Here is a 72,089-nt window from a genome sequence, read left to right on the forward strand (position 1 = left end):
CCCACAGCACAGACAAGCACCTCAGTCTGTCTGAGTGAGCATTTTGCCTTGGTGGAAGTTAACCCTGGAGCTGGACAACAGCAGCTGAGGGGGAGGTTTAAAAGGCATCTGTAGCAGGTGGGTAGTAAGCACTGTTATTATGGATTAGAGGCTTCACATACCCATGTAACAGCTGAATATGGTCTCCAAGACTACATTTCTGTGAACAAATCACATTTTCCATCAAGAAAGAGATGGGTATTCAGTTGCACACTACTTCATGAGCTGTGGAGCACTTACCTGACTATTATCACAACTGAAAATATGACTACAAGTAACATGGCCTTGAATTCAAAATTTCAACTCAGGAGTATCTTGGCTGATTTTTAATTGTTTATTTAAGCACTGCAAGAGTGCAACTGGAATTAAGCTGGTTCTCATGTACTCTCAAGCTTGTTGTTCACCTAGTTTTGGGGTTTTTTTAACATATCACAGCCACCAAATTTAGATAGTAAAGAGAGTTGTTGACAAATGAAACAAGAACTTTGCCTTTTTTCCATGATGCTGCTATAGAAGAGATACTCCTGGTATTAGTACCCTACCTTAAGCTAACCAAGCAGGCCTGTTTGTCTTACAGAGAAGGAAGGCTACGAGATGCTTCTAGCAGAGTATCTGTGTGTGTATGTACCAAGCAACACAAAGCCAGTCCAGCAGGAAAACACCAATCTGCTCAGAACAGCCTTCTGGCATACACCAGCATTGCAATTTTCAGATAGATAATAAAGCCATAAAAATAGAAACATTAATTAAGTGCACGGAATATGGGCCGAGTGGGAATGATAAGAGGTGCAAATTCTACTGAAGCCGAGCATGAACTGCTTCATGTGGTCCTGGAACAAGGAAGATAGTCTCTTCCTGAGGGAACTCTCTGTGCAGTACAATAAACCAAAAGACAGCAGCTTCCTTTCTATGCCAAGCAGCAACCTGGCAGGCACAGTATTACAGAGGCTGAAACAAGCAGAAGATATTCAGCTTGGGAAACAGCAGGCTTATTTCAAAAAACAGAAAATATCAGTGGCTATGGCAGTGTGTAAGAACATCCCCTCAGCAGAACATTCATGCAGTTCATTGTACATCAATTTCATTGTACATCAACTTCACTGAGAAAAGTTTTTGCTAGGATGACAGACAATATCAGTTGGAAAGTAATGAGACATTATAGAACCCCAGAAAGACAGCTAAGACTCTGGAAATCTCTTGAGGGATCTTAGCATGAGCAAATTCACATTAGGTCTCCTCCAAACCCACTTGAGATAAGGGGTAGCAACATGTAGTTTTCTTTTCCTTCACTGTTTCTTCCAAATTTTTACTGGATAAAGACTGGCTTGATTAGAAATGAGATTACATTGGACTCAATCACAGTTACAAAATACAGATTTCATGGACAGTATCTGCCTCATAAAAGTGCCACAAAATTATATGAGGAAGATTAGGGTGATAGGAAGAAGCAGTTAAAAAATACTGGTTGGAAGAGAGGGGGGGTTATTACAAGAGTTAATACAGGACAGCAAGTGATACAGCAGGCCATTTGGGAGCAATTTCCATGCCTATTGAAGAGGCCAAAAGAAGTGCTTTCTTCTAAAGGACAGTGAGGTGGACTGATGCCAGCAAGGAAAATATCCTTACTGAAACTGGGGATGTGTACGTGACTTTCATTCTTCAGAGAACAGTTCAGATCTTGGAACAAAAGGGATTGACCCTCAAACTGTACATCTTTAAAACACAAGTCAGGTCATTGTAATTCAACGAGTTGCCAACACAAAGTAATATTAAGTGGCCGATCAAGAGGTTTCAAGTCAATAGGGTGATGTCTACTATGGAGTTTTAACTGATCTTAAAGGATAATACACAAAAGCTTTCACAGAACACTCTGCGAAAAGAGAAATGGAAATGGATATATCATGTCTGAATAAACTGACATTATATATTGAAGACTCTTCTAATAAACATATTAGGGACACAGTGAGATAAAGACCCAAACCATCCTGAACAGGAAGATGTAAGCGCTGATTTTAACTGGAGTCAAACCAAACAATGTCTCAAAGATGAAAATGCACGGAGGATTGTTACCAGCAAGTATTCTGCTTCCCTGGAATGAAGATGGACACACAGTCTTACCATGCAGGCTCTTTGTGAAGGTTTCTGAAATGATCTACAGTCTATGAATAAAAAAGATGGATTGTGGCAGGAGGAAGAGAAAAGGAAAAACAAGAGTCCTAGCTGAGAAGATACTGCCTTGCCTGCCAAAACACAAGATGTCCAGAAAGAGAAAATTGGCTTAACCAAAGAAGACAGAGGCACATAAATTGGCTGCAACTAATTCAGTGTATGGACATTCATAATAAGGAAAAGATTTCTAAAAAACAATAGAAATCATACTACATAAGAAATATAAAAGAAAGAGGTATGCATTCAAAAGCACAGCTGTGAGGGAGTATTTCAAGATACTGTTTCAATGTTTACATCTACTTTCTCAACGAGGGTAAAAATAACAATAATAATTTTAACTAAAGTTACTATTTACAGGGGCAAGGGGGAGGCTGTCAATAAAATGAATGAGTTCCAACATTACAGAAATGCTCTTTTCACCTAGACTTACTGCCTCCAACAGTAAGATATACATAAATCCAGGCCCTCTGGACATGGAAAAAAGAATCTATGGGACATATTTTGCATATCACCATAATTTGGGGGTCTGTGATTTCTCAAGAAAACAGATATGTGAGAAACATTTTGACAGTTCAGTCTAATTCCAGAATTCTTTTGACTAGGTTGTAGTCGCTACTTGTGAGTACTGCACATAAAAATAACTTTCCTTGAGCTCAAGAAAAAGTGATTGTTGGGTTTTTTTGATACAAGGTGAAATCCCTCTGCATAACTAAGCAATATGTGGCTAAACTTTAATTTATACACAGTTCTCTATGATAGGACATTGTGAGCAAGTATTCAAGAGACAGATGAGGGTTAAAAAAAGATGGTATGACTTGAGGATCATTTAAAAAGATCTCTCCTATAATAACAACAACATACAAAATATTAAGGAATAAATAATGTTGTTGTCCTCCATGTGATAGCTACAGTAAGACAAGGACTGTAGCAGCTACTCCGAGCACAACAGCAGCATCTTTGTAAAGTGTGTGATCCCTTATCCTAACCTAGGATCACGTAGTAATTTTCCTGCCCCAGGGTTCAGACCAAAATAACTCTGAAAAATTATACAAATAGAACTGGACTTCAGAAATCATGAATGAAAAATAAAAGAATCTTTTCTAATACCATTGAGTAGAAGAAAACACACACGTGAGCTATTAAAGGTAAGCAACGATCAGGGGAAAAGGCAACAAGACTGGCTTTTATAAATTATTTTGCAGGTGGAACTTGCTTATTATTCTCATTTAAAATTTTCTGAACATGAAGAAACATTTTCTGCTTTCAAATTTCTTGCAACTGAGCTGGGAAGACACCTTGCACAATAGCATTTTTCGTTTATAATCACTAATTATCTTTCTTATCCTTGATGGATAAATTTTTTTTAGACCTAAATTTAAGATACCAATTAGCCATGCTCTGCACACTTCACAATGCCAAAGTGTTCAGCAACAAACTCTAGGGCAGGCTGTTCCAGCTTCTTGACAAGAGCAGATGTGGTTTGGTTACTAGTCACTTAGGTCACTTAGGGTCCAGATGGCAAAAACAACTTGTAGTGTTATGGTAAGTGGAAAGACAATAACAAGGCAGGACAGAGCAGACCTGAGAACAACCCATGGAGAGCTCTAACAGCTTAGGAACAGAGATAAAATTCTGGAAAACAGAAGTCTTCTTGTTTTTGTTCTCAGATCAGTAAATGATATGCCATGCGGAATGAAATATTGAGGACAACGTTACTGATTACTTCTTTTCCCGGCTTCTCTACCTACAAATAGAGCTGCCTACATACATACAGCTACATCAGTAGGGGCTGAGTTTCCAAGATTTCATCAAAATTTCAAAAACTTTGCAATTCCTGAAAAATCAACTGCAGTTGTAAGGAGCCTGGTCACATCTCAAGGTTTGCTAGTCTACCTCACAGGGACCTTGTGAGAATTCACTAGCTGGGACAGGAGTTCACACAAAAAGATATTCAGCACAGTTCACAGCCCATCTGTTTGTATTCCTATAATCACGAGTAACAGACCTTATAGTCATTTCTCTATCTGATACAAGAGGCAGAGCAGAGCATAAGCTAAGATGATGATGCAAGGGACTCTGAAAGACATGCTGCAGAAGCATCTTCTCTTACCTCCTGCCATATTCTGTCTCCCAAGAAACTTAGAGACTCTCTCAGAAGCAGTCTCTTCAACTCACTCCTATTTTTATGTTTATTAAACACACGTTTCTCTTTTATTCAGGAGGACATTAGCAATGCTTGACTTCTTAGACCAGAGTCTTATCTCCACCTTCCACATCTTACACCCAGTCATTTATACAAGACACCTTTTTTTTCCCATCCAGTTAGCAGACTGTTTCAGTTCAGCACTGACTGGGGACAATTTAAGGCAATTTTGCTAGCATTTTTCTCTTTCCACTCTCTGCACTGCCCAGCTCTGCCAGGTTTCATCCACTCTACTGAAGTGTGGGAGCAGGCCTGACACATTAGCAGATGCAGCTCAAAATCAGCCCATACCTTAACACTGGTCTGGATCTCCTTCACCTTTTTGCCCATGCTACTTCCCCAGACAGATCTGCTTCAGGTGAAATGATAATACAATTCTTGACAAAAATGTATTTCCCTGCTTTTTTTCCAATTTAGCAAAAAGACAGAAAATACTGATGATTTTCGCCTTCTGGGGATACTCTCACACACTTTCTAGGAATAAGCAAGTACATCTTTTTGCCATCCCATTATTACACATGTGCATGGTTATAACAAAATGCTCTGAAGGGACATCAAGCAAATAATACCAATTTGCAAAATTCTATAGCAATATATTTATACGAATTACAGAATTCTGTATGTATTTACACACCATTACAGAATATCAAGTAAATAACATATATTGTTCTTTTGTTTTTCCCTCAGATTTTTCTTCAAGTGAATTTTAGTGCTTGAGAAAGGTGCCAGATGGACAGCACTAGAAAATGAAGACTTCTGTTTGTCCACCGCACAGGAGGAGAGGCACCGCAAGCCTCCCTGCTTTGCCACGTCAGCTCTCTCCAGCCCTGTTTTAGCAGGATCACATAAGGAGCAGGAGGGCATCCATATCCCTTCATGCATTGGCAAAGGAGCTACCATCACCGAGGAGAGGATGGTTTTGCCCATCCCCCACCAGAAAACAAACAGAAATAATTCATTTTACACCAGTGACTGAACAGAATCTGTAGTTCACTACCTGAAACAGGCCAAATTTGACCCAGTGAACCTGCAGGGAGTGGCAAACTGCCAACTCCTGGGCCTTCCAGTCTTGCAGTAATGCCTAAGTTAAATTACATGTTTCTATATTTACATAAAGTCAGTAAGTCAGTATTTACACACCATTACGGGTTATTCGAGTAAATCGGTTACAGTTTATTTATATGGACTGCCATAAACTCATAACATTTTTCTTGAATTTAATCCTTTCTTTAGAAAAATACAAAAAAAATAAATTAAATTAAACATGTCAACTAGCAGTAATGATTTGCCTATGGCTAAAAATCCAAGTCAATTTAACATTAAGACTCTAACCATGGCCTAGTATTGTGGCCTCAACTCAGAATATTTTTAACCTTTCCAAATAATTTCCCTGTGTATGTCAGATTTACTGAAACAGCAGAGAGTTGTAGCCTCTCTTCCTTGTGGTAGGACTGACCCATTTAACACTGAGCAATGAACCTTAGTTCTCTCCAGAGGCTCCCTTTCTTCTTCTACGGTCTTTGCATCGCCCAGACTAACAATTCCAAATCCAACTGACCCGCAGCAGCCAAAATACCTGCAGGTCTCAGCAGCCCCAAAGGGTCAGAGACAAACACGTGGGCTGCAGTTGAAGGCTGTAAATTCCGAGGCAATAACAGTCCCTAGACAAGTATGTCTAACTGTATACTACAAATCAACTAATGTAATTTAAGTATCTTTATCATTCATAAACAATTATAATAAAATGCCATGTTTTATTTAAGATTACTGATATTGCCATTTGAGATATGGCCCCTCCTACCTGCTTGAGTGCAGAAAGGGCACATTTGCTCAGGACATCAAGCCAGAGGTTATTCTAGAACAGAAGTAAGTTTCAAATAATGTAAATTAGATAAATAAGAGTGCCTTAGAGCAAAAATTTCATAATTATTAATAGGTTACGAACTTATGTATTGCTCCATCCAAAGCCTATCTGCGCTCAGCCCCTGTGCCTCTGCGGACAGCCAGGGTGTCAGAACCAGTCTTGCTCCCGACATATCCAATGGCAAAGGGTACACTCAACTTTTAATGGCACTGGATTAAAATCCTAAGGGGCACAACAGCTACAAAATGCATATTTCATTTGGACCTTAACAAGATTTTTGTCCTTTTTTTATTTTTTCTTCAAGGTACTGGGGAAAAAAAATGCCTCTATCTAAGGGTTTATTTCCAAATGGTAACTGCTAATCAACGTGTTTGTGTACTTAACATAAAATGCTACAAACCCTTAAATATTACATACTGTTACCTCACTTAAGGTTCATGAATGTTTGAACATACTTTAGGAAAAACAATAAAAATAAGTGTAATACTGTCCCCCTCATTGTTATTATTGATAGAGATTTATTAGTTTCATTTTGCAAGTTTTACTTTAGGAAGGGTGCTAATATCATGTATTATGACAGTTCACACTGAAAGCAATTTTCCATAAAAGATATTACAATGACCCCTATGGAGCTTGTATAATTTCACAGTAGATAGTCAAGTGCACAAATAAACATGTTTACAAGAGTGATCCTGTTAACCTGGTTCTTGCCCTCTGAAATCTTTATGTGCTCTTTGTGGAATCTTAAAATTAGTACAAATGTCGTTGTTATCATGTTGTTTCTGGTATTCTCTTTAGGAGGAAAAAAAAGCATATTTATCATTTAGCTTTGGTATAATCTGCAATAGGTTTTAACAAGTAGAATATATTCCAACTCCTATATTTTTCACAGCTGTGAAATTCACAATGATGTAAGAGGTCATTTTATCAGAGAGGAAATATTACAGACACATAAAAAAAAGTTGAAGACCCAGTTTTCTCTTTAATCCTCTGGGGTAAGCTATGAAACAAGCAGTCAGAAGAGTGAGGACTCAGTGTCATGAGTGGTGAGCATAATTGTACAATAATATGGGCACAAAAGAGATTGTCACCTTTAGTACATGAGGGTCACTAGAATTTATTATTATTATTATTATTTTTATTACCTTTTTATTGTTGTTTTTTTTTTTTTATCCATGCACCTTTATATTTACTTGCATGAATTTACCACAGGTTCATAGTGGCCTTTGCCATTTTAATGCTTACAGAGCCTAAAGCTTCCAAAATGCCTATCTGGCCTGTACATATTTCATTAAAAATAAACTCTATATAATAAATAAATATATAAAATAAATAAAATGTTGCCTTTGGAATTTCTATAAATAAATTTAACTTTTTATTTTTATTTTTTTTACTAAGAGGTCTTTGCTTTAAGCTCAGTGGGGTGAGACCCAGAGAGCGATTAACTGAAAAGTCTCTTGTTTAAGTAAGACTGCACCCTCCATGCCTTTGTAAATGCAGCGTACACTTGAGCAGGCCACCAGCCAAAAATCCTGATGAATCAAAGTATGGCAGCTATGCTGATATATGACGAAGTACAACTGATCAAAAATTTAAAAGCGTGTCTATTCCCCAGCATGCATCAGGCCTTCCTCCTCCTCACCCTCCTCCTCCTCACCCTCCTCCTTCTTCCCTTGGCTCCTCTCTCTCGCACTCTCACTCCCATTCATGCTCTCCCTTTCTCTCTCTCTTTCTCTCTCTCTCTCTCTCTCTCGCACTCACTCTCTCGCGCTCCCTCTCGTACTAAATCAAGCGAGTGGGCATAGGCTCTCCTCCAGGAGGACAAACCTTTAAGTGCAGAACAAAATCAGCATGTTCCATCCAAGCCTCCATCATACATTATGCATGCGACAAAGTTTGGCAACAGTGGAGCTGATGTGATGACACAGCTAATCAATAAGAACCCACCGCATGAAACCTTTATAGTGGTTACTTTTTAAGGGCTCAAGTGAAGGAATTGTCTTTGTCAACTTTGGCTTAAAATATCCTTATATAGTTCCGGTACTTTCTCAGGGTCCACTGGTCTAGGTAAAAAATGTGTAAATTTTTGATGCCGTTTAGTCCTAGTCCCTTCTCTTGGAGTCCCATCTTTATTTAACGCAACGTAGTATCGTCTTCCAGTGTCCACATGTTTATATAGATTTGAGGAATATGTGTTATACCAGTTTTCTTCAAACTGCTCTCTGAATACACACTCCTGCGTTAATTTTTCCTGTGGAAAGAAAAGAAAAAGCAGTAAGGAGATAGCCACTAAAATAAGCTACTTGTTAAGGAATCGCTATTTTCATATCTTGAAATCGGTACCTCCTTGCTAAATGGTGAAATTAAACATTTCAATACTCCTAGTTTTAGCTATGTAAAGTTGTATTGCTGGCTATTTCAGTAGGCAGTCACAGGGGTGGGTAACTCTAAGTAAAGCAAAAATGATTCTCCCAAAGTGTCATTGCCCAAATCAATACAGCAACTACAATGCTGAAAACAGATATTTTCGGTTTTGATCATTCCCAAGCAGACCTCAAGACCTTACCGGACTTGTATAACTAATTGCTTCAATCATGAGTGGAGGCATTCAAACAAACAGATATAATTAAAGAAAACTAGAACTGGTTTTCAGGACTCTAATAAAATTTATGGTCTTAAAGTCTCTATGTCTTTTCATTGCATGGAGAACTCAATGCATTTCGTTAGTTTAAAAAGATACAATTTACTACCCTTCATTTGTTTTATTATATGTATCATAGAACAATGACCCAATAGAGATTTGAACAGGAACACAAACCCTGTGTGCTGAGATTAAGTTAGGCAAGGAAAAGTCCTCCAGGCTTGCCTTACCAGGGTTGTCCTCATGTCCTGTTCCACTGACTTGGCACACGGAAGACATCAACCATTCATGAGATTCCCCGACCACAGAGTTCCACTCCTTCCAGTTAACCCACTTATTCAATCTGTGTGTACCCCTCTACAACCTTTTGGTCTAAATGGGTGGGGTTTGCTAAAAATGCAGCCACCTGATAACTGGATTTATTATATAGGAAGAACTCACACAAGTGACTGAGCAAGAACACTGGAAGAAAGATGGGGAGCTCTAGCATGAGAGCTAGCATCAGAGAGAGCTGATGGAAAGCTGGGAAAAATAAGTCTGAAAATAGTCTTTTCAGCCGGCACAAAAACATATAACTATACTTCAATATATTTTTTTCGTAACAAGAGTTCTCACTTTTATAACGCTCTTATCAACCAAACCCAGTTCCAGATGAGGATCAATTTCTAATTATTTCTACAAAACTCCATATGATGCATGTGTTTTATAGACATGAAATCTTTAAAAAGTCCTTTTAGATAGATGCACAGAGAAGGAAAAATAGAGACCAAAAACCAGATGCAGCAAAGCATGTGTGACACCTAAGCCGTAAATGTGCGCCTGAACACAATAAAGGAGTCTCGGTTCAAGTTCCAGTGCCCTCAAGAAGTCACCTTCCATGAGTTAATCCAGAAGCATCCCAAAGTCCAATATCACCAAAGCTTGTAGCTTGCCCTGGGGCTGCTGCTTTGGGATCACCTCTGCTGCTTGAGACTCAGCTCACAACCCTTTCCCAAAGTGTTTTGGCCCAGATGCTTCACTGCTGATTTGCATGGCAAGCACTCTGCTCTCAGAGTAAAGCTCTGCAGCTCACCAGGCTTGGGCACTGGGGTCCCAACGTGGTCCAAGGAGCCTTACACACCTTACAGGAGCCACCCAGTAAACATCCCATGTGGGGAACGCAAACCGCATGTGAGTGGGGAAAGCAAGCCAGCACCCCTCTGCACCTGTACAAACTGGGTACTGAGCTGCAAAGCCAGGGTGCTCCTCAGTGCCTAAAGCTCTGGGATTTTAAGGTTTCTTCTAAATTCAGCATGTGGCAACTCCAGTAGGCAAGAAAGACAGCAAGTGAGCAGCTTCTGATTTCTGACTGAATGAGGTACTGGGTACCTCATTACCACTCAGTAAGGAGAAATCCCTGACAGGAACAGGTTTCACATGTTAAACACTTGAGAATTCACTGTGGCAGCGACTGTAACCCTGTGTGGATTTAACAACTTATTTTAGAGGGATTTCTTACTGTGTCATTTTTAATGTTCAAAGTAGCTCAAAGACAGCAACACTCTGTACTGATTATAGGCAAAAGAAGCGCAAATCTGTCACATTAAACCCTTATCTATGGGCCAGACCCTGCAACCTCCAATTGATAATTGTCTCTATGTCCTTTGCCAGCTTGAAAATGCAGCTGCAATGAGTACTACTGGACCAGCAGCAGCTGTAAGTTACATCCATTGCAGTATCCTCCTTGTACAGCCTCAAAAGTACAGACTATTATGAGAAATATTCACCTGCAATAAAGATTATCTATAAACATAGGTTCATTAGTGTTTTATTTTGCATGAGGTTTAAAATCACTTTTTTTGCTTTAAGACAGAAGCAGATGCTAAGGGGTATTATATGCTGGGCCTATATAGGTCCATGGGGAAAGAGAAACCAATTCAAATTGTTCTCCTGCTCTCAGAAGGCAGTAGGATCACATGACAAGCACTGCAGAAGCACTCCCTACTAAAAATAGCAGCATTTTAGGAAGATATTTCAGTCCTGTCTTGAATTCATTAATTATTCACTTCATCTGCATTTTTTTTAGCATCATCATAAATTTCTATCTTTGCAAGAACAGTACTTCCCCGTGCCCTGAAGGAGAAATTTTAAAATAGCCTCTCTTTATCTGGCAGGTTTGATGGATCATGACAGTGCTGTGGCACACATAACTAGCAGACTTTGAATCAGGGAGTATGCACTGTACTGCACTTGGGATGAGTTAAATGGATTTCAATCTTACAAATTCAATCTTTATTTTACCAGCCTATCCTGTTTTTACTTTCCATTCACTTGCAACACAGCTAAGTCTCTTTTGTCCTTCAAAAATTGCAGAAATTCTTGTATAAATAGTAGGCAAATACTTCGTGAACTTGACAGAGCAGTCAGGATGCAGGATCAGATATGTAGGGACACTAACAATCAGCCTTTCAGAGAAGTGAAATAATTTGCTTATAAATTCATCAAACCTTTTCCTTCTAGGACACCTAGAAATTCTGGTTGTAGTCAGAAAGCACTGGAGCAAATCAGCGTCAGTGAGTTTGGATCAGGTCCTGTAAGTATTGTGGGACACTAAAATCCCATAATACCCTTCTTCCCATGCCCTACAAGGTGGTTACAATAATAGCTCATCTAATACCAAGAGAGACAGAAATCGACATCCACCAGGACAGTCATGTATGTAGAATCACAGAGTCATTTAGGTTGGAAAATACCTTTAAGATCGTCGAGTCCGCCACCAAGCCATGTACTACCACCACCCTGCATAGCATTACTAACTTACACTCACATTTTAAGTATGCCTGCCATTATTCAAGCCAGAAATGAGCATAACACAGGGGTGAGGCTGGCACATCCTGCCAACATCACCTTCTTGTCACACCAGCTTAGGATGGGAAAGTCTTGACGAAAGCAAACTTTTCCAGTATGGAAAGGATGTGGTGTTCCCTGATCACAAGTGGCTTGCATTTCTACTTCTGGCTGTGACTTTTAGAAAGTCCCTCTATGCACAGTTGAAAGCAGGATTTAGCCCTAGAGTACAGCAATTTTTGCATACTTTTATTCTAGTGACTGACTTCTCTATCAATTTTCTAGTGCAAACATTTCCTTCCACCATACTTAAAGCTGCTAGATGTCTTTGTCGAAAGCTGACACAAATACCAAACATACCCAAGTGGAACAGCTATGGAAAGTAACCTGCATTCCTGTGAAAGGGGAGGCTGCCTGCCTTGCTCAAATAATTTAGTTCAGGGCCAAATAAGGAGGTGACCTCAAAATTATATCAATCAGATGTTGCACCACATTCCACGTGTTTTCTATAAGCACTGTTCATGGAGCATTCAGTTCAAAGTAATTGATTTTCATTTCTCTACATTTCCACTCTTCACCTATTCATTTTTTTAACTCAGAATGTTCAAATAATTGAATTGTACAAAGATGCACATATCACAAGGACAAACGCCCAGGACAGATTTAATTCAGAAGTCTGCTAATACCTGGTCAGTATTAGCAAGCCCAGGACCCCCTTCGCTTCCTACATTCTCTACCATCTAACAAAGGAGAAAAATAATTATGTTTTCCTACTTCCAGGCAGATCAATTAAAAGTGAGATTGTAAATTAATAAAGTACATAGTTACAGCCATTACAATGAAAGTTTTGCTAGCTTGTTTAAAAATAGCTATTCCTGTGAAGTAGTTCATTATAAATAAGTGGAAATTCACAAAACACATGCACACTACTCAGAGAATGGTTTCAGGACTCTAAAGAACATAGGACATTTGTGCTGCTTAGTAGCTGAAAGAACAGTACAAGGTCCTATACAAAACACTTTAATATTCTTTCTTTCTTTTAAATAATCCTATGGAGCTAGAACTCATATTAATTTTGTAACCTGACAAAAGGAAGCCTCTTCAGACCACCATTCCTAAAATCACAACAAATACCTTTTATGCCTAGCAAACTATTCTGTTCTATACCAGGTATCATTTTCCCTTTTGCTAACTGCTACAGTGATTCATAAGAGACAAGAAAACATCTAACCCAGAATTCCAAACAACTATTAACAAGAAACATATCTGACGTAGTCAGCACTTCCTATATACCTACTGCACATTATCACCATGTTAATCCATTCTGTCTTAATAAATCACGTTTGAATATATAATCTCCTAAATAATTTCATGGAAATCCCTCATGGCATTAACAAAAACCGTGTATAAACAAAAACTGTGAAGAGAAACAACAAAAAAACCTTATTCTCTTCTGAAGTGGTTTGCTCTGCTGTTCTGCCTACCAACACACACGTTTTACATGCCATTGGCCCTTCCCATGCTGTAATGCAAACAGCCTCTAGAACATACTATGTTCAGCTAATAATTAACACTCATCCAGAGCTGTCATAAATAAAGGTCTAGTTTAGCATTTGCTGTGGTATTGTCTGAACTCCCATGCTAAGCCTGTTAGTCTCTGGCTGGGTGAACAAACTCCAGCCACAATGAGAAGCCAAATACCAGGGTCCAAGCAGCTCCACTTTCTTTTCCAAATTAGACCACAGTGTGAGGCAAGCTCTGCACTGAGTGTCTGACTTAGTGAGCGTCACAGAGTTTTTTTCAGAATGTTTTTTCAGAATGCTTTGTTTGATAATTTGACAGAATATGAAAAAAAAAAAAAAAAGGAAAAAAAAAGAAAAATTTATCAAAGGACCAGCTGACTGGTTTTTTGTGTTCGTGGCAGTACTTCTCCACAAACCTTTCAGAGAGAAACCCTGCAGGGCCAGAGGAGAGACAGGACAAATAGTCAGGCACCCATGTTGCCACTCACGCACATTTCATATTTCACAGCACTTCTAATGAGATGAGGGAAATCAGATGAGGTGTCCTGGCAAGACCGCAGTTAGGCAGTTGCGTTCTCCCTACCTGAGGTCACCCTGTACTTTCACAGAGATGTAGTATTCATCTTCCTTTCTTCTCCCTAAGCCACTTAAGTTTAAGTTCTTTTTATACATAAATCCCCACTTACAAAATAAATAGAAAAATGTGTGACTGTTCTGTGCTGCTGCCATGGAGCAGTTATGAAGTTATGACAGTGCTTAAAGATTAACACCTTTCATACCAAAAATCCCAAGACCCAAGATCCCCTTGGGATCATGATTGCCAAAGTCACAATACCTAAACAGATACACACACCGTGGTGATTCTTTGTCCTCATGTAGGGCGACAGAAAGGCAGAGCTTCCTGAACAAAGCAAGCAAACTGCAGTATCAACAGTAAAATCCCAGGAGACTCAGTGCAGGAGGGATTTCACTGCTTCACCCCTTTGCCCTGTTGCCCCACTTCTCCCACTCCCTTGTTCTCCACACTATCATGGACCTTCTCTGGAGGGACGAGAATGGGATAGGTACTGCATTATCCCAAGGCTGTTTATGGAGTTCTTCTGACGTGAGCTGCAGGAGGATGAGATGCCAATTAGGCTTCAATCCATTTTTGCCACTGCCAGCTCCTCAGCTCTTGGTTTTACTGATATCCACCCCTTCGAGAGTCTCCTTTGCAGCATCTGTCAAGCTTTAAGCATGCCCTCCCTGGACATGAAATCATTATTGGACGAGCAACCCCACTGTGCCTGAGCTTGCATCTGCCAGCATAGGCTGCCCGTCAGCAGCCATGCTCCTGTCCATAAAGGTTTGATTTAGATCTGTCCAGCCAAGTGCATGAGATGAAAACTCGTTTTCACCTAAACACCCAGAGTCTGCTCATGATGCTTTTGGATGTCATGACAAAACTCCAGGGACAAATCTCGGGCTACATAAGCTGTCACGGAGCAGGACCAAGACAAAGTCAACTCTTTCAAAACAAACAAACAAACAAGCAGGTGTGTTCCCCTCCCTTCCATGCCAGCAGGATTTGGCACACACTGTGCCATTTACTAGTCACACTTCTGACCTCTATTTTATTTTTGGTTCCCCCAGCACAATCAAGAACTGCAGTCATCAATGTTATCTAAGCATCTAATTCATAACGCTTGGCTGAACCCTTCCAGGAATCAGAAAGCAAGGTGGTATGCAATCTGATACAGGGGCCAGAGCCAATTTTTAAAGAAGACGAGGGAAGAGTTCCCGCCAGCTTAAATGGAACATGGATCAGGCTTGCAACGATAAAAAGGCAACAAATATTTTAAGACACTAAAAGAACCATTTCAGGCATGCTCAGATTTACTGAAAGCTGTAACTTGACCTACCCCAGCTCCCTACTCCACAAATTCTCTTCTTTCAAAAGACAACATATATGTCAAACTGGAGCTGTTATCCTACAGCTACACACACAAATTCTTCAGCCTCAATACTAGTTAAGCTTTTAACTGAATGGAGATTTTTTAATAAAACATGCTTTCCTTAAAAAAACCATCCTTTTCCTAAGGTGGAATATAGCACGAAAGTGTTTTGCTAGTATTTTTTACTTTATTATGTGGTTCTCCAAGCACAGAACACAGGCTTAAAGGAAAGATGGCCCTCTTTCAGTAGAACGTGCTGCCTCTTGCAGGGGCAGCAAAACTCACATACTGAAAGACATTGTAAAGTGGGGGGTAAGAGGCACTCAATCTGCGTGAGTCTCTACATGCAGTGAGTACCCCCCAAACTGGATTTATCAGTCATAAGTGACGCATTTCATCTCTCAGCTACAAGGTGTCACCATAAAACCAGCAGAATGCTCAGTGCGTCTCATCAAACACTTTTGCCACAGGGACCAAATAATTATTATACATACATAGTGATATAAATGTACACTATAAAACTACTTCATGTTTTATTCTTTCAGCAAAACGATTTGGTCAAGGACTGATGAAAAAAAAACCATCTCTGTAGTTTGCTATTAATTTTATGCAAAGCTGCCTGCTAGGTACTAGCTCAGAGGACAAGGACAGTACTGACCGCATGGTCATTCTGGATGCCAAACAAACACAGCACCACAGGCTATCACAGTTTGGGAAGATCCAGCCCACCAAAATGAAATGCGACACATCCACTGGAGTCTTGGAAACCAACAAACTTGCCAGAGAGATTTTAAAACCTACAATGCTTTGGTGGGCACTACGGCAAAGAGTTGGCACTCTAAAATCTTTACTTGGCAGGACTCAATAGCATATTCAGTTTAAGTTGCTTAAAAATGAGGCCTTTTAATTTCCCACCTTTTTTTGTACAGGAAGGTCAGCATTTCAAAGAGCTGCTGCTGAAGAAAAGATGTCACATTTCCCCTTTCAGACAGCAGTGCTCCTCTACTGGCAAACACTTCTCATAAACAATCTCTCCAGAGATGACTCTTCAGACACTTCCCCCATTCCTTTTCCCAGAGGCAATTCCTCCATGAAGTCATGGATTTAGATAAGCAATTTTTAGTATTTCACTTTCTGAGTAGAACAAAAAGTATTTCCTTAATATTTCTCAGAAAACTCCCACATCTTTGGTGTTGCTATGCCCTGCCTTTGGGAAATGCTGGAAGTCAGGTGGCTCTGCTCCTCCATGAGACCCCTACTCCTCACACACACATGCACACCAGTGGACCTGTCTTTCAATGGGTCAGACTTCAGTCATGCAGTTAATTTCAGCTTTGATGAAAGAAGTTGTCATTCTGTCTGAAAAAAAACAAGATATATATATAATACCAACTTGAACAGAACAGTGACTGAAGAGATTAAAGACCAGGCTATTGGTCTCCCAGGTGCCTGCAACGTAAGGACTTTCCAAAGAATTCAGGTTTTTAGAGTATAAGGAAAAAAAGAACTTGATTTTTTGTTTAAACTTTACAACATTTTTACATTCCAAAATAACTCAAAAGATTTTCCTGAAGTCTTCCCCAAAAAGTTTCCTATTCTGAGTCTGACTATACAGGAGACGCTGTCCTAACAAAGACATCAGCAGGCCAAAATCCCCCTGGCTATGGAAGAGTATACAAGTTAAAAGACTGTCTCTAGATTGTAGACTCTCACAGGCAGGAACTTTGTCTAGATTTACATTTTTTAAATGATGAATACAATAGGGTTCTTATCTTGATTGGAATCTGTTGATGCAACCATAAAATTAATTGGTGGGTTTACAGGAGCAGGTTCAATCCTGATTCCACTGAGGTCAATGGTATTTCAACCATAATAGAATCAAGCCAAAATTTCTCCTGAGTCACAGTTGCCTCTATAATTGTGTTAAATTTGAAGAGCAAAGTTTAGCAGATTAAAGATGTATGGCCTAGGCCAGACCTCAAAAGTATGCAGCATCCACACCTGAAGACAAGTTTTACCTCAGCAGCAGTCGGTGGTACACAGATATAAAATCTGATCTTCAAATCAAAAGTAGTGGCAGAGGTCTGCCTTTATAAAAGGAATGAAAAGGAAACAAAAGGGCTTTATAAAAGGGGGAAATATGGATTTGTACTGTAACAGGCTTTATTTCTTAAGTTTTTGGAATGCAACACAAATGAATTGCATTACTGTCCATCATCAAATCATCCAGAGCACATTTAAACCCCAAAGCAAATCTCAACTTAGACAAAATCCCTAATGAAGTCCCTGCAGGGCAGACTTCGTCTACTCTGCCTTTGAAAATGATGAATGGCAAAGTGGGAAAGAGTGCCACGTTCACATCTCCCTAGATCCTGAATCAGAAACAGAGCACATCAGATCTTTATCTGATGCAGCGAATAATCCCCAAGCACATCTCAGTGTGTCACTGCTGCTGATGCTCTTTTAGCAGGTCACTTCAACACAGTATTCTCACATCAGCCAAAGACACTGAACCTTTTCACAGCTCTGGATAGTTAACACAGCTAGCTCCAGAAATGTTCAGGGCTGTGGTGACTGGGAGTTACACAATTGCAAAGAAAAAAGATCTGAAGATGTCCCTCTCTTGCTTGATGGGTAGGATTTGGGTTTGTGATTAGTTATGCCACTTCAACAACTACCTGCTTTCAGAAGCACAATGCTCAACCCATCTCCCATTCCCCATTGCACCGGATTCCCCCACTGAGCACTCATGCTTGCCCAAACAGGCAGCAAGTGAGTTTCAGGAAACTAAACCAGAAGAGAAGCAACCCTAAAAAAAAAAAAAAAAAAAAAAAAAAAAAAAAAAAAAAAAAAAAAAAAAAAAAAAAAAAAAAAAAAAAAAAAAAAAAAAAAAAAAAAAAAAAAAAAAAGCAAGTTTTTTTCTATGGCTTCAAATCCCTGAAATTACCTCCTGACATGTCAGACAAGCACCAGTGTTGGAGCAAGTAAGAAAGAAGTACACAATAGAAGGAGAGAACCAGAACTGCCCTTTCTAGAAGTGTGCTTCTGCAAGGTTTAGATATATGTATAGACACACACATATGCACACACATATATAATACATAATACATAATATATCTAGAAGATACTCTAATACTTTTCTGTCCCAGGCATGTAGTGAGAATCCAAGATCAGCAGTGAATTACAGACCAAGGTAATGAGGTCACTGAAGGTTTTCTCTCACATAAAATTATCTTCAGACCTAGTAAGCATCTGAAATTAAGTCCTCTGAGGAATATCAAAGATCTGAGGAAAAGTGTAGTATCTATCTCATAGACACTATTAGTAGGTGCCCTCTTTGGTGACAGGTGTTATAGTCTGTGAAATTCTGATTTAAAAAGTACTGAAGCCATAGTTTAAAAAGAACAGTAACAGTTTCTCGCAGAGCTTTCTCGCTGTGTCAAGCTTATTAATTGAGCTATCAATTCTTCCTAAACCAGTACCCACATCTCAAATGACCTTTCTTTTCTGCTGAGTCCTTCATACCTTGCTGAATAGGTTGCAGTTTCTGCTTTCACCCCCAGTGCTAGTACCTGTGGAGAACATCATTTAACAACACCCAGCTTCCAGCAAAGTTGCCCATCCAAATTCCAAAAGACACAGTCTGCAAAGGTGAAATAGATGAGGTAGCTCAAGTTTCAGGGCTTTTCTCAGACTTATGCCTTCCACAAAGGAAATGTCCACAATAACAGAACTGTTTCCTACAGTACAGTGAGGAGAAAGCATCTATGCTTCATCTCCCAGCTGCCTGCAAAATTCCCTCTGGCCAGCTCAAAATCTCGCTTCCTCACAACCTGAAACTTCACCATTATCCAGCCTTCCTTGTGACCCATTCAAACCAATCAATTCTTGTACTCTATTTCAAGGACTTTTTTTTTCCTCCCTGGTGTTAAACCTCGACATATTTACAGAGAGCAAGAGCATACCCTCTCAGTTTTCATTCTGCAGGCTAAGTCAAAATCTTTAGACTCTATCATTTGATAGCCTTTTCATCCCCCTGATCATACAAGTAAGCCCTTCCTGCACCTGTTCTGGTTTCAATTCATCTTCTTTAACACAAGTGACCACCTGCATTGTGCATTTAGACTGGACCCTCACAGTGTTGTATGTAGTGGCACTGATTGAGCTCTCCCTGAGCCTCACAGGCACTTTAAGTCACCAAGCCCTTCTGTGAGGTTGCCTCCTGTGCTGGAAATACTTCCCAGCTTAGCAAAAATTTCAATAACACATCACTACCTTTTTATGGAGAGATGTTTAATGTCTTTAATAAAAACAGGGAATAAAATGAGTCCAAGGACCAATCCATAAAAACTCCACTAATTGCTTCACTCCAGTCTAACACCTTTCAGCACTCCCCATTGCTGTATTCTCTTCAGAGTTTTCCCCATCTATCAAACAAGTCTTCTATTAACACTAATTTTGTCCACTGTAACAAATGCTCTCTTCTGTGGGTCATACCTAACACAGCCCTGCAGATTAGCACAATTTCCCATTTCTAGAAAAAGAAATTCCTACCAAAAACAAAATACTAGGCTTTCCTGAAACTATTTATCCTGTTTCAGTAAATTCATCTTGCGTGTACATCCAGGTCCTCCTTTACTGTTTCATTTAGCAGCACATTCCTATGCCCCGAGCACAACCCAAGCCAGACTGACAGCCCTTCAGCCAAACCATGCAGCCAGAGGTACACACACACTTGAGGACGGAAAACACCTGCATTGCCTTGGAGAGAAGCAAACACTCCCTCACCAGGGCTTGATCCCACCTTTGTGCAACACCTTCAAGTGACTTGGGAGGGAACCACTGTGGCTGAAGGCCTTCTGCTTGGCCAGATTTGTTTTCCAGTTTCCTGCTTCAATTCCCAGGCAGCAAAGAAACCCTTGTGCCAGGAAAAGGGAGTGGATGGATGGTTGAAGGGAAAGTAGCTGCTTCTTTTAGCTGTGGTGCTGGCTGCCCCTGCTTCCTTTGTTCATCCCATGACAGGAAATTCCCCAGACCCATGTTGCCACCCCAAGGAGTGTATCAGAAATAGGGCTAGCCCACTTAGCATCCCCATTCAGACTGTATTCCATTTACAGTCCCATCTGGGTACACCATGTTGGCAAAGACTCCTGTTTCTTTTCATTTAATAGCTTAAAAAGTTTTTGCTTTATATCATAGGATATGCTTCAGGACCCAAATAAGCTTTATTGCAGGAATTTCCATTTTATCCCCATGCTCCTACACCTCTAAGACACTTTTCTGCAACCTGCCCTTCTCCCATTCCTCACAGACTCTCTGCCAAGCACTCACAGCCTTTCAGTCTCCAAATCCTTGCTTACAGTTTCACCCTTGCTGGGATAGCGTTTCCACAGGATTTTTGCATTTCTGACAAAGTTTCAAGTTTCCTTTACATTCAGAGCCATAATCACCTTTTTTCAACTGGGCCTCTTCAGATCTCAGAGTTTGCCCATCAAATTAGCTACAGGCCTCCTTCTTCCATTCTCCTGCTTAAAACAGATTTACTCAGGAAGACACGAGTAACTGCTGTTGCTAAAACACACCAACAGGTTTTTGATCATGAAAGCGCCGGCTTTTCCTGAGCAATGCTGCTTGTGAGGAAAACCTGGCCACTCCTTGCAAGCCAGCTGCCATAAGAACTGCCTTCTGTCTCTCCACCATTTATACCATTTACAAAAGGCACTTTATTATTGTAATAATAATAATAGCACAAGCAGAAAGGCTTTAAACCTGGTGCTGCAGCCATTACCCCTCCTGGGATTTCACCACTGTCAGCCTAGAAGTCTGTGCCTTCGCTCAAGGAAATGGCATTCCATTCTCCTTCCAAAAATTATGCACTGCAACTGTACTGTTTCCAGGCTCACCTCAGCCACAGTACCTGTGATGAACACTGATGAACAGATAATCCAGATTATTCTTAAACATTAAAAAAAAAAAAAAGATCTATCTGAAGTGTATGGAAAAGCTTTAGATCAGAGGTGCTTAACACCAAAAGGAAAGTGTGATGACACTGCAGGGTCATTTATTTATTTAGTTAGATACCTGCAGTGATCATATACTTGGCCCAAGCTGTTCCCAGCATGCACTTTCAACCTGTTTTTTTCTTGAAGTTGTTTCCGTGCACCTTGACCTACCATTTGAAGGGCTGAACAATTCCCTTCCCTTATTTGCATGGGAACATAAAAGATATTTTTAGAATGCAGCCAAACAAATCCATGTCTACATCAAGCAATTTTCAGTAAACTATGACAAATTGTCCCTTTTTTGTAAAAAAAAAATTCTGTTCATCTGTCTTTGTAGCTGCTTAGCCCTTCCAGGACTGTGGGGACCCAAACAAAAGCATAAAGCACTGCAGGTGCAGCCCTGCTGGGACAACAAAGAAGCATATCATCACCTCCCTACACACTTGCTGGGAAAACATGTTTCTTCAAGGACAATTCTCTCTCTCTCTCTACCCTCCTCCATCCTCTCCCTAGTGTTTTAGGAGCAAAAGGCAAGTTTGGTGTCCCAAAGCTTTCAGTTAATTTTTTGAAGGTCAGCAATTTATTACCCTGTTAAAAGCGTTCTTAAATATCACCTTGCAGCACACACCCTGTAAGTCAAACCCAGAGGTGTGGAGTTCCCTCTCTGGTTCCCAGTCTGGGCTCTTCAGCCCTGTCCCAGCTGCTCTGTGGCCACATGAAGCTTCTCTTTTTACTCTCCCCTGACCTCTACTTCTATGCACTTCAGGCCCTTTCCCTCTTCCCCAGAAGTCCACCATCTCCACTCCTGCCTTATTCCTTCCCTCTGCACAGCTCCCTGGTAGCTGCTCCAGGAATTCCAACTACCAGTATTTCTCCTGACCATCCAACCTGAGCCATCTATTGCGACCTGCCAGGGACACAAAGAGCAATGAAGGCACCAGCATTTCACAGAATCATAGAATGGTTTGGGTTGAAAGGAACCTTTAAAGCTCATTTACTCCAACCCCCTTGCAATGAGCAAGGACATCTTCAACAACACCAGGTTCCTCAGAGCCCCACCCAATCTGACTTTGAATGTTTCTAGTGATGGGGCATCCACAGTGTGTCATGGCAACCTGTTTCAGTGTCTCAAGACCCTCATAGTAAAAATTTTTTTCCTTACATCTAGTCTGAGAAGAGGACTGGGGCAGGCCCATGTCCTCGGGAGATCGGGGGGGCAGGGATGGCAGCAGTGGGATGTAGCACAGCTCTCTACTGCTGAAGCTCCCAGGACAACCAGAGCAGCTGAGACAAGGGTGTTCCATGGTCTTGCTGTGCTTGAGACAGCACAGGACTGCCTCAGAGGACGGCCTGCAGTGAGAACGATGGGCACCTCGTGGTGTGGGTACACATCACCGCCTGCCACATGGGTGTCACCTTTTAATATTCCCAAAGGCAGCATGACGATGGGGACAGCCCAAGAAAGCATGAAGGTCTTGTGACTGATCAGAGAGACCTCCCTCACTCCATGGCATTGCCCTCAGGGGCACAGCTAAAACACATTTGCTAAAGTTCTTGTCAGAGGGGTTGGAAAAAGCTGTTTGGCACTTGGGACGGAAACAGTCTTTGAATTTTCTCTTAACACCCTTAGGGTCCTGTCTGTAGTTTATATTTTTCCTCTTTTCCAGTGACAAGCACAGAAGCTGTTGTAAAACATGATGAGTCATAGCTGCAGGCTGCAAGGGAAAGACAAGGTAAAAGGAGAGCAGGGACAGACAAGACAGAAAGCTGCTGTCACTAACCAGCCTCCAAGTCATTGCTGTGTAGCTACCACCAGCTCCTCTGCAGTACCACATAGATGTATCTCTAGCTTTCCCTGGCTAAATCCATGGTTTGAGGAAGAACTTGAGAACAGCCATACTATGTTTTATAACTATGGTTATATCTGCCAAGAGCAGCACGAGAGTCACTGAGCCGTTCTGACCAGAAAGTACAGTCAGAACTGCCCACTAACCGTGGGAACTTGGGAGGAGTTTGTCAGGCAGCTAATCTAGAAGAAAAGCAGAACTTTGAGAAGGCCAAGACCAATATGTTTTGATCAAGATATGCTGAAACTGCCTTTACTATTGTCTTTCATGAAAACTGGCAGTGATCACCAACCCTGGCTGCTCTGCTTTGCCATATGTCCCATCGCCAGTGGTACCACAAATACGCCAGGAAAAATCTTCCTGTGACAAATGTTTCAAACACAAACATAGAAGGATAGAAATCTTTTAGGACACTGATTTGATTCACACCTAATATACTTTTCATGCAGTAATTTGAATATGAATATGATAGTATCATAGACAAAGGGCACCTGTTCTGATAGTGTAGAGTACTGAATTCCTCTCAAGTGGTGGGTCTAAGCACCTATTTAGATCCACAAGGTTGATGTAGAGCAGTACCAAGTATTTCTTGGGCTACTATTCAGTTGTGTGTGGGAAAGAGTTTTCCCAACTTAGGAAACACATTCACAGTGTCCTAAGTGTACCTACACCATGAAAAAGCTGGTGCTATTCATGGCCCTTAGAAAAGAAACCAAGACAGAGGGATCCAGCTCCCAGCACAGCAGCACAAGGACAACTTACTGGTGCTACAGAACAGTTCAACCCAAGTGACCGCTCTGCTTAATGCAGGTGAAAAACTGAATTAAGTTTTTTGCAGTCTCATATATCATATATCAGTCTCCAAACTAATCTTGCTTAAACTAGTCTTCTGCTTCACCAGAGAGATAATTACATGCTGGATTGTGCCTTGATCTGGTTCATGCTGCAACATTTATTCCCTCAGAAAACTTAATTTTCAATTAAGTGGATTTTTTGACCAAAACCAAAATGTTGTCACTTAAAAATGTCCAGCCACTTCTACGCAAAAATTTGCTCTGAGGTCTGCTTATCTCAGTGTTTCTAAGAGAGCTGACAGTTGCTGAAATATAGGCACTAGGATTGCTAGTGTTGACAACGCTTTAAAGCATCATCACATTGAGTAGCCATTAGAGGTTATATTTCATTGGAAGTAATGTAATTCAATTACCATCACTCTTTATTATGTCCCATCTCTGGAGGCTGACAACAAGCCATATCATCCATCAAATTTTAACCTGAACTTTGCATTCTGGTCTCATAGATTGCCAGTTCTCCATTATGAACGGCTTCATATTTTTAGTGTCCTTTCTAAGGGAAAAGAGGTTATCCAATTATATTCCACATCCATCTGCCTGCCTGTCTCTCCTTCCTTGGTTTTTGGACCAGTTTCAGTCAGGAGGCAAAGGTCTTCAAGAAAATTAAGTTCCTATCAGTTTTGCAACTAGTCAGAGGCATGGCAAAGAAGAGAAATCATTTGCACGTCCCACTTGGGAGTGGTAAACTATGTAATCCCTGAAAACTGACAATCTGGTGAGCATGGACAGCTAATACTGCCTCTTTCCCCATACAAGAAACACAGAAGGCTGAGGAATTTGTACTATTGCAGGGACAGAAGGTCAGGGAGACCCAGGTGTTGTCCTGTGAGACACAAACCCCTAGGAAAGCAAGCTCCTTCAGAACTGCTGTTCATGGAACAACTATTTTATAAATGCAGTGAACTTAGTAATTTACAAAGAATTTCTTGTGCATATTTCTTCAGCAAAGAATGTTTTGAGTAACTCACTCTGACAGTCAAACATATTGCAAACACAAAATATAAATTACATAGAAAAGTGATGTAACATTTGCTTTTCCAAGTCTATGCATTTGAGCTCTATCAATAAGCACATTTTCTTTCTCAAAACATCTGAAATGCAGAGTAACTAATTCACTATGTTTGTAAGTTTAAATGATTACTCTTACTGATGATTATCAACATTACTGATTCATATTACTGTTGTTGTTCTGCCTTTTTGCTGCCTAACTGAACCATAAAAGTACTCAAGACTTTGCTAGTTCTTTATCACATTCATCAGCTGCACAACTGTTGTGACTTATGACAATTTATTCCTCAAAGGCAACTTGTTTACATTTGTCATTGCATCCATTCCCTTTCTCACTCCCTCTCCATCCTTCCAAAATTTACCTCCTCCATATTGTCATTTATGCTAAATCACTTTTCTTTGGCCTTTCCCACTCACTGGCTCTCACCAACTCTATAGCTACCCCTCTCCCATGTCCACACATCCTCCATCCCAGACTTGCCCCTCATTCTACTACCTCTTTTTCTGCCTCCCACATACACTGTCACTATCTGTATTTTCTGGCTTCCTCCCCTAGCCTACTCTTTGCTCAGAAGATAGTTCCCTTCCCCTCACTCACACAAAACTTTACTAGAAAGAGATCAGTGAGCTTGGAAACCCTTATAAAAACACTTCTGCTGGACTTTCCTGGTTTCATTTCCTTATACTCCTCCATGGATCACATTTACAGAGGCTGAATTTCCCTCTTACTCCTTCTGTTCCACCTGCCCCCTCACCACCAAAATCTCATGTTTTCTCCCACTCTCACTGAGGCCCCAACCTTTTCCCAGTTAGCGCTGCTCCCTGTGGCACAGTTATCTTCAGCTACACCCAAAGCCATTCTCTATCACTTTAACTTCTTTTTGAGTATTTCTCTGCAAACGTTTACTCCATCAGTCGACCACTGTCACCTTCTCCTCCGCTTCTAATGACCCTCTGTGAATGCATAGCTTCACTTTGCTTTAGACATTTGCTTACCCTTCAATCCTTCCGTCCTCTTCCTCAAAGACAACTGCCCCTCTAGCCCTTGTAAACTTTGGAGGTTGATATTTTACTGCTAGAAGAGGTTGCCTTCTACCGTGTGGGGAGTTACCTGATCCATTTCAGATGCCCCCTGCCCACAATCTAGCCAGAGTGTGAACTTCAGCCTACATCAGAAGTCTCGAGCATTCCCAGGTAAGGGTCACATCATACACACACACACACACATACACACTTTCTCCTCTGCTGGAAGACAGCCCATGCTGCTGAGAACAGTCACCCACTACAGCTGCAGGTAGGCTGGCAAACTCCCACGTCTGAAATACCAAGTTTTACTCCTCCCTCACACCCATTACTCACTCCTGCTGCCATCCCTTAGGGAGCACCAGCAGAACATTCAGGACAAGACCACCAAGCCTCTTACCCTCATTCTCATACTTTTTATAACTTTTGTCACACTTCTGTTTCTCATATTCTCATCCACATATGCCGCCCTTTCTCTCACGCTCTACCTTATTTTGTCAATTCCTAGAAAGCTCTCTGCCTACGCACAAAAGGAAATCACTTTGTCTCAGTTTAAGTCTCTACTGAAAGGACACATTCACAAATCTTACAGTACAACCTTTAGTCTTCAATGCCCAGCTCTGGCCAGCAGTCTTTATTGCTTGTATCTGAATTGCCATTTATCTGCGTTATTACTCTTTCCTAATTTTGTCACCTTTTCCCTCTCCCATATTCATTATGTCACCCACAGGGTCTAGTTTCAAATTAGACTGCAAGATATTTGGAGCAGAAAAAGTGCTCATACAGCATAAATACTTAGTGCAACAGGAGGTTGTAGAAGCTAGCCTTTCCCCCAGAGAATAAAAGTATCATAAGTGCCCAAAGCTAGTGGGAACTTACCGAGCCGTACAGTTCCCCTTTCTCATTCATTCCAAGGTAAAGTCCACTGTCGACTCCTCGGATGCTGACCAAGCCCACTGCTATACTGATAAATTCCAGTATACCTATAAAATGCAGGGGGAAAAAACAAACAATGTATATATTGTTTCCATTGAAAGATTTTTTTTTTCAGATGTGACTGATCCCTGAGTGTCAAGCAGCTATTTTTAAGGCTGTTTTCCCATTTTCTGTGTTGTTTAGAGGAAGATGAGGAAAAAAATGAATATGCAATACTTAACATCCTTTGAGTGCCTGTTATAATGATAAATTGCAGGCAGCATTGACACATCAAATTAAAAGATTACTCTAAATCTTTCTCATCCTTTCCAAACACAAGCTCATCTATACTCTGATTTGCACAACAGATAGTACATTCAGAGAAAAAAAAAAAGTTTTTAGAGTGCCCAAATTAGCAGAAGCAAGGAACCTATGAAATTTGTCTTGAAAAATAAATTCTGAAAAAAATACAATTTAATCAGAATTGTGAGATAAAACAATGTTACACACGGAACCTAAAGATCTACTTCCAGCCATCAGTGAATCAGGAATACAGGGAAAGATTTACTCACAGTATGATCTTCCAGAGGCTTGAGAAATGACAGTCCTTAGTATATTCCACTTCCATGAATTTCTGTTTAGATAGTAACCATTCTCCCTGATATATTATTTATTAATCTCAAATTCAAAATTTAAAATATCCTTAACCTAAGTAATAGAGTATACATGATTAACTCTTCCCATGCACAAAACAGCAAGCTCACACAGACATTTGTGCACACGGAAATAATATTTTGCCAAGAAGCACTGCTTCCGCAAAGCTCCCAGGTTCAGCATCCACATGCACAGTACAGCAAGTATCTGTATTAAGTATTGGCTCATCTGGTTCTAGGGGTTTGGGGATTTTGTGGCAGCCTTCCCTGCAAATTGCTTTCCTCTTCAATGAGGATGCTACCAGCCAAACCTTGCATAAACCTAGAATTCTTGTTTAAAAAATGGAAACTGCTTTTTATTTGGGAGTGCTCATGTTAGACAATAATGATCTCACAGGAATTATCCAGCAGCACTCAGAAGCATGCTGCTATGTTACTTTCTGAGTCATAAAATAAAGCACAGAGTAGCATTTTCAATATATTTTGTGAATTTTCATGCCTAAGCACATCATATAACTATTTTTAAAGCTCATCAGAAACTATATGTACATGAAATAATAAAATAACAGTATAGTATGTGTTGAGCCTCATGTGGCCAATAAAAAAGCACTTTCATGGATTTTTTTTAACAATTAATTTGGCATCTCCCACAAAATAGTTGAGCACTAATCAATAACAGGCATGAATCACATAAATCTAACATGGCACAAGTTGAAGCCAATAGGGAAAATTTATAGCCAAGCTAATGTAAAGATGAAAAGTATTCCCTGTAAGGGACTATTGATCATTACCTTATATATTATTCAGTACTACAAACACCATAGTCTTACTGTTTTGATAACCCTGTTTTAAGGCCTGGGCATCTTAAACCATTCTCTACATATGCACAAATAAAAAATACTTGGGGGAAATATTTAGTAATTGTGGATTCTTTTAAGTAATATAAAGTGGCAGCATGTGGTTTATCTGGTATATGTAGTATCTCAGATACAATCGAACCATTGAAACAACTTAAACATTCTCATTATATCTGGACATGTAAAACTTCCAGATTTGTTACTAAGGCTTTTTCTATAAAGCCTTTACCAAAATATCATGTTACTTGATACATGTTACCAAGCAATTTTAACTGAGGTTACATCTTACATCAAGTGTGTATTATACAGTACTATAACTAAGTTAGTGAGTCTGGCATCTTTCACAACAGTCTAAATGCAGTGTTTAATTGCTCTCCTCATTTCAAATATCTGGGTGCACACTGCTTAGTGCATAAAAAGAATAAAAAAGCACTGTCACATCCTATTGTAAGTGCAGAAGATGAATTTAAGGTACTTGGCTAAGAGCATCCACATATTTGAGGTCAGAATAGAGACTTCTTCATTTGAAATATTCAAAAGCCTATTCACAGCAAGTTTTATGTGCCATATTAAGTCCTTCAAGAGATTATCTGGGGCTAAGCATACAGTCTTACAGAAGTCTTGTCAGTTTAAGGATTTCACGATTTGCCCCTACACTTCTGTGAATATTTTCACTGTATACTTTCTGTAATATAGTACTTAGGACCTGAACCAGATATTAAAATAGATAATCCTCTTCAAAATGAGGCTGGATCAAATGGAAATCAGGACATCTACAAACTTTAAAAGCTAGGGTCCTATTTATAGCGAAAAATGGGGAAGGGAAGCTGTGAGGAAATAACTGTCTCAGTACATGGGGTACCGAATTTCTCTTCACCAGACACTGAGCATTTTCTTTAATGAAACCACTTCAGTGTAAAGACCCATTCTTTCACAAGAAGCTTAGGAAGAAAGTTTTGGGGAAGTTATTTATTCCCTTTATGCCCTTCATGCACCTTCTTCTACATGATCCAACTTTGACTGTGCTGAATGGCAGCAGGACACCAGTCTGACATAAAGGCTGGTCATGCTCTCCTGTCAGGCTCACAAGTGAGAGGCGGTGGATTGTTCACAAACGTGAAATTTTAACTTTCATCTAGCTTAGCTCTGGTGAAGAACAGGCCTACAGAAAAATTTCCTTTGGCTTTTAAGCAATGGACACCTCTGCAACTACACGGTCTTTTTGTTGTTGCCACTTTGCCCTTTGCACATTTTTGCCTTTGGCTACATATAGGTTTTCTTTGTATTGATGGGTTGAAGCAGTTTAGCTTCCCCTTAGCCCTCTAGCACACTGAAGACGACAACGAAGACGGTAAACAAGTATCTCTGCCAGCCAGTTCTTTGTAGGGCTTCCAAAGGAATCGAAGCGCAGGGGAGGGTGAAGGACTGCCCAGACCCTGCTCTCCCCGGGCTGCTGCGCGTCCAACGATAGCCCAGCTCGGGAAGGGCAGTGGGGCGAGGGAAGCGGAGCCCTTCGTGGCTAAGAAGCCGGCGGGAGAACAGCCCGGTGACGGGGCGAGGGAAGGAACTTCCCCGGCTCCCCTCCGCCTCCGGCGCCCCCCTCCCTCGCTCCCGGCCGCCCGCCGAGGCTGCAGCGCGGGGCTGCGGGAGAGGCGCGGGGCTGAGCGCTCCGCCGGGATGCGTCCCGCCTGTCGCAGCTGTCACCGCTCCGTCCGCTCCCCCACATGATGCCAATTAAAAGACGGGAGCGCAGACAGACGCAGCCCCCCCCAGGCAGCAGGGCCCTGCTTCAGTTTCAGGCTCTTATAGCCCCCTTGCCCGCTCCCCCTTATCCCCTCCCCTTGCAACGCTCAGTAGCGGGGGAGACTGTCGAGGCCGCTCGGCGCCCTTCCCTCCCCCTAAAACCTGGCCCACGATTCCCAGTCCCGGGGGCCAGAGCCCTCCCCGCACGCATGGCCCTCCTCCCGCCCCGTGCTGTCTCCGGGGAGAGCCAGCAGACCGGGGCGGGGGGCAGGCCCGCCCCGCCGCATACAGCAGCAGAAGAGGCGGGCAGCCGCAGGGACCCCCCGTCCGTAGCCGCCCCCGCGCCCTCCCGGCGCTGAACCCGCCCCGCCAGCCCAGCGCCGGAGCAGGCAGGGCGGGCCGGGAAGGCGGGCGGCTGCGCGGCTCTCGCAGATGATGAACGCAGCGGTTCCTTGTAGCAGCAGGTCCCGGGGAGCGGAGGTCACCTGCTGACAAGCTTTTTTTTTTTTCCTTTTCCTGCATGCTCCTATTTTTTTAATGCTGTGCATGCAGTACTTGTGCTGACGCACAGAGGCACGCCTCTCCGGTGTTACAGAGTTCCTGAATTTACAATGACTCTAGTGTCTAGCCAATGCCCTAGACTAAAGGAGACTGCATCAAAAAAAAATTTCTTTTGTGACCCAGGTGAGATAAGGCTTTGATCACCTGAGATCGCATTACGGGGGGGACCGAGCCGGGCTCTGCCGGGGAGCATTTCTTTTAGAGATGGACATCTTGCTGCAGGAATTGCGAAATGCCAGGGCTCCCAGAACCGGGCGAGTATAGACACACAATATGGCTCGGTTTACTGTATGCAATAGGCACACATCCAACATAGCATCACAAAAGAATTACTCTTATCTGATGTCTCTCCAGAGGTGTGTGCGTGTGTGTGTGCGGGGAGGGGGATTCCCACAGGGCAGAGCCCAGAGAGGAGTTTACGCGCAGCCCCCGATGTTTTCTCTTTGTCCTCCTATTCCTGAAGGAAAACTTCCTTCTGACGCGTACCCCCACATTCACACACGCGCGCGCAGGTTTCCCTGCACACGCTCGGAGGAGACCATGTAAACCCCTTCTCCCTCGGGCAGCTCCTGAGATGGGATGCAGAGCTCCCTAGGATCATCACAAGAGTTTACAATCACCAAAACCCAAATAGCATCTGCTATTCGGTGACCACCCCGCAAACACAACGGCAATCTCACGGCACCGATACAAAAGCACCGAGATCGTCTTCCCTCCCCCAGAGAAGCCGAGAGCCCCAACACATCCCATGGGTTCACCGTGCCCGCTCTGCCCGACCCTGGAATGAGCTGGGGCATCACCGGTGCACTCCATGGGAGAAGAGTTATCACTGGGGCGCGTCCTCCAGGGGGAGAGGGAGATCAAACCGACAAGGACACAAAAAAAAAAAAAAATCAATCTATTTAAAGCCAAGGCGCTGCAAGGGATGGAAGAGCTGCCCCTCGGTATTGTCAGCTTCCTACAACTGCGGCTGGATAGCCATTTTTAAAAATAGACGCCGCGAGTAATGTGGTCACCGCCGCCTTGCGAAGGGGAGCAGCTGGCGGCCCTCCTCTGGGGGCGGCGGGGCCCCGCGGGCAGCCAGCCCCGCACCGCCCCGGCTGCCGGTGCGCAGCGCCCTACACCTGCTGCGGCCCTACACCGCGCCTCCCTCGCCGGCTCCGCGCAGCGCCGCGCCCGCTGCTCTGTGCCCGCACCGCAGTGAGGTAGGGGAACCTGCAGCCCTAGCTCAGCAGCCACGCACGGCATCTGCATGTGCCAAGAAAAACGCCTAGATGCGAAAGCCCCCCCATTCCCCTCACTCCGCGGCTGCCTGAAACACTTTCCGCACTTTTTCTCGCCAGCAAGCTTGGATGTTGCCCCCCAGGGAGAGCCGCGACGCTCCCACTCGCCCTGCACCCACCCCCGTGGCTCCCGGGCGGGTGGGCGGCGTGGGAGGGAGGCAGAGCCCGTAAGCAGCATGAGAGTGTCAGGGAGCAGCGGATGGCAGGGGATGGAGGATGAACCTGCGACCATGCGAGAGCCTCAGTCCTCTCTTCCCCCGCCCCCCCCCTTCCCTTCCGAGCCCTTTGGAGATCATCTCCTACAACACCAGCATTATCTAAAAAGCTTCACAAAGCAATAAAATACAGCTTAGATATCGTTCAACATCTGGCATTAAAATACAAAGAGAGAAAAAAATCACCACAGGACTTTGTTTTTACGACCGTATTTAAGTGCTGTCAGGTTAGTTCACTCACAAGTTAACTCCTTCCAACAGCTGGGAGCGTGGTGAGCTAACCTGGCGTATTTTCCTCACCCCTCCTTAAGAAAAAAAACCAAAGAATCAGCTCATCCAGGCTGTTTTAGTTACTTTCATGCATTCAATCTGCCAAGCCTTTAACAGACTCCTTGGCAGCAGGGAAGCTCCAGGCCCACTGGACTCGCGTGTGCATGTGCATGTGTGGATGTGTGCGTGTGTGCATGCACAGGCTCTCCGGAGCGGCCGGGGCCATCAGCCCCTTCAACCCTCGCTGCTGAGTCACAGTGTCCCTGGAAAGGAAATCCATGGAATGCTGTTTCAAATTCGCTGCCAGCCTGACACGCCACACAGCTTGGGAAAGGCAGATTTTGGCGCAGGATTCCCGGCGGGTTCCGGACCCCACCTGCGCTCCCTCCTTCCCGGGGCGCCGGCCACCGGCAACGCCGCACAGCTGCGGGTGCGGGCTCCGGCGGGCGGCCGAGCACCGCTGCGGGTTGGCGGGCGCTGCCGGTGAATCCTCGCCGAGCAGCGAACCAGACTGGGTGTGCAGTTCGGGTAGTTACTAGGGCAGGTAATCGGCAGAGAAAACGAAAGAAAAGCCCTCGTCAATTTGCGTATAGGACGAGAGCCACTCCCTCCAGGAAACTCGGTGAATTTTAAATTGTCGTGGTTAATGATTAAAAACCCTTTAAACTCGCGAAATCAAATCATTCAGCAGAAACGTCCCGAGCAAAAATTCCACCACCGCCACCACCACCTCCCAGTACGCGTCTGCTCTTAAGCAGAACTTGAGGCTACACAAACATCGCTACTAAACACCCGTCGACTTCGGCGAGGGCTCCTGCTCCGCCGCGGTGGTGCCGCTCGTGTACATCTGCACCCCCGGACACACTCATTTTTCCCCTCGGCGGATCAGCCATCAGCACAAACCCCCCTTCCCCCCCGCCTCGAACCCCCCCACCGTCCCCCCGCCCGCAGTTCTGCCCCATTATTTCATCACATGACCACTAAAGGGTTAAGGATAATACCTACCAAATCTGCTGTGGTCTTGCCTGGTTCCCTGGATAGTACCATTGGGGAAGATTTCTAAATGAAATCCAGTCCTGCAGTATAGCTGTCTCCGCCTGAGGATCCCCTTTAAATGGTCCAAGTCCGTGACCGCAGGCCCCCTGGGTAGCCCACCTGCCTCAGACTGACCCAGGTGGTCACTTAACAAAACCGGACTATCCACCGGCAAAACGGGCACATTCCCAAAGGGTACTGCATCCTGCACACCGAAATAGTTCCCAACTTCACCTAAGGGAGCCATCAGAAGATTCTGCTTTTAGAGAATGAGAATAAACAATAATGATGGTGCCAAACCCAGGAGATATAAGATTAGGTATATTCCACTCCTCTCCCCTCCCTAGCGCAGTTACAGAGAAAATGTTCTTTCTTCAATCCATTAAATGCATAAATAAAAGTAATATTCTGTTTTGACTGGTACAGGTTCAAGGTCAAACCAGTTAGTCTAAGAAACCACCACTTTATACTCACACACTGACATATTTATAAACATATAGATGTGTATATCTATATAAATGCATATATCCCCAGCTCTTAGCAAGCAATACGGTCTTCAGCCCATCCAACTGTAATAAAGAAAAAAATCCGTAGTTTCTCCATTTGGTTTAAGATAAGAATGATCATAGCAACTTAAATACCTAGGCGTTATAGGGATTTTTTTTTTTTTTTAAGATGCACAGGCTACGTCAGGATTTATGGATTCTGATTCCAGAAAGGCATGCGCTGTTTTTACTCTATAACAGACTGCATACATCAGCATGAATCCTGCAAAGGGGGAGGGGGGAAATCTCACGTTGTTGGCTGAGATAAATCCAAAAAAAAAAAAAAAAAAAAAAAAAAAAAAAAGGAAAAAAGAAAAAAAGAAAAAAAAAACTTTTGACGTCCAAATCTATTATCCAGAATTCTCAGGAGGCTCAGCAGATGTCCACTGGTTTAGGATTATTGACGATCCACAAGCAAAGCAGCAACATACAAGTGCTTGTGTCTTTCTTGGCTGGCTCGAAACAGGTGTTGCTTCTGCAGGGCTCCCTGTGAAATGTTGTACTCCAGCACTGAGCTGCAGCTCTTGACTGTGGATCTCCATCCAGCACGCAGAGTGGCGCAGGAAGAGGCATTGGGCTGGGTTTAAGGTAGTCCTGATTGCTGCTGGAAGGATTCTCCGAGGTCCTAGCGCTCAGCTCTACCTGCTGCAATACCGAGCCGCTTCCAGCGCTCGGCACGGCGCGGAGCGGCTCTTGCCGCTCTGCGGCAGCGCGGCGCTCGCCGGCAAATAAATAAATAAGTGGGCGAAACTTTGGGGGAGGAATAAAGCGACGCGATGCTAAATATACCGCGCCCGCCCGCTGCGGGGAGCGGGCTCCTCGGGAGATGCCCGCATAGCCCGAGTCCCCCTGACATTGGCGGGGGGAGCGGGGCGGGCAGAGCTCTGCCTGCCCAGCCCGAGCCCAGCCCGGGGCCCGGCCCCGCCGCAGGGGAGGCGGAGGCGAGGCCGCCCCGCACCGCACCGCAGCCCCGGCCCGCTCTGCCGCAGGTAACCGGGCTGCCGCTGTCCCAGGCGGGGTTCAAACTCAGCCCCGGCGGGTTGCGTCAAGTTCGGGAGCTGGGGCTGGTCTGGGGGGTCCTTATCGCCCGCGCCGCATTTCTTGCCTTCTCCACCCTGGCCCCCCGCCCCGGCAGCCCGCAGCGCTCTCGCCTTGCCCTTGCGCTGCCGGAGGGGCAGTTTCGGGGATGCCGGTGCGGGTAAGCGCCAGGGCCCTGCCACCGTCCGGAGCGCTCCGGGGGCGAACCGGGGCTCCCCGCGCCCGGGCTTGGCCCCAGTATTTAAGAACCCGGTGAAGGGAGGGAAGAGACGGCCAGGAGGTGGCATGGGGTGAAGCGGGGGTGCGATGCGAAGTATGCGTTCTCCTTTCACCCACCCATCCACCCCCCCCCCCCAAAAAAAAAAAAAAGTTATTTTAAAGTGTCGCGAGAGACCTGGCGAGGGGAGAGAGGGTTTCTGTTTCTTCTTATGATGTTGAGGACTGGTGCTATTGTGGCTTTGCCCTTAAAAAACTGCTGTGTTAACCAGCAACGGGACAGAGGGTCTCCTGCCTTTGCAGAAGAATTCTTGAGCAGAGCTCAAGGACCGAGCACAATGCAGAACCTTGCAAGAGAGAGAGGACTCTCCGGCAGTCCCTTGAATTGAGTGCAAAACCTGAACATAGGCTCTTCTGGGAATGCTGGGGAGAGAAAGAAACAGGGAGAAAAGGAGAAGAAACTTAATATCTTGGGGGCTGAGGGGAGAGATTGCCTGGTGTGAATGATGATGTGCACTGCTGAGGTAGTGGGGTTCAGGAAGGTCATTGGTGGAGCCTGGAAACAGAATTGTAGAGAAGGAGAATTTTGCTAGGGGCTTAATTAAAAATAACCGAATCTGCACGTCCTCCTGCTCTATGGGCATGCAGTGGAGGGGGCAGCTGTCCTTGCCTTCCCCACCACAAAAGCTAGCAGTCCAGCTCTGACTGGTGCAGCTTTTCTGCATCCCCCCACTTGCCAGTGTGACTAAACGTAAGAGGAGGGAGAGAGACTAGTTTCCACATCTAGGGGGGAAACTGCAGGGAAAAGCTGTGTCCTAAATCCCCACGGACCTTTATGGAACTGACACATGCCAATGGCGCATGAGCCACCCCCTTTTATTTGACTCCGTCAGTCTTTATTGCGAGTTGAAGGACGGGATATAGAAGCTTCAGAGCAGGGTCACATCACTCCAGTTCTGTACAAACCCACAAAAAGAAACAGTTGCTGCATGTCAGTCCATGCATTTTGATGTGCAAGAGCAGAAAAACCCCTAACAACAAAGCAGGAAAGTCATTGCTCTCTGGCAAATAGTTCCAAAGCATTTACCCTGTATATCGGGTTTAAGGACACTGCTCTCACACACACACTGCTTATAGCAGCGTGAACAACTGCAGAATGACTTGGGAAAAACTGCAGAACTCACCATGTCAAAAATCATTATTCTTTATCAACTCGATCATGGCAGTACCCAGAGGCCCCATTCAGGGCTCACAGTCCCATTGTGTCGGATACTGTAGACACATGTAATAAGAGAGATGGTCTATGCCCAAGGAGCTTATGATCTTAACCCATGATGAAAGACAACAGGTGTATAGTACAGACCCATGGGGGAAGGATAAGGGGAAAACAGCCTTGAGAATAAAAAGCAACAGGCCTGGCCAGTGACAAGTGTTTGGTGTCAGAAGAAGGTTTTAAGGAGATTTGAAGGAGAACAATAAAGGAGCTTTATGGTTATTAATGGGGAGATTTTTTTCAAGCATAATGGCTAACTTGGAAGAGGACATAAAATTGCTTATTAGGAAATTGGACTGCTGAAAAGTGAAGGTTTGTGCCACTGGCAGAGAGAATATTGCCGAGAGACCAAAGAGCCTGGTATCTGGTGTGCTCTCAGTCCAGAAGCAACAGGGAAAGAGGCTCCCAGCAACTTTCCAATGCTTTAAAATTTACATTTCTAGTTCCAGTGAAGAGTATTATGTGGTTTTTTTTTTTTTCTCTAGTTCAGGCTTCAGTATTTTCCATCTTGTACTTCACACCAGCATACCTTATGAAAAATATCTGACAGTAAAGAAGAAAGTATTGGTATAGTTGCCTTTTTTTTTTAGAGAACTTAAATGAAAGCCCATAGGTTATTTGCTATAGGAAGTTTAATGTTATAAAAGTGTTATCTAAGTTGAGGCTTTGATGTCTGAATTACTCATAAGTATCAAAGCCACACATGAATTATGCAGGACATCCCCAAAATTATACCCATCTGTGAGTAGGTGGTGTTCCAACCCTGCTTCACATAAAATGTATGTGTGATGTGTAATGTCAAACTTACTCCTTACAGAAGTTTGGCATTGCTGATAGCTGGGGCTGTATTAAAAACCTACACTTTATCCCCGAGACACTGAGGCAGGAACATCCCTAGCTCCCCTCTACTCGAGATTCACACCCACTTCCCTTATACCCTCTTGGAATTAAAGACTGCATCTGCCACAGTGAGTCATCAAGAGCTTACTCATCAGCTTTATGCAGGATTTTAACTCCTGAGAGCAGAGTTGGTCAGAAGGATCCTCCATGTCTTGAGGAGTTCCTGGCACACGGTGTCCTCACATGTACCACACTAATGTGACACCTCTGCCAAGTTTTAGATATTACAACTTTTTTTAAATAAAACTGTTTCACCTGTAGTCTGCCAACCAGCTCACTTTTCAATATCTTTTTACATATCAATTTTTGCCTGTCATTTAAAAAGTAAATTAGCTTGCCTGTTTTTTCTTGGTTTATGTTGGTTTTTTTTTTTTCATTCCTCCAAATTGCATAATTTCACTGAGAGTAAAGAATCTTATTCTGGACCTTTTATGTATCTAACTAATTGATTTCTCGACCTTGCAGATAGACAGCTGAAAAATTACATTATTAAAAAGAGAGGTGTAACACCTTTCCCATAAAATGCATGGCATTTGCCATTTTTACTAAAATGTCTTGAGGCAGAAAACTTTTAAAAGCTTTCTACAAATGGACAAAGACATAAAAATATAAAAAGTAATGCTATTTTCAGTTTTCTTGACAAATAAGGATTTTTAGGGTATTTTGAAACATGATATAAACCTGGATATAAGAGTATTAAGTAATCTCATTTCACTTGAGGCTGCTAGAACGGAGACTTCAAGATATAAACTACTTGTTCTTTAACATAGATAAATAGGAGCAATTTTAGGGCACAAATCATCTGACCTATTCCAGGCGTCTACTTTAGGATGACATGACTCATGCTCTAAAGATGCTTAGTTCTTCCTCGTGTATGAAGGGAGCCTATATTAGATGTAGACTTCTACATGACAGAGGCCTAGATAGGACTGGATGGATCCCACCTGCTGCATTATACATGTGATTGATAATTTCCCCAGCATAGGTGGTGAGGGCACCAAACTATTAATACAGCTGCACAAATTCACACTCCAAAGAAAACTCAAGTCACCTCAGCAATGAAAAATTAGTGAAGGTTATGATTATGAAACATTAGATTGCCTGGAAATAAACACAATGTTTGTGAAAATTAAAAAAACCCCAAACAACAAAAAACCCCAAATAAACAAAAAAACCACGGTGTGAGTCAGGTTAATTGGATTAACATAAGAAATGCCTACAAGTTTAGAAAACTTGAGCTAGAGGAATGTATTTGCTTTCTCACTGCAGCGACTGTAGAAAAAAATAGCAGTATTTATTACCAAAAAGATTCCTATAAGAATTCCAGAAGACAACAGAAAAGGGCTTCCTCCCAGTTTATCAAATTTTCACACTAGAGGAGTGTAAAATATGCAGTTTAGATGGAAAACTCCAAGAAAACATCAGTGTCAATGTCACCATGTAATACACAGTGACCATGGGATATCTGACATGAATTTTTCATGGTGTTATGGTATTTTGCATTGCAGAGGAATTAGTGAATTCACATAAATAAGCACTGGCAGAATATGATGATCCTAGGGAGGGAGTTATCAGGGTCCATGTTCTAAGATACCTTAATTTAAGCACAAAAGTAAAAATATCACTATCAGTCAGACACAGTCGAGTGCACTGACACGGATGTCAATATAATGTTTCGGAATATGTGTCCTTTTAGGTGCTACTTGAAGGTATATAGGGTGATGTACACATGAAAGCTGCCAAATATGTTTGAAATTTCTGTGATGTGTTTATTTGTACATGGCTGGTATCTGCTGTTTTTAGTAATAAATTGATTTGCCATGATGTTGCAAATCCCGATAGGTCAAGAGCCAAAGTGCCACTGATTGGAAGGAGAAAAGGGGAGGTAATCAGAGTTGCCACATGTGCAGGTGACTGCAGAGGCCTCCACATGGCAATCATTTTCTGCAGCATGGCTCACAGAACTGCTCACCGTGAGAACATGTTTGTCACTTCCAGTGCTTTGCCTTGTGCACCTTTCCTGTGCAAGCACACACTGTGTCTAATCAGAGGTTTCTGGCTTCTTCATGCTCCCATGCTGTCAGTGCTCATCTGCAGATGCAGGCTCGGCAGGGTTTGCCAGCAGGCTACAGGGCATCTCTGAGGCTCTTCCTTTGGCTGATACACTTCCTTTGTAGATAGTTCACTACCTGAAGGATGAGGCAGCATTCGTACACCAAACGAGGCCCAGAGCTTGACCATAGCTGGATGCTACTTACCAGTGCTAGACTGGAGCTGCAGTCACCGATCAGCTTATCGCCGTCACCTGCCCAGGGCAGGGAGAAGGTGCCTTTCAGCACCTGCCCAGCTCGGCAGGAGGTGCGTGGGTGGCCCCACTTTTCCCTCCATGTGCGCTGCAGCAGGCACAGCAGCAGCCCAGCGTGCCGTCGCCCCGATGGAGAAGGTCCGTGCCAGCTCCATGATGGCTCTACGCCCGCTTTCTGGAATGGCCAAAGTCCTTGATAGCTTTCCCGATGGAAGTGACTGCCTCTCCACCTACGGCCTCGTGGCCATCCAGAAAACTTCCTCCCGAATGGCCCTGAGCCGTGGCCTGCAGCGACCACCCGGAGCTGCTCCCCACGTCGGTGGGAGCGAGGCCGGGCGCGGCGGGCCGGGGGCTGCGGGGCAGGGGCAGCCGCCCCGCCGCGCTTGTACGGGGCTCTCTTGCCCTCTAGCGGGCGAAGCCAGTGGGGCGGCCCCGCCGTGCCCCCGGCCAGCGCTCCCCGTGCCACGCCAGAGCCCGCGGCCCGCCCGGAGCCCCGGCTCCCGCTGCGGGACAGCGCGGCCGCACCACCCCGGCAGGCCGGGCGGCGGGCCCGGGCCGTGCCCTGGCTGCGGGCGGCTTGGCTGGGAGCGCGGCGGGAGGAGCGCTCCACGGACAGCGCCTGTCCAGGGTGCCGTCAGCACCGCGCAGCCAGAGGCGGGGAGAGGGGCCCAGCGCCACGGTCCCAACCAGCAGAACGAAGAGCTGACGAGCAAGATCATAATGGGGCAGTCAGGGGGCACCATTCGTCTCTGCGATCCCTTCAGCTGGTCATGGTGGCTGACCGTGCCCCCACGGCTGGGACCAGCTCAGCAACGTACGGAGAGCCAAGGGGGAGCACGGGGCTATACGCACCTCAGTTGCTGGGCAGGCATCGTGTGCCCCGTGCTGCTGAGGAAGGCAGTAGTCGCCGAGGACAAGGGAGCCCTGGGCATGGCCTTGGCATGCAGAGATCTGAGACAGCAGTGAGCCCACAGCTGAGTGGGGTGGAAGTGATGCTGGAGGCTGTGCTTGTGGAAGGGAGGGCATCTGTGCTCATGTGGGATGTTCTGACACACCATAAGAAGACCAGCTCTTTAAGTTGTCTATCCCATGTTTACTAAAAATTCTCCTTTTCTGCTAATGAACTAGAAGACATTTCAGTATCCCCATCTCCATCATCTTCTTCCTTACCAGACCCAAATCAGTAATGTATTATCTCCATCTAACAAAAGATCTTACACCATCACTAGGAATTTTTGCTGTACAAATGTTTTAGAAAATTTGCATTTCTATTTAAACCATCAGTGACTGATTTTCTTCATGTACTCTTCAGCTTAACTTCATGACTTTATCAGTTTTCCCCTTTTGTAAATAAATTTTATGCTCTTTCTCCCTTCCCATTTTTAACATTATTATCAGTATTATATATTGCATTTTTACTCTATTGTTGTAACCACTGAACCACAACACACTTAAAAGTTATCCATCTCATGAAATGCAATTTGTTAGCCATATAACAGAGTTCAGAATCTGGGTTTTCTTCCTCTCCAAAGCTTTCCTCCTCTCACTCATTTATAATTTCCCATTCTTTGAGAAATGGTGATACCTCTTGGGTGACTGTCCCCTCTCATTGTGGTTCCTTGAGATAGTATAGTGATGACAAAGTCCTCTGTTTGCTGGTAGTGAATATAGCTGGGTCACTTGGAATGTAGTCACTTGGAAACCTCCACTCTCTGCTACAGTTGTTATAATCCTCTGCATGCCTGTGTCTGTTTCACTCGCTTAAATGCTATCCAATTACTTTGTTGATAACTAACATATTTTGCGTGGTTTTGCCTGATGATTTTCTTAATCATTCTGTTGCTATTTCACCAATAACAGTATGTAACTGCACTCTGATTCAGTGATGTGAAGGGATAGAAAGTGATATAACCATTTGCTTTAAATAATTGCCCGGGGTATGTACTAATGTTTTCCTTTTGGCTGGCCAAGACAAAAGCATCTCTGACTAGAATCTTGCTCATTTCTCCTGAACTTACTGCTTTTACAGGAAGACTGGAGACCCTTCCCCCTGGTACAGGGAGGAAAGGGGCTGCTCTGGAGAAGTCAGTAGTTGTGGGGAGCTGAGGGACTGTAAGATTACTAAGCCATTCCCCCTAGAGGATTGTCATCTTCTGTTTAAGCTATTTCTGTTTGCCCAACCTGAATAAGTTTACAAAGGAACTGAGCAAAAGGTGAAGGGGGAGAGAAAGGACCATACTGTACAAATTACCACAGCATAATCTTTTCACGTGCTGTTGTGAGCCACAAAAAGTATTTTATATATTGTCCCATGTGCTGGTGAAGAATTGGAAATGCCTGTGGATGCAGCAACTACTAAGGTGTTTCAGATGAGGAGTTTTTCTCCTCCAGATCTTTGTCATGAACAGCTGCAACCCATGTTTGCTGTTACACAGGGAGTTAATAAACAGTAAAAGCAGTCTCTTGTAGGTTCGAAGTAAGTGAAAATCAAGCTTTCCAGAAAAGGAAAAAGAAACTAACAGTGGTTCTGAGCTACTACACATCCCTCAATGTGACTCTCCCTTCCTCTCTCTGTCTCTCAAGGCACTGCTTTTCTGAGGGTCACCAACACGCTTCTGAGTACCAGGTTGTATCTTTAGCCCTACCTAGGATTTCTCCTCCCTGTGGAGGAGCAGAACAGAAAGCAGTCTTCATTCCTCTGCCCCCACCCCTCAAAATTTATACTGGGTTTTCACATCCCACCCTTCATTTCTCAGAGAAACGGGACAAGGAGATGAAATGCTCTTTACTGACAAGAATTTGCTTCTCTGCCTTCATAGCTGCTCTTGACAAAAAACAGCTTTCCCACCCTGTTTAGATTTCATCAAAAGTCTGCGAACCTGAAATCCACCATAGGAATTCCAGTCCCCTCCCAGAAGCTGTTATTCCAAGAAAGCTTAGAAATTCATCAGAGGGTCTGAAAAACACATCAGTGCTGGGAATCCACAACTAGGATTTCACGCCAGAAATAGATGCCGTCTGAACTACTTTGCTTTTTCTAGGCATTGCAGTGAAATCACTGACAGGCGATGGGAAAAGAAACTGTTTAGGAGGTTCCTGTGCTTCCCCCGCTTTAAATACTGCTGTAGGTTTGAGGAGAATTACAATTACTGTCAGGGATTCTCAGGGACTGACTTAAGAGCAAAACCAAGCACTGAGAACTCACTTCTGCAGATACAGACAAATTGGCTGTGACTACCTTGCCCTTACTGCAGTAGCACTGCAGCCAACAGAACTATGCATGCAAATTTTGAGACATCAGGCAGACATCTAGTATTAGGTATCCTGCTTTTTTTAATGGGGGACAGGCTTGTGAAGAAACACATGGCAAAACTGAAGGAAAATTATCTTGCCAAGCCTTGTGTTATGCTATTTGTATAAATCTTGATATGAACAAGCAGAAGGAATTTGCTTGAACTTTCTGGAATTCATACCTTGTATTCTTGTAATCATCTGAGCGTTCCAGCTCTGTATCTGGGAACCTGGTTCTGCTGCCCTGCTGGGGGCTGCTAAGGAGAGCTCTGATACACGGGGCTGGCAAGCTCGCTCCCTTCTCTATAGAGATGTTCTCTGGTTGTGTCTTCCAGTGGGGTAATGGTGATGACACTGCAAACCCCATTCCTCAAAAAAAAATGGAGCAAACTCCCTGATTAGGTAAGCTGTCACAGCACCCCTCCATTGCTGAAGCTCTGACAATTTATATGAACACAAGACAACCACATTTAAGTCTTTTATTCTCTCAGGTAAAAAAATCCTCTTACAGTTCATCATTACAAACACTCAGAATTTGTGGGCCATTCTTGGTCACAGCTTACATAATTAGAAAACTGTAGAAGGCACCATAAAAGGACAGATGAAAGCAAAACCCAGGTACACCAAGCAGAGGGGATGAGTAAAAAAATCTAAGAATTGCTTAAACATTTGCATGGTCACACAGTGAATTTCTGAAAGGACTGTTTGCAGTCTAGCTGCTCAAAATACTTGACTCACAACTGTAAAAGCGTGAGGACAGAGGGCTTAGTAAATGTTCTTGAATAGTCCTCTCTGTAGATTTGACTGTCACAAAATTTTTCCCAAGTCCAGTAGTTGCCATATTTTATTTATAATTTAAGTCATATGCTGCTTTCATAATTTTTTGTCTAGTCATCTTAAACACCTTTGTACAGTATTCAAGCAATAAGAGCAAATCTTTTTTATTATTATTATATATGCAATTTCCCTTGGGTTTAAGCAAAGTCTGTATAATGCAAAGTCTATGAAACACTTCAAATTCACTTTGAAATTTTATTTCAAATCTTCTCAAAAGTTAAGGCACTAGAGTTGTCTATTAACAGTAAGAATGAAACTTATTTCTTAGCATTTCTGAAAAGTAAAAATAAATTTGTAGGACACACAAATGCCACAACTGAAAAATAACCATGGCAGTAATATGCTTTGAAAAGAGTCAGTCATTTATAAGGATGTTTTACAAGTGGAGTCTCTCTTCAAGAACAGAGAATCAAATAACTTCCATTACTGAAATAATTTTAAATTATGCATTCTATAAGGGCAAATATTCAAAAAAATTGAGCCTAAACTAAGACTGAAAGGCTAAGATTCCCAGAACTGTCCTTAGTGTCTCTTTTTGCGCAATTACATTCAAAACCTCTGAAGATGTCTCACATGAGTGCTCAGTAAGTGAACTGCAAAAAGTACATGGAGAAAATTAAGTTCATTAAGATCTCTTCAAAGAGTCCTAGAATTGTTTAGGTTGGAAAAGATCCCTAACATCACTGAGTCCAACCTTTAACTCTACACTGCCATGACTACCACCACTAAACCATGCCCCCAAGTGCCACACCTATGTGACTTTTAAATACCTGCAGGGATGGTGACTCCACCACTTCCCTGGGCAGTGTTCCAATGCTTGACAACTCTTTACATGAAGAAGTTTTTCCTAATACCCAATCTAAACCTCCTCTGGCACCACTTCAGGCCATTTCTTCTCATCCTGTCTCTTGTTACCTGAGAGAAGAAACCAACACCCACCTGGCTCCTTTTGGGTACTTGCAGAAAGTGGTAAGGTACTCTCTGAACCTCCTTTTCCCCAGGTTAAACACCTCCAGCTCCCACAGCTGCTCCTCATAAAACTTGTGCTCCAGACCCTTCCCCAGCTCTGTTGCCCTTCTCTGGACATGCTCCAGCACCTCAATGTCCTTCTTGTAGTGAGGAGGCCAAAACTTAACACAGCACTTGAGGTGTGGCCTCACCAGTGCCAAGTACAGGGGGACAATCACTGCCCTGGTCCTGCTGGCCACACTGTTGCTGATACAGGCCAGGATGCCATTGGCCTTCTTGGCCACCTGGGCACACTGCTGGCTCATGTTCAGCTGCTGTCAACCAGAACGCCCATGTCCTTTTCCACTGGGCAGCTTCCCAGCCACTCTTCCCCAAATCTATAGCATTGCATGGGGTTGATATGAGTCTTCAATGTCTTTAACTATTTATTTATTATGACCTAAGTAAGGATAAAGATTTCAGTGCCTGATTTTAAGTTCCTGGCTGTTTTAAATTCCTGGCCTCATCTTTTTGTAGTGAGATTGCATTTCCATTAATCTGTGGTATTTTTTTCCTCACGAAAATTTAAAATAATCACTTTACATCACTTCATACCTCCTTAGCCTTTCTGAAAATTATGTCAACCCAGCCTAAATCACTCCAGGTTTCCTATTTCATAGGATACACAGAAATCACTGAAGGTTTCCTATTTCATAGGATATTCAGCTATGATCTTTGCTTTAGAGTATTTGGGTAGTCACAGGGGTAATCCTGCCAGGTTATGGAGAACAGACATGAGCTGCCAAGAAGGCTAATAAGCATGGTACTTTTTTCTCCATGGTACCTTTTTATTCACATGATTCTTCTTAAGCAAACTGAAAAGAAAAGCTGGCGCAGGCAACAAGACAGCATGCAATCAATATACAGCATAAGCCGAAGAACATTTCAAAGTTCAATACTAAATTCTGCCTGTAACTGGCCTTTCCAGCAGTTCCTTTCAAGAGTAGCTAAGATAAGCTTAGATAAGCTATTACTGACTAGAAGGTAAAATGACACATTTTTTGCATCTTTGGAACAGCATTTAAGCACAGAGATCAGTCTTCACTCCTTTTCCTATCAAACACAGAGCAGTCTGACTCCTCCCCTTCACTCTAGGTGGGCAGCATGGGCGTACAGCTCACAGCTATTGTGTGTTTGGGGACTCAAGGCTGACTGTGGCTGCTTTGACCCTCAGGACTTTAGCCACCCTTGTCAGGCTGAAAATGCAAATCCTACTTCTGTCCACTGGCCAAAAATATTAGGCAGCAACCTCAAACCTCCTGAGGCAAGATTCACACAAGTGGCTCCAGTTAAAACTGCTCAATTGTATAGAACTGCATGACCTTAACCCCTCTTAATCCAGCAGGGGATATAAACTGCTCAAATCAAGGTCAGTTCCATCCAGATCATTACAAAACATTAATTCACACTAAGCTGGAGAGGAACTGTTCCTAACATTGAACTCCTTCTTGAATATACTCAAAAATGCAGGCACCCCTGCTAGTCCTAATGCTGACATTTAGAATACATGTAACTGCTAAAAATTAATATCCATTAGGCTGCATTAACAAAAACAGACTGTTACATCTTCACTGAGAACCAGACAGGGTATCTAGTGACACAAAAGAAGGAAAAAGGTAAAATTCCTATCTCATGAGAGATACTTGTCCCAGTCCACCAAACAAGTCACCAGTTTAGACTGACAGGCAAAGATTTCTCTCACATTGCAGAATGCTGTCTCATGCTCTTCGGAGGACATCTGTTCCCAGTCACTACAGCTTAGCTGGTTCCCTTCAGTTCCAGCATTTCAATAGTACTAACTGCTGCTGCATGGCAATTACTGTTGAGTCTGCAGAAATTCATCCAACCTCGTTTTGCTGACAACGTAAGCTATGAGATTGCAAAGTCATGTGAGCTGGTTTTATGTCTTGTCTTCTGGGGTTTGGGTTTTCCCGCTAATTGCTTATAATTATTGAAAGGTTCTTACACTTTCCTGCTTCTTTATCTTTTCAGGAAGGTGCAATCAACTCAATTCAATCATCTTTGATCTCATCTTCATTTCTGCTCTCAGTATGGAGCCATCTCAGCTTCAAATTCCACTGCAGCCTTGCCTTTCATCTTAGTCATGCTTTGGCATGGCTGTTTGATGACAGAAGCAAGAAATATTCATGTATGGAGTCCTCAAGTTCTGAGTAGTTAAGCATTTGGTGCAGAATTCTAGCATTTTGCCCTTAATAATAATATCCAGTGACCTTGCACTGGGTATTACAACATTTTGTGTTGTTCCTACCCTTCCACTACAAGTTCATTTAGGTCTTCTTGTCTAACAATCTGATCCTCTTCGACTTTTTTATTAAATTTGTCATCCTCAAACTATGAGATTTCTCAAAGAACTATATGTGTAAAACAGAGACTAAAAGAATATGGAATTCTAGAGCTAAACCCTGTATCTTTGTACCACAAATTCTTTGTCAAAACTACCTTCAGCACCAAGGGCTCTGCATTGTAGCACACATATCTTCTGAACTGCATGGAGTTAATATATCATCCTCCCCCACCTGATGTGAACATTCTCAGCTGTGCAGGGTTAGAGCTACAGCAGCGCCAGATGAACAGTGGACTTACTGTGTCCTGTCAATGATCTATCACATCCATACAAGCTCCTTCTTGCAAAAAGCTCAGTAGAACTGTTTAAAACATGAGCTCTTCCTTCAATTAAGCTTTTCAACATTAAGCAAAATTTCAGAGATTTTTTTGAATTTTCTTTATTTGTATTTGTGTGGTCATTATTCTCAGTGTGTGCTAAGTGGCAACATACCTTCAGAAGACGAATACTCTACAATATTTTGGTTCTCTGGAATACTTCTTTTTTATTCTTGTTTAGCCTCATTGCCAGTTTTAGTACAGCCAACATTCTTTAACAGATGATGAATCAAAAGAGAACCACAACTTCATATTTTAAATATCTGAAACTCTGTAGAAGTCCTTAGGAAAAACAAAAACTCTGCTTAAACTAAATTGTGTACATAAAAACCGGCAGCACCTTTGGGAATTAAAAACCTCCACAGTACAAATGAAACTAATGTGATCACAAAATAACAGGCTGTCTTAACCTATATCTGTAAATAAAATACAATCTGTGCCACAAACTTGGCTAAGAGGGTTAGGGGATCAAGACTCAGAGGACACTAACATGAGCAACAGGAAAAGACTTACTTTGTTGGGTTTTTGTTCAGTTCCTTTTAAACAGGCCTTTTACAGAGCACTTTCTGGCATGAAACCTTGATTCAGAAGCCTTCCAAGCCAAACCTTATCCAGAATTCAGCAGAAATCTGGTGGATGCAGAACTCTTGGGATTGCATCTGGTACACAGTGTACAGTGGCAAGTGCTCATATATGCACATGAACAGCAGCATCTACTCTTCTAGCAGTAATTTAGAGATCTGTAGGCAGAGTTGCAGCACTACGTTATATGGGCACACTGAAAATCATCAAAACATCTAAAGAGAGAACACTCATTCCCCTGAATTGAAGCTTTGGGCTGAAGTTCTAACCTTCATTTCAGTTTGTACAATAGGTAAAAACTACAGATAAAGACAAAGAGAATTCCTCTTCTTTCTTCTTTCATCATCATAACACTCTTGATCACAACATTATTAGATATTTTTCAGGCTGCTAATTCAATGCCCACTGGCAATTCTGCTCTTTTCAAGCACATTTTTAATGTTATTCCATCTGAAATTCAGGTCTGGTAAATATAATAAATTTGATTATAAAACTTAGATTCCCTAGTTATTAAATTAGCTTCTTTTCAGAAAGCATGCTGAATCAAAAGGAGAGAAAGCGGCAAATTATACCTGACAGCTTTAATGCACTTATAACTATATGAATAAAAGATGTTGTGATTCATCATAGATAATAATTCTTGCAAAAACTTTGGGTGAGCTGAGAAAATGATACTAACAGCCTTGCAAAACTACTTATAATTTAAAATAATTTGGGTGGCAGGGAGAATGTGGCAGGTCCAAATTGCATTAAATTTTCTCTTTCTGTGTAAAAACACAGCAGTAATTTCTACTTTCATAACTGCCAATGTAGTATCAAGCATGGAGAAATCAGGCAAGATACCTTTTGTCAGTAAACATCTCACTGTTCCTCTGATTTGCTAGAAAACAGAATAAACTCTCACTTTGTATTCACAAGCCTAACACTTAATATTATTACCTCTATGACAATAGGGTTGTATTTTGTACAGTATTAATATTGTAACTCCAGGATGCACAGGAGAAGGCAGGACAGATGATTTTAATGTCTAAACCCATTTCTGTAGGGCATTTGTTATTTGTTCAGGCTAAACTGTTTCTAAGGCTAGGGGATGAAGATGATGGGTTAAGTTATAGGCTATAGCACAAAAGATAATTTCTGAACTGAAGTCCAAAATAAATTTGCCAGGGACTTCAAGCAGATTAAAATCTTAGACATTAGATTGTTTCAGAGTCTTGGGGAATATAAGGGACTTTCAACCTGTATCATTATAAAGGAATTAGAATGAGAAGCACTAAATAAGCTTTAAAGTTAATGGTAGTGTATCACACCATGTTTAAGTCATTGCTTTCTTACATCTTTTTGTTACTTGCTTTTTTATTGGACCACAGTCTGCCCCATCTCTTCAGAATATAAGTTACAATTGAACAAACAAATTGAAATCAGTTGAGTTATAGCTAGGAAAATTTAAAAATTACATGTAAGGTGGATTTAAGAAAGTCGATGAGTAGTGACATAGACACAGACATCCTTGGATTTAAAATCAAATGTGGATGCCAAAAGTTCCGTAATGCAGAAATTTTATTTTTTTAACTTGCAGTAATCAACCAGAAAGTACCCAAATAAAGCAACAATTGCAGAAAATATGTTACAAAGAGCATTTGCCTTCAGGGATTATTTCCAGCTCTGTCACTACCTTGTTTTAAGATCTTAGACAAGTCATTTCAGCCTAATGCAGATCATGGTACAAAAAACAAGGAAATCAGCTTCTAGTGACCCTCCACAGATGCTGTACTACCTAGTTCTTGCTAAGGTAGCCTAACTTTTCAAAGCAGCAGTCTCCTGTGGCTTTCCCTAGAGGGATTCTGGTACCTCCTCAAGTACTAGTGGCAGTTGAGTTTATGGTGATCAGCAAGTAAACCTAATTGCTGAATACACACAATATTACTTATAATAAAATAGAGGTTATAAAAAAAGAGATTAAGGAGAAGAGTAGACTAAGAGGAGAAGAAGACAACAGGCAGAGATTCCATGGGTGTTAAGTCATTTGGATTCTGTTTAATCTGTAACAACAACTGCTAGCCTACAATTTATTCAATATAATAACACAATACTTATTCCTCAAGCTTGCCTTCCACTTCATCCATCCAGGCCTGGTAATAGCAGCGGGCTGTTTTGGGTGCTGAGATGTTATCAGGTATAACAGACAGTTGTCATGGGTAGATCTGGGGTAAGATCACACCATGGATAGTCCCTGGTTTCCAGCACATTACCTACAGACTCTGCTGGTCCTCAGTTCTTCACTGGTGCCAGCTTCCTGGAGCTTCTCAAGGCTTATGAAGGGGAAGGCTCCTGACTGATCTCAGGTCCTCTGAGTCAAAATGGCAATTTATCTTGCTGCTGTGGAGAACAATAAATAGTCATCTGTCACCCTCTCCCTTCTCACAGAGCCCCACCCAGCTAGTCTTAAGGGAAACCTGGCATGGTAAGGAGAGCACTCCTAAGTGCCTTCAACTACCACAGGCAAATAGGCAGGTATCCTCCAGAACACTGGATCGTTTACCTTTGTGAGCTCTCTCCGAGCTCTCTCTGCAGCAGATGATAGAGTACTGTCTGAATTGACAGAAGATATACATATTTTTCATCCAAGTCAAGACATAAAAAAGACATAAATTCCAGTGCTTCCAAATACAGATGTTCATAGGCCTAGTAACAACTTAGTACACAGGGAGGGAGGATATAACAATTTTTCCCATGCAACAGCAGTAAGACATTCTTCCCTCAGCTGCACCTTGAAGTAACACATCCCTGCTTTTATCTGTCATCAGGGTGGCAACTCATAATCAAACTGTGTCTGATTATCTCCTTTGTTGCCAACTTTGACTGCATATGTGCCCAGCAAGCTTTATATCCAGATCTGCAAGAGTTCCTTTTCAAGAATCTCTGCAGCAACCATAAGCAGTAAAAAAAAAGCAGTTTACAGTATAGATATTTACAGCTGAACAAAAATTTTCTCAGTTCCCCTTACAGCCAGAAAGAGTGATATGGGTATTTCTTTGGCTGAGACTCAACTGAGCCACTTTAAACACCCATCTCAGAATGAGACAAATCATGACACAGAGATGCACACTTCTCCCCTTTAATGAGAGCTAAGGTGATAAATTCAGGTGCAGAACCTGTACATACACATTTATTTTTAGTGGAATGGATCTTAGCCACATCTTACATACTCCTGCCATTCAGCACAAACCTCCATCACACGTGGTTTAATCTCAACAGTCTCCTTTCCTCAGAAATTAAGTTACAGCTGTTTTGCTGTGGATCCTACCAATACTGTAGGGGCACACCTTTTGTGCTACATAAAAGAGAGCTCAGAGACCAGAACCCCACCATGCAGGTGTTCTAGCTGTGCTCTGGGCTGCTCCAACTAAATCTCTCCATTACAGACCAGATACAGAGAATCTATACCTAAGCTGCGGGAACATGAGACCCATAAACATCGTAAATGCCATGTGAACAGGAGACTTCCTAACCCTCGTGAACTTGAGACAGTCTGTGTATCTCAGCTTTTTGCTCTTTGTATAGCTTACGCCTCCTTGGACACATGCAATTCAAATATTGCAGAGTACCGACTCCCTGAAGTTCCTTCAAGACCCTTCCCTTCTTTAGAAAAGGGTTCTGTAATGGACTAGGAATCCTCAGCCAACAGCTCCTCCCTGAATGGTGCCAAGTGGGGCCCATTCCCCAAAGAGCAGCTTTGTCCATAGCTCCTCGAGGGATTTTATTAATGCCACTATTACTAACAGTCCCTTTTGATGTAGCTGCAGACTGAGGAATTCCTCACTAGCAAATATACCAAGACTACCCACAATATTTACACAGATAGTAAAGCTGTTTTTCAGCTCTGCAAGTGCCAAATGCAGAAACCTATGGAAAGAGATTCTGCTGACTACAATGAACTTTGTATTAGGACTTGGAAATCTCTTAGGAAAGCACCACAGAATCTTTTATAGTGAAGGTATATGTCTACCACACACTCGCTCTATTAGTTTAGATTGCACCCTATACTAAGTTTAGTTACTAAACAACTAAACATACATATTTGGAAAATAATCATGCCTTCCCCTGCTTACACAAAAGTAGGTGCAACCAAAGCTCATAAATAGTATTGTGAGCAAAAGGAGAAAACACTACTTGATATAATGGAATACATTACAGAAAACAGTAATTTAGAGTCTTATAATTCCTTTCTTTTTCACAGAAGTAATTATATATACTTCACCATCTTCAGCAGTATTAAAGATGTTATAATTAAGGTAACTTGCATTAATAAATCACAGTAGTACTGCAATGTGTAATTAACAGTAGCTTTAGAGAGTGGTCTGGGAAAAGAAACAAGAAGGTATACGATACATTCTCTACTTCAACATTTCCAGAAAACATATATTTTAAAAATATTTTACAGGTTAAAATACTGATAATTCTATAATTGTTTCTTTAGTAATACAGTGAAGTAATGTCTTTGCCGTCTTTATAGTATTTTTTGAACTTCATAACAATAATTATTTAAAATTATATCAGTCTCAGTCACATTGCATTTAAAAATATAAAGTCAGAGTCCCTAATAAATCCTTCTGGTTTTTCAAGTAACACAGATAAAATTAACTTTGCTAATCTTGACATGTTTTATTGTACCCTTATGTACAGTTTCCATCCTTCTCTCTTTTTAAGTACAGAATCTATACGGTGGAAAGTCTTAGGCAACTTTAACTATAGTTGTTGCTGCCAGCTCTTCCCATAAAACTCAGGGTGAAATACTGGTATAATTAAAATTGATTGCAATGCTCACACTGATTTCAGATAATGAAAGAAAAGAGAAGAAACACACCCTGAAATGCAGCAAGGTCTCTGCAATAAAATTTTATATTTACATATGATTTCAGGAAAACCTACGATTAGTATATTATAGGCAAAATACATATATAAATATGAACACATAGATATGTGCATAAAAAGACAGGTAAAAAGTCAGAATTATAGGATTTCACTTAGGTATAGGTCTACCTTTTTAATCAGTGTTTGGAAGGGAAGAAAAATGAAGTATAATTTACTCAGTTGGAAAAAGGAGAAAAAACTAATCACTAAAATACGTAATGTAATTCCATTACTTAAAGCATTTTCAGGGAACCTCTATTATTGTTGCAAAAATGTCATGGGATGTTATCATTAAAAGATAAAATAGAAGTTGAACAACAGTTCTTATCTAATAGCAACAAAGTCCCCACTCTTCAAAGATTTATGTCTATAGCTGATTTTATGGAGTCAAAGTAGTCTTGCTTAAGACCACAGAACTTTCCAAAATTCTTAAAATTAGGCATAATATATTTAACTTGTCACAAAATTGAGACCTACAGCCTCACTTGGAAAGTCATAGCAAACATATTTTTCAAATTAAAAAAAAAAAGAAAAGCATATTTTTTCACAAGAGAGTATCGGTTTTGACCTGCATTTTTTATTCACATAAAAGCAGTGTTTCAAAACTCTTTGTAACATTTCTTTTATGAATCAAATATTTATCAGAAAAAGGTCGCTGACAACTTAGAAACTGTATTTTAAAATCTTTGCAATTACATTACTGGTATTTTCCACTCTCAAATTTATTTTTTTTTTAAAGTAAGAATTTTGCTTTTAACTTTTTTCTCTGATTTTTAAACTTGACTGAAAAAAAGTAATTCTGAAGTTTGAGGGAACTTTTTATAAATGCCAGTAAGGTGTTTTTTCAGCTAACTATATACAAGGACTGTGGGAAGATAGTACGTTAGAAAGGTCAGTATAAATGAATGCTATGAGAGGTATTTGGGGACACATATCTTAGATAAATTTTAATTCTTTTCCTTTTAAATGGACTCTATCATGATAAGCTTTCAAGTAACTCCAGCAAGCTGAAAATACTTGAAGATAAGCTATATTTATAGCGTACTCCTAAATGCAAAGATGGCTGTGAACTCTTATTTATGACAGAACAGTGTTATCTAGGCACAAAATGTTCACATTTATTTTCAGTTTTACTAGTGGATGAATGTTGATTCTCTGATAATTCCATTTCCACCATCTCAAAAGCATACAGAACAACTGGACTTTCTATAAACTAACAGCACATTGTCATCTTAAAACTTCTTCATCAGAGAAAGGTATTTCAGCTTCCTTGAAACTGATCTCTCCTCTATTTATTGTTTGTTTGGGATTTTTTTCTCATGGAGTGAGATGGGTAGAAATTATGTAAATACTCAAGGTAAGGTTGAAAAGGGCTCTGAGCAACATGACCTAGCTGAATATGTTCCTGCTCATTGGAGGGGAGGGTGGTAGGGAGTAGATTACCTTTAAAGGTTCTAAATATTCTACATATAATGGTCTTTCTAGAATACAAAACAGCTCTGGAAATCCCTGAAGCCAACTAATGAAGACCTTGGTACTTCATCTAGTGAAGACCAGGACTTTAGAGACTCTGGATAGAGATCAAGGTATCAACTGACCAACTTTAATGACTGTCCAGTTCTATCCAATTACCCTGCACTTTTCTAAGTGTGCTAAGATTATTTTGTGTTACCACTTTTAGCAAAACTTGCCCTCCTTGTGCTTATATCCTTACCTGCTTCAGAGTGTTTGCCTTGTAATCACAGTCAGACAGATTGCTCTCATGTCCGTTAAAGCAAAATATAAGTGATATTCTTAAGAGGACCGATGTAATTTTGAAGGGGCTAAAGAGGGCCTGGTTTTGTGAGGCATTTCATTTCAGTCTTCTATCTGACTTTGGGTAAAATATAATCTACAGTTCAGTTCTTGACCTATAAAACCAAGCAGTGATACTTCCTGTCTTTCAATTAGCTTGTCTGTTCAGCTCCTCCAGGAAAGTATGAAAATACTGTTAGCACAGTGCCTAGCCTACTCAAATCCTGCATTTGGCTGGAGCTTACTGTCACATGTACTTATGGTAAATAAACCAGACCACCCCCACACTATTTCTCAGGAAACAGGGACATGCATACAAAAGATGGCTCGCCAGCCCCTCCTTCAATTTACCACTGGCTGATCATTGCCTTCCCCAGTCCAGCTTATGCAGCATTTGAAATCCTGAAAGACAGACTAGCATGATGGGTGGCCCTCAAACTAGGGGACTGAATCCAGCTCTCAACTCTTATTCTGTAAGAAAGGGTTTAGATAGAATGTAACAAGAGTTAATTTAAGCTGTTACAAGAGTAAACGAATGCTGGCACTAAGCCTAATGCTCTTGAGAGGATTGGAGATCTAGCAGAGAGTGAATCCCTGCTGGAACTTGGTCTAACACTCTTAAAAGACACCGAGATGTGGAAGTTGACCTTCAGGCATGAGGAGATGTATGTCTACTTGGCGCTTTTAATTTTTTGCTTTTGACTTTGTAACAAAAGTTAAAAGAAATTAAGTTTCAGCCAAACATGATTTCCTAAGAATCACAGGACTCACAAGGGGTTTGTTTCATGGTAATATGTTTTTATCTTTTGATGTAGCTTCACACTGTATCCATTACGCCTAACATGAAAAGACTGCATTTACGTATTGTTACATAACTATTCAGTGGAACATTGACTCTTATGGAAAAATTACATTTTAAACATTTCAGAAAATATTTTCTTAGTCTTTTCATTTGCTTTTTCAATTTTTCAGCAATGCAAACACCTCTGGTACAAAGTCTGAAGTCAACATTAGAAAGTATGTTTTTAAAAAGCAGGTATGTCAACTTGCTAAATGTAATGATTTCTGCTTACAAGAGCCAAGGAAGAACAAACTTAGCAGGATGGGAAAGGGAGCTAACATTTTAGTGCTGCAGGGCATAGTAGCTGACGACATTTGTCACCACATAGCTCAGTTTGTCTGATAAAACTCATATTTACCAGACTGTCAGTGTCATTTCTATAGACCACAGTGAGCTTTGCTTTCTGTCATAAACTACCCTGCAGTGATAATTCAAGGGGTGAAACAGGACTTTCTCTTCCCAGCCAAGAGTTTTCTAGCTATTTAGGCCTGTGTTCTAGCACTCACAACTGTACCGGCCTTGTTGCAGCAACACAACTGCGAGCAACATTAGTGCAGCCATAGCTCTGCACTCCTGGACTCTCCATCCACGGGGTGACTTTTACTGCAGGGAGAGACGGGGTGGCTGAGGACACTTAACTTCCACATCAGCATTGCGTGCTTGCAGCCATACGAGGATAACTCTCCACTCACACTGCAGCTGTATCTGTTCCAGTCAGGAAAGTCATCTGAGGAAAGACAAATGACCTACTTATTTGTTCTTACCTAAAGAAAAACTGAAAATGCCTGGCAGAGTAATGAACTAAACCTGCTTACCTGTATTGTGACAGTGTGTTCAACATCAAGTGATCTGGCAGAAATCAGATTCAGAAATCAAATCACTCTTGACATCCTTTACAATGTTTCTAGAATTTGCCAGCATTCATAAAGCGCTTGGTTACTGGTTGACACAGAAAGTAAAGTACTTTTAATATGTTTGTACAAATATTCTGTGTCAAACTTGGCATGAAAAATATTTTGTCTGTCTAGAGGGAATTAGAAATAGGGGATAGGAATTTGCTGCAAATTTTACATCTCTGCAGAAGCAGGATTTTGCTGCATGTGTTTGTGTATAATGACAGAGGGATTTTGTGCCTATGTTTTGCAGTATCTGGGGATTAAAAAAACTTTTCCCATATGAGTTAACTTCTAGGTCTCTGGGAAAAGGAAAAAGATTTTACAATTTATATTAGTATGTGGAGATGGAAACCATTCACCCTACACGTTGCATTTTTGGGTGATTTTGCAATGAGCAGTGTTCCCCAAAGGTGTTTTTCAAAGGATTTGTATCCTACTAAGGACTCGGGTCCTGTGATTCCCAAAGATGTCTCAAACACTTTGCAGAATGACACTCAGCAGAGAATATATGCTAATGCAAGACTGGATAAAATCTCAGATGCCATTAGTTAAATGACTGAAATTATCACCTATAAAACTGAATTCATGACTCCAAAATTACTTTAGTGGCACTGATGGATTATCACCTTTCATCAGTAGATAAAGGGCAAAAAAAGCATTTCCATGTCTCAGAGCCTGTACCACAACATTTGTAATGTTGACAACATAGGCTGTCATATCAGAAAGCACTGAAAGATACAGTTTGCTAAAACAGATTGAGTACTTTCTGAAGGCCTTCTTCCAAAGACCAAAGTAATAGGAAACTGCATGCAGCCATTCTTTCACCAGTCTTTTCCACGTTCACATGGAGTCACTAGGTGAACTGGTCTGAAAACATGGATACCTGTACTGCCAACATACAGATGTTGTTTAGCTTCCTCTCTCTTTTATTTCATATGATCTTAGCATTGATTCTGGAACGGCCCAATTTCTGACTGTGATCAACTAACTAATGTTTGACTGTGAGCAATTGACTCAATCTAATCAAGACCTAGAGAGCTTTGTTAAAACTATGGCAGTGGGAGAAAAAAGCACCCTGAGGCATGCACAGTGAATAGCTGTCTTTTGACACAAGTGATTACTGCCAATCAAATCGTTCTGTAATGTTTTTCAGTGAACACCTCTGCCATGACAGTTTCTGCAAACAGCATCTCCTGTTACCTGTACTTCATGAGAAACTCTATACTCTGCTCTTAAAAAGGATGTTCTCAACTTGCTCATGCTTTTGGTTTTTCTCGTCTGGATCATACACCAAGCAACACATCCCATACGTGACATCTCCAACACCCAGAAAACCCAAAGCGAAGAGCGCACAGTGCCAGGTCAGCCCTGCTTGTGGAAGGTCACCTAAGCTGCCTCTCTCAGTAAACCGGGCTTCCCACAGGGTTTTGAACTCCGCTCACGAACCACTGGTCTTCATGTACTTAGCAGGGGCTTAAAGCTCAGGGAGAAGAGCCACAGCAGGGAATAAGGTGAGCTCAGCGAGAGACACAGAGGGCGTCCAGGTTCACCCCGGGACCGGAGAGCCCCTGCAAGCGCCGCCACTTTTCATTCCCCACCGCACAGGGAGGCCTGCGGTGCTCCCTTCCCCGGCACAGATAAACGCCTGGTCCTGCCCTGACCGTCTTTCCCCTTCACCAGGAACTCGCCAGGCCCTCTCCCTTTCCCAGGGGAAGGCCAGGGGCAGCCACAGCCCGCAGGGAAGGGCCCCGGTCCGGGAGCCCGCTCCGTTCGAGGTGTTTCCAGGGAAAGGCCGGGAGCTGGGCCCTGCGGCCTCTCCTCAGCCCATGGGGGCTCCCCGCACCGGGGCCGAGGGGCGGGCGCGACTCCAGGGCGGGACGGCGGCCTTTGTGGCGCCGGTCACTGCTGCGCACCTCCGCCTGCGTTACAGGATCACGGAATCCTTTACGCTGGAAAAGACCTCTGGAATCATCGAGTCCATCCTGCGACCGAACACTGTCTTGTCAACTAGACCTCGGCACTGACTGCCGCGCCCAGTCTTTCCTCAACCACTTCCAGGGATGGTGACTCCACCACCTTTCCGGGCAGCCCATTCCAATGTCTAACCGTGAAGAAACTCCTGCTCGTGTCCAACCTAAAGCTCCCCTGGCTTAGCTTAAGATACGTACTCTCGTCCTGCCTCTAGCTGCCTGGGGGAAGAGGCCGACCCCCAGCTGGCTATCACCTCCTTCCAGGTTACCTCTCCGCCAGCTCCGTCCCCTCCGGCGGTGCGGGCGGCGTCGCTCCCGCGGTGGAGCGGGGACGGGGCGATCCAGGCGGGACCGACCCGGAGTCGGAGCCAGAGCCGGAGCCGCCCCCCTGCCTCGGGCCCGGCGCATGCGCGGCGCGGCGGCGGCGCCGTGTTCCGGGAAGATGTCTGCGGCGTGGAGAGCGGCACTGTCGGCGGGGGCCCGCGCCCCGCTGCGGGGGCGGCTCGCCGGGATGCGGCCCCCGCGGGGCCAGCGCCGCCCGCCCGCCCGCGGGGCCGCCCTCCTGCTCGGGGGAGGCTGCCTGGCGGCGTGCTACAGCCTGCGGTCGCGTGTGCTCCCGACGGTCCTGGCTCAGGTAAGGCGGCAGCGGCAGCAGCATCAGCATCCCCGCTCCCGCCGACGGGCAGGGCTGGGCCGGCGCAGGGGGAGTCGCGGCCCAGGGGCGGCTGGCGGCGGCCTGTCGGGGTCCGCGGTGGTCAGACGTCGTCCTGCGGGAGCCCTCCCGGCCCCGGCGGTCTGGCAGGTGACGCGCGTTCCCGGCCCGCCGGGCATCAGCAGCGTGTCACCTGCACCTCGCCCGCCGCACCTCGCCGGCCGGAGCTCCGCCGTTCGCCGCGGCGGGAGGAGGCAGGGTTTAACCTCGGCACCGAGCGCTTCCCCTGCGCGCTTGACAACCCTGGACCCGGGTGGTTTGCACAAGCGCACGGCCTGTGCTGAGCCCCGCGCTTTGCTGGTAACTCTCAGGTGAAAGGTAACTTTCTTCCTTTCATGGTGCCCGGGCTGCCCGTCAGGTGCGATTAGACGCTCATGCACATTTTTTCCTTCTAAAAAGAAAAATGTTTCACGAAAATAGTTCTTTTATAACTCATACTTTGTCTGAAACGCATCACACAGGATGTCCAAACTCTGTCCAACCTGTGTGTTGGATGCTGAAGTATATTTTCCTGTGGAGCATCAGTGCACACTCAGAAGGGCGTGTTCAAGGACAGATGGTTATTATTTACAAAATAATCTTTGCAAGTTCCAAAACACAGCTGTGTTTCCCAATTTTATCCTTTTCACAGAGGAAGTGAGCTTTTTACTGTTCTTCCTTAAGATAAGAAGTTACTGTCAGTTGGAGTTGGTTCGTTATTTGAAGGCCAAGAGACCTAAATGTTTTGTAGGCCAGAGGGTTTAGGTGGGATGGGGGGAAGAGGTCAGTGTATGCTTGCAGTACCCAGTACCATTCATCTACTTATATCTAACAATTTTTGGAAGTTCAACAGTTTGTATGCTGTGATATCTTATCTCTTAAGAGTGATTGAACAGGCTGAACTACAGGCAGATAAATAGCAACCTTTATTCTTGAGATCAACCTTTATTCTTGAGTCAAGAACAAAGAATTTTTTTTTAATGTTGCAGTCTTAATTGTAGAGAATTTCTAAGCTGCATCTTCTCAGAAAACTCAATTTTTATTAAATAGGCATTTTTCTGAATAGATTAGCTTATTAATCCTGGTTCCTTGGACAGCACATGTTAAAACTTTAATTTTCTGTATACAATGACTAGCATCAATTACTCCACTAGAAATCCTCCTGGCAACATATCTCCTTGTTGGTTTTATGTTTTTGTGTGACATTTTTCAGAAGCATTGCATTATGTTTAGAAAGTCCTGTCATTGAGACCAATTTCACATATGCATGGAACTCTTGCTTAAGTAGATGTGCATGTAGGTATACATAAAAAGTATTAAATGTGGAAAGTAATAATTTTAAAGGGTGTTGAGTGAAGTGATCTAGTCCAGGTGCTGTTGTGTTCTCTTGGAGTAGCCTCCATGTAACACATGGACAGTCCTACAAGTACACTTTTAATAATTCTTGGGGGGAACTCCAAAAGTTCTGGCTTATTTAATTGATTTGTTTTTGGAGACAGTAAATTACTGGACTATGCAAATGTATAGTAGTTTATTCAATTTGAACTTTTCAGTTTTCCAGTAAAATGGTTGTTGGAGATGCTAGTTCTCGAAATGTCTTGTATCGCATATTGCTGCAATTAATCTATTGAGCTTTTCAAAACCTACCGAATAACTGACCATGCAGAGCATAACATTAAGGCTGATAAGCTGAAAGTGGAACTGGATTGTGAATGCAATGAGGAGTAGAGTGATAGAGCCAAAGAGGCATGCTGCAAGTCTCTTAAGCAGTTTAGATGCCACTTGTTGATAAAAATAGAAAATAGTTAAAAGCAAAGCAGAGTGTTGAAACAAGTGTGTTGCCTTTATTTTGCATTTTGAAGATGTCTTCTTTCAGTTCAGAGCTTGTGGAATCCTGTTAAATGAAGATGCTTTTCACATTCTAATTAATAGAGGATAACCTTACTCTCTGTTATTATTCCTTTTCACTGTAACTGATCTCAAGCAGCCTTTCTTGAAATTGTGCTGGCAAACTGTATTGCACTGTTTGTTCCTGCTGAGGTGTGCTATGTAGTGGGAATGTTTGCAGCATAGGTATGTGAAATGTTGTAGATTAAGGCAAGTATTTGAAATTAAATGTTTATTATAGTGGGAATATTTATTCTTCTTTCTCATCAACTAGGCCTAATATTTGCTTTTGAAAATGCAGTGAGATTCCAGTGCTTCCCAGTTTTCCTTGGTAACATAGTCTTTACTGTTGAATTGCTCCAAAAGGTGGTAATTATATACTATAATTGAAAAAGTGAAGCTAACGATGTATCTCCATGCCGTCATAGAATAAAAAGCTGACATCAGATTTTATGTATGTGACACTTTTCAGCAGCATCGCTTTATGTTTTAAAAGTGCTGTCATTAAGGCCAGTGTTACCTATGTGTGGTACTCTGGTATAAGCATTATTTGAGCCACGGGATAAAGTCTCATTCTTGTCTGAAGCGAGATCTAACAACCGTTAGTAACTTTGTTGTAGAAACAGAGTTTCCTTGTAAATACTTGTTGTTTGTTTAGGTTAAGTAGTTGAAGTTGCTAACTCCATTTAGATTTTCTGTTATTCTCAGTAAAACTAGTCTTTATCAAATTAGTCAGACATTTTTCAGCTATACCTTCATCTAGGCAATTTCAGACATACAATTTATGTTGAAGCTGGCACACAGCATGTCAAAGCTAAAGTTCTGTAAATTCAGTATTTATAATTATTTTTCATCTAAAGCTTTTGATTATTTTAAAATCAAAGGCTGATACCTTTGGCACATAGTTTCTTAAACAGTTATTTAATTCCAGTCCTTGCTTGCTGCTGGAGTAGGTTTAACCCTGTTCTTATTGGTTACTGGCACTTCTAACTTCTGCTCAGATGAATGAAATCCAGCCTGTGTATGAGTCTGTGCAGAATCAAAGGTCCTGCAGGGTCAGATAACATGTTTTCTTTTTGTGAGTTGTATGGATAGTGTCTGTTTTATTTTGTAGTGGCTTATGTTTGGTTACTGTGTTTTAATATAATTGTTTATTCTGACAGTAAATTTTCAGGTTGGGTTTTTTTAAAACTTTGTTTAACCCAGTTTTTTGGTCACCATTTTCACTGCCACTTATCCATTCTTACAGCTTACATTAAGTGGCTAGCATAATAATAATAATAATAAAACTTTCTATATTTAATATCACCTCAGATATAATCTCTCATTCAGCTTCAGCAGGTGATTTGTGAAGTTATTTTCATTCTCTTCATTTGCTGACCTACTGTGTATAAATGTGCAACTAATATACATTGGAGTAAGTCCGTAGTGCTGAGTGTAAAACTCTACTTTATAAAGATTGTTATAGCAAAGTGAACATAATTTTTTAAATTTTTTTTTATAGTTACCAGGTTTTAGTTCTATCTCCACTTGTTATTTACCAGTGAAGCTACATTGACAATATCCTAAACCAGATATAGCTTGTGCTGGGAAAAGCTTAATCAATTTTTATTTTTAAATTAAATTAGCTAATCAGCCTGTATCAAGGGGGAAAAAAAGAAGGGAAGGGGGTAAGAGCTTTTGTTCTACCAGTGTATCTCAGAATGGGGATTTATGTTGAATTCACTAAAAGTGTTTCTTCTATTATCCTAAACGGCACAGCCAGGTCAAAAATGCAAGCGCTGCACTGCACACTTCAGTGATACTATAAGGCCTGCTTTTCTTCTTCCGTAGTGTAATTCAAGTGACACAATGGTTTGTAGTTTGTAACCTTGATCAGAGTTGCAGTATTGTCTACTGTGTCTTTATTCTCTCAGAGTATGGAGTTTGCCATACTAATATGGCCTTAAACTGTTGGAATTCTGTCATTAATGTGTGCTGCTCATCTCAAATCAGCTTTGCACATAGTTAGGTTGGTTACCTTTATTAGGGTCAAGAATCAAGTGTGTGATTGTCAAAGAGCATACAAGGAGATTCAGAATGGCACATGCTGGGAGGTTGTAGCACTTTGTGAGAGGCAATGTCTTCCGCCTCCCCACTCCAACTAAATTTGAAGCCTCCCAAAGGATTGTAGGATCAATCTTGTATGCATGCAAACTGCAAATTCTGAGAAGCAGCAGGCTGCCAGAGGCAGCATATCCTGCCCCTGCTGAGTTTTTTATGGCCATGTTAGTCACTAGCTTCAGAAAGAAGCTTATAATTTGATTTGCCCTTGAAAAGTTGCCATCCCTGCAGCGTCTCACAATTTGTGCTGAGTCTAAGTCACTGTTTTCCAAATAAGATTGACTAGAGTTGTTAATAGCACATATGTGAAGTTATATGTGTGCAAAGTCTTGTCTGTTTGCTGATAAACTTTACTGTGTTTCAGCATTCTTTTTCTAGGATTGTGGGAGCATTAGTTGGTACTTAAATATCTGATACTGCTTACCTGAGGTAAAGAAGAAAACACAATTTACTAACAGCATTTTTGGGTATGTTTTTGTTAATACTTTCTGTTACATAATTGTATTCTAATTGGTTCTCTTTATCTTCCCTTTTGTATTACTGCTCTGTTGCATCGGCAGTCTTCAATTATTCCAGATAAGGAGAGGCTCAGTTTGTGTCCTTAATACATGTTGTATTTGATCATACTGAAATTACTAAGATAATGCTTATAACGATAGTTAACAATTAGTGATGTTTTGATATTTTGAAGTGTCTGAAATTCCTGCTCTATTTAAAATGTGTTTATTAAAATAATTCTTTTTAGACTGCATTAATTTTCTTATTTCACTTTTAATTGCTTCAAATGTTTCATGATTTTCCAGTATTAGCAGTTCTTAAGAGGAACAAGATAGCTACACGTGGCAGTGGTGACTTTGTATGTCACAATGATATGAAAACTGTTATTCTGAGCAACCGGGAGTAAAATCCTTCAAATTATTAAAATTAGAGTTTAGATTAGTTTTCTGGGGCTACGTATGTACCCACCAAAAAAAATTTATTTTGGAACTCTTGTCTTACACTGTTTAAAGGAACTACAATATTGTAAAGCATTCTCCAAGCACTAGTTTGTTGAGGAAAGATTCCTTTGGTTCTGCCACTATGGAAAGGCAAAATAGTATCCTGGAGGACCTCTAAGCAAATCACAGGGCCATGGTGCCACAGCTTATGGTATAATCTAAGGAGAGTGCTCATAATTTAAACTTAATAATAAACTTAAAAATAAAATAAAATTTAAGTTTATTAGGGGTTTAGTAAAAGTCTCTGAACTCCTAGACTCGGAAGCTGATAAGAATGGTTTAAAAAAGTCATCTGAAATGGTTTTTTGGTGACACTCTTACGCGTGTGCTGTGTCTCCAAAGAGATGAGTCTGATATTGTTGATATGGATCTGAGCTATAGTTGTTTTAGACAAATTCCATATTTTGCTTGGTTTTCCCTCAGGTAAAATTTCCAACGCAGATCAATAGACAACTTGCTGTCTTCTATAAGCATATTACCCGTTTAGTGTATATTTACTAGATTGGTAGTGTCTGGCAGAAACATGCCAAACAAATGTAATTAATTGCATGCATTTTGTTTAAGTCATTTGAATCAACTTTTACAGAGCAGGGAAGGAAGAAGCTCTTCCCATAGCTCTGGGATTTTGAAGGGATTTTTATACATCCTTAGTATCCAGGACCACTTTGTGACTGAAGTTATGCTTAGACTATTTTAGGCCACGCTTTCTCACTCATTTCTGAATATGTTTTTTTGTAATAGGTAATGTTATTTAGAAAGGTAAGCTGTGTGTAGTAGCTGCATGTGAAGGATTTTTGGTCAGATGAAAGTATGTATGTGGCATTTGAATTTGGTCACCAAGTAGAAAAAAAAAAGTGTATTTCGTATACATTAAGCAATGATTCCTACAAAGTTACGTGTGAATGCTCTGAATTGTGAGACACTGATGAATCTTGTTAGAATGGGAATTTTTGTGGGGGTATCTCTGCAATCTGTTTTAAAAGCCTGGTTCGTGCTGAGGGAAGAACATTGCTATTAAGATGAGGTGTCTTGATAAATATAGAACCTGGGATAAAATTGCATAAAGATTTGTAATGATGTATGGAATCGCCTGGAGGGAGGAATGTGGTTCTAAAATAAACCCAGAAAGAATATGTGCAGTCTAATCTGAGAAACATACAGGAAGATTCTTGTATTTACTCTGTCATAAAAAAAAAATAAATTGCCTGGTTTTGTCAGAGCAAAAATCCTAGAATAGTTTTTTTCCTCCTAAATAGTATTTTAAAGTGTTTATCTCCAAGTCTTCATTCTGTTAGAAATTAATTGAGAATACAGATGTAGCAGCACATATAGAAGATTACTAGAATGCTCACAAAGTAAAGTTAAGCATCTATAAAATACGTCTGCATCATAATGCTTCAACATGCTTTTGAAACTTAATGCAAGTGTTTGTAATCCACATCAAACAAGCTGCCCAGTGATGGATTGCAGGCCTCAGAAAAGCCTCATATTTGAATTCAGCTGGTGCAAACCTGACCACATGGTTACATTATTAATGCTTAAAACCTATGTAGTAAAACTGCATCATGTAAAAATAGTGAAAATTACCATTGCTGCTGTGAGTTGGAGCATCTTTAAGTAAGGATTGGGTTATTTGTTGGCTTGGGTTTTAAATCTTTTTCCTGCTTTACAACTTGTTTTAAGGCGGGGATCACTTCCTTAAAATGTTGTCCTTCTGTCTTTTTGCATCTTACCTTGCTGCTGGCTTATTGTTCTCCTTGCTGTTCTTACTCTGTTCAGAGTGGAGAGGAACACAGCACACAGAGCCAGGCAGTGGTTCCCTGCACAGCCTTAGATTTCTGTTCTGGTTGGATAGCATGGTTGGAAATGTGTTGGAGGATTCTCACTGCATCTTCAGATTGGGTCCTCGAATCATCTGCAAGATGGTGCCAATAAATCTTCTTCCCACTGAAGAATCTGTAAAACTGGCAGGCTTTGGAGGAGGGGGGGCAGTTGGATTCAAGGTACTCTGAACCCATGGTGTTTCTTTACAGAAGTGCCTAGTGCTAGAGAAGCTCCTTACGGAGGTGTAGTGAGCTGCAAGCAGCACTCCTGTCAGCATGTAGTAGCATCCATCCCTCTGCCAGCTTCATGGTTTACTCTCCACTGTATCTTTACTGCTATGTCCTCTATCTCAATAACTATTACCAAAAAAAGTTGTCTTAGATCACAATAAGGCAGTCAACCCAGTTGGTAAATGCATTCAATACTGCCTTTTATTGAATAGGAAATGGGTAGTCAATGCTTTATTAAATGATTGAGATATCTATAGTCTATGGCTATGAAAGAGACAATTTAACACAATTCATGCATGTGCCTTCTAACTCTGCTCTGTTGTGTGAATATATTCCTACTAAGTTTTTTGTTTACCGTGCATCTAGAAGTAAACTGAAGGACTTCAATATAATTGGTTTGATTCTGTGTGTTTAAATGCCTTGGTAACATTGTTGCCTCCTAATTCATCTGGAATGAATGAGTTGTTAATAGTCCCAAAAATATTCTGAAAATAGTATGTGCTCAAAAAATGCATTTTTAAACAACATTCCTCCAGTTTTTACGCATCAGTAAATATGCATCTCCCCTGCAATTATATTGCTAGCTCAGTTTAACCTAATCTTTTTTCCTTAAATATACTTCAGTGTTTTTGAAACTGTTCCTGTGTGTAGCCAAAGAGAGTAACCTTATCTACCTCTTGTTTAATTCTGTATTTCACTGTATTATGGAAATACTGTATGTATCAGGTATCCACCAAGCAGTCTAAATCAATAACTGAGATATTAAATATATCACAAACATAATTCTCAGCATTAGTGACATAGTGACATAGTTGTCATGTTGTGTGCCTAAAATAGAATGTGGTATAGAGAGTAAGGAATCTGTAGGACTGTGATGCTATAATTAATTATACCCTTAAATATTACTTATGTGTGTGCATTTGTTTCACAACTTTAAATATATGGTATCCATTTCAGCTTTTTGAATGTGAGATATTTCTATCCTGAACTTTCTGGCTTTGAAAATATTTACATTTATTCCCTTCTCTGTGTGCACAGAGATTCTTTGTGCAGGTGTCTCCATTGATACTAAAAAAACATGATGTCAAATGTAATCTCAGGGGGTCAAGGTTAAAATTTAACTATCTTTCATCTGATCTGTCACCTTTTACTTGAATTCACTCTTGCTATATGACTTCAGTGATTAAATAAAATCTAACATTCTTTCTAGGCACTTTGATACATGTGGACAGATGGGGTGAGTTAAGCTGCATGGTTTTGCATTTTTAGCTAATGTAATAAAAGGCAGAAACTTGAGAGTCTTTGGCTGTTTATGTTGGTAGGCAAACATAAACAGATAAGAAAGTAGCTTGCCTGAAAACAAAAAGTAGATTGATTAGAAAGAATTGCACAAAATAGTATTCTGATTTTTAACCAAGAACCTAATAAAGAAACTAACATTTCTTTACTGGCGGTATAAGACTTTTCCTCCAGTAAATTCTGTAGATGGCTTCAAAATAGGTATTACAAAGCTTCCTTCTTACTTGCTTTATTAGGTGGAAGCTCTGTTGTTTGTTGGTTTTTTTCCTAAAAGCTTTGAGCATAGTGATAACTAGCCCTTTTCAAAAAAAAAAAAATTATCTGTTCTGTACAAGCGGTAGCAACTATACTCCCATTGCTACTGTTTTCAAATGTGTTTGCTGGCTTAGCATGAGAGCTCTGTATTACATTTCCTTACAGAGCTTTGTGTAAGGTTGTGGCTGACTGAATGTGGTTATTCCTGACAAGCAGCTCAGCATCTTGGAAACATAATGTAGCCAGAAAAGGAAGAAATAAATCAGAATCTAGTTTAATTTGTGCTGTGGAGAACATTACATGGATTTCACTGGTGATATATGTGACAATAGGATAGAGCCTGTTTTCTCCATTGGGTACTTTTAGGTCACTGAATTTTGGCACATTATAATGTTGTCTAATTTTGTTTTTACTATGGTTCTTATAATAAGTTTATTAATGTAACTAGGCTTAATTTTGTTTGAATAATATTCTAGAAAGACACTAGTTAAAATAATCGTCCAAAATAAATGACAGATAAAACTGTATGAAATGCTCATTTAGATGTACTGTGTACTAGGCTATAGCTCCCTACTGCTACTCACAAAGATTTTTATTACACTGTGAACTAAAAGACAAGAGAAGGGAGTCTTGCCATCTTTAAAAACCAGACATCATTTAAAGTAGTTCTTCAAGGTTTGTGTCCCTTTCAGGGTGGGAGAAGTTTCAAGAATGACTGTATTACACTGATGTAGTCCAAAGAAAGCACTTCTAGCAGATGTAGCACACAAATATTATCTTATCAGTGCTGATATCTTCCCTGCTCCTTTGTCACATGATCAGAGAAACTCCTTCGTCTGCCTTCAAAAACTGCAGAGACAAACTATAGCATAGATGAAAATGTTACATCAAATGAAGAAAATCAGTGTTTCCAGAAATATGGTTTTTCTTAATCTTTCTTTTCTTTTCTTCTTTTTTTTTTTTTTTTTTTTTTTTTTTTTTTTTTTTTTTTTTTTTTTTTTTTTTTTTTTTTTTTTTTTTTTTTTTTTTTTTTTTTTTTTTTTTTTTTTTTTTTTTTTTTTTTTTTGGAAAGTAGGCTTTTTTTTTTGATAATGCCTCTTATTGGAGATGCTGCTATTTACATTAATAATCTATTAAGAAATTATAACTTAATATTAAAATATGCTGAACTGCATATAAAGCTATGGACTTATATTTATAGTGTAAATTTATACTTGATATCTATTAGTAAGGATATGTATGCATATGTATAAAACATTTATAATACAGACTGTGTGAATGCAGGAATGAAAAATAAATATAAAAGTGTGTTAGTAATGAAGTTGTGGGATTTATTTTGGAAGTTTCTAGTCTAAATGGGCAGATACCCTCAGAATTTACAGGATGAATTCTGCTCGAACTTCCATGAAAGGCTTCTTCTGGTGGCCCTCCAAGAGGCAGAGGGCTGCATGCTGCCAGGTCAGGCTGGGCTTGGAACTTGACTGCGTGTGCATGCTCTTGTGAAAGCTTGTCAAGGAGAAAAGTGGAAAGTTCTGTGATGTTGTATTGCTCACCATGGTGAAACAGACTTTGTGATTGTATTATGTTCTCTCAGAAAGTTGCCAAAATTAATAAGTTGCCAACTTATTTTTCAGTAGAGAAGTCTTAATGGCTATGTATTGATCACATCTGATAGTCTGCTTCTCCTTTTACCAACCTTTGAAAATTAAAAGATAACAGACCTTAATAGCATAACTAACAGAAGAATTGGTTTGGGACTGCAGCGCCGCCTCTAGACCAGTTCTCTCTAAATTTGCTTTTGAAGCAACTGTGGACTTGTTGGGTAATTTGGTGTTTTTAAAAAAAATACAAAATCAGAATTATACTTGCCTTGGAGACATAGATAGTGCTCTTTATTTTATAACCTTAAATTGTTTTAATGCGAAGTGACAGTGGTTTCAGTAGCCTGGAATGAAATGTTTTCCTTTGCTCATTAACTTGAGGGGAAGGCATAAGAGTGTATGGTTCTTACCTAGAAGTGGGGTAAAGCTGAGGGATAAAATGTCTGGCACCCTTTTGTACTGAGAAATATGGTGTTAGGCATAAGGGAATACAGTCGTATCACTGTTGTATTTGGGAATAAGTAAGATGAAGATGTGAAAACAGCAGGAATAAACATTGTAATCTCCAGAAGATAAAAAACCCAATACGTCAATTTAAAACCAGGTTTTTCCAGATCAATTTAGATGCTTTTATCTAATGTAAAGCATTAATATAAAATCTGTACTGTTCAATAAGGAACAAATGAGGATAATTGATACCAGATTTAGTTGTTCACTTGAGATAGACTTCTGGTTCTCAACTGTTCTTCATGAGATCCATCTCCACTTAGGCTTTTCTACCTTTCTCAGTGAGTTGTTGTGGTTTAATCCCAATTGGCAACTAAGCACCTCACAGCCCCTTGCTCACTCGACCCTGGTGGGACAGGGGAGAGATTTGGAAGAGTAAAGATGAGAAAACTCGTGGGTCAGGATAAAGACAGTGTAACAGGTAGGGCAAAAGCTGTGCACACAAGCAAAGCAAAACAAGGAGTTTGTTCACCATGGGCAGGCAGGTGTTCAGCCATCTCCAGGAACGCAGGGCTCCATTACACATAATAATGACCTGGGAAGATCACTCCAAATATCCCTCCCTTCCTCCATCTGCCCCCAGTTTTATATACTGAGCATGATGCCATATAGTCTGGGGCATCCCTTTCAACAGTTGGGGTCAGCTGTGTCCCCTCCTGGTGCACCCCCAGCCCACTCAGTGGTGGGGTGGGGTGAGAGGCAGAAAAGGCCTTGGCTCAGTATAAGCCCTGCTCAGCAGTAACTAAAACATCCATGGGTTATCAACACTGTTTCCAGCACAAATCCAAAATACAGTCGCACACCAGCTACTGTGAAAAAAAATTACCTCTATGCCAGCCATAAACCACACAGCTTCCACACAGTGTCCACAGTATAACATTCTGGGAAGTTGGTTGGTTGGTTGGTTTGGTTTTTTGTTTCCTTGGTTTTTTTTAAGAGAGTTTTTGTACTAACATGCATAGATCAGAGAAAACCTTTTTTCCATGCTTCCTGCAAGAGCAAGATCTGGTTTGTCTTCCTGAAATCTTTGTGTCCTTAATGTAATTTAATGGAATACTTTTCTTTTTTTTTTCAAGGGTACAGTTACAGCAGCTACTTTAAAAATGTGGGTATGATTTGGTAAGTTTGCAGTCAGAAATGTAGTCTTTCATGTTCTGATTCTACAGAAATTTTGCGGTTAGGCTGGGAATGTTTTATAAGCACGTGAGAAACAAGTGAGTGATGGAAACATAGCTACTAAAACAATATGCTGTGCTCAGTTGGGTGAGCTCTGCAATGTGCAGATGCTTTTCCTGTGCTGTGATTTGTTTTGTCTGTAATTATTTTCTTCTAACCCTCCACCAGAATATCTGGCAGTGCACACTGCTCCTTTTTGTTAAGTGAGAATTTTTTAAGCGCTGTGAACTCTTTTCATTTCACTCATTTCAATCAGTTTCATTGAATTTCATTCTAATTCATAAATTGGAATTAATTTATAATAGGAAAACATGATCTATTTTGTCATATACAGTTAAAATGTGTATTGTAATTTGTCATTCAAAGTAAATCAATTTCTATATTGTATCAGAGCTTGAGTTTGTTTTTATGGCTTGGTTGGTTTTGCATGTGTGTGTGTTTCTGCTGCTGTATTTCTCCTGCTGGGAAAAAGCATTATTAATTTTTTCATATAGAGTTGTACTTAAGCACTACTGTAAAGAAATTTGTGCTTGTGTTTTTGAGCTCTCTCCAGGAAATTTTTTGAAAAAGAGTACTGAAGACCTAAAAAGTCATTAGTAACAGCATTTGGGCTGTGACTTATGGGAAGGACTCTACGTGGAAAACAAAAATGGCAAAAACTAAAGCAAGTCTTTTGTTTCTGGATTTTTTAAAAAAAAGTCTGTTAAAACTTTTATTTTAATTTAGCTGAAGAACCATCATGAATTATAAGTAGTATAAGGGGTATAAAATTACTTTTCTAGTACACAGTGTTTTCTTTTATTCTGAATATACCTGTTGTAATGTTCCTTACTCAATCTCCCAGAAAAACGTTGTAGGAAATTGCTGACATACTTTTTTCCCAGCTGCTGTTAAATTTGGAAAAAATTACAATGTCGTATTGCCAAATAGTGTTGCATTGTTATTCTTTAATTTTAAGATT

At 41.6% G+C, this 72,089-nt stretch overlaps 2 protein-coding genes and 1 long non-coding RNA gene across 6 annotated transcripts in view; 1 reads left to right on the plus strand and 2 right to left on the minus strand.

The window, feature by feature from the left end:
* Nucleotides 1–7,237: 7,237 nt before the first annotated feature.
* FGF9 (fibroblast growth factor 9) lies at nt 7,238–34,698 on the minus strand. The gene is made up of 3 exons (XM_027884320.1): nt 33,436–34,698; nt 26,813–26,916; nt 7,238–8,526 (listed from the first exon to the last, which is right to left on the minus strand). The coding sequence occupies exons 1-3, from the start codon at nt 33,710–33,712 to the stop codon at nt 8,281–8,283; spliced, it is 627 nt and encodes a 208-aa protein (XP_027740121.1). The 5' UTR covers nt 33,713–34,698; the 3' UTR covers nt 7,238–8,280.
* A 14,905-nt stretch (nt 34,699–49,603) lies between these two features.
* LOC114057750 lies at nt 49,604–58,954 on the minus strand. Of its 3 annotated transcripts, XR_003571297.1 has the most exons (3): nt 58,827–58,954; nt 55,202–56,418; nt 49,604–50,521 (listed from the first exon to the last, which is right to left on the minus strand). It is a non-coding gene; the product is annotated as an uncharacterized LOC114057750 (long non-coding RNA). The 3 variants fall into 3 exon arrangements; XR_003571294.1 differs by lacking the exon at nt 49,604–50,521 and having other exon boundaries at nt 53,618–56,418; XR_003571295.1 differs by lacking the exons at nt 49,604–50,521; nt 58,827–58,954 and adding an exon at nt 57,974–58,253 and having other exon boundaries at nt 53,618–56,418.
* Nucleotides 58,011–72,089, plus strand: part of MICU2 (mitochondrial calcium uptake 2) — a 143,737-nt gene continuing 129,658 nt past the window's right edge. The window contains exon 1 of one of the 2 annotated variants that reach the window (XM_027884367.1): nt 58,011–58,098. Coding sequence is in view for 1 of the 2 variants with exons in the window: in XM_027884359.1 (XP_027740160.1) it covers nt 59,069–59,191 (123 nt within the window). In the remaining variant the exon portion in view is untranslated. Of the gene's footprint in view, nt 58,099–59,053; nt 59,192–72,089 lie in introns of those variants that run through there. The other variant, XM_027884359.1, reaches the window with a different exon arrangement.

This window comes from Empidonax traillii, unplaced genomic scaffold (genome assembly GCF_003031625.1).
Source record: "Empidonax traillii isolate 1590-97213 ecotype Southwest subspecies unplaced genomic scaffold, ASM303162v1 scaffold9:size3134949, whole genome shotgun sequence".
Lineage (NCBI taxonomy): Eukaryota > Metazoa > Chordata > Aves > Passeriformes > Tyrannidae > Empidonax > Empidonax traillii.

What these genes read in the sequence shown, in the direction of transcription:
- FGF9 (XM_027884320.1), bottom strand. Translation starts at nt 33,712, where the DNA reads ATGGCTCCCTTAGGTGAAGTTGGGAACTATTTCGGTGTGCAGGATGCA. An exon ending in GCAAGACCACAGCAGATTTG is followed by an intron (nt 26,917 to 33,435) that starts GTAGGTATTATC and finishes TGCATTTTATAG; the next exon opens with GTATACTGGAATTTATCAGT. An exon ending in AAGGGGAACTGTACGGCTCG is followed by an intron (nt 8,527 to 26,812) that starts GTAAGTTCCCAC and finishes TTCTTTCCACAG; the next exon opens with GAAAAATTAACGCAGGAGTG.